Below are 72,089 nucleotides of genomic sequence, written 5' to 3' on the forward strand. Positions count from 1 at the left end.
AATGCACTATGGGTGCCAGTGTTGTACCTCTAGTCATCCACCCCGAATTCTATGACATCTTGTCAAGAAGGACTTTGCACTCGGTGAATGTCTTACACAAAAATGCACCTCCAGTTGAAGCATCCACATTTGCTTTTAGATTGTTAGCTAACCCCATGTAGAACCTCTGGCCGAGCATCTGGTCTGGAATACCATAGTGAGGACACTTCACTAGCATCCCTTTAAATCTTTTCCAAGTTTCCTGCAAGGTCTCAGTCGGCTGTTGCTTGTACTACAATATTTCATCAATCTGTCTTGCAGTCTTGTTGGGCGGGTAGAACTTATTCAGGAACTGCTTGACTAATTCCTCCCAAGTGACAATGGAATTTATAGGGAGCGAATTTAGCCAAGTTTGAGCTTCCCCTTCACAGAGAACGGGAACAGTAACAGTTTGATAGCTTCCGGGGTCACATTCGGCTGCCTTTGGGTCACACAAATCGACAGAAATTTTTTTAAGTATTGCTGAAGGTCTTCAATATGTGCTCCGGAAAACAATCCTTTATTCTGCAGAAGATGTAGCATATTATTGGTTATCTGGAAGGTTTCCGCTTGAATTGCTGGCACAGCTATGGCAGTAGCCAGGTTGTCAGCTGTGGGTTGTGCCCAATCATAAAGTGCAGCTTCTGGCACAAGAGGTGCCACTACTCTGACGTTTGGGATAGCTGGCGGATCCCCGACGTTTCCGTTGATGTTTTCTGCGTCACCCATGTCAAATTCGAACTGGTGTGGTTGTTGTGATTGTTGGATTCTCTTGTTGGCACGGTTCAATGCCCTGAATGTTTTCTCGGAGTCTGAGAGTCCTTCTAGCAATTCTCCAGTCCTCAAAGAATTTCTAGGCATACACCTGAATTCCACAAGAGTTCAAACGTGAGAATTTCAATGAAAAGATTGTTTAACACCTTCGAAAATTGATTTAAACTAATAATTCTAACACTACTTCTAAGTTGTAATAAATAACACTGCTAGTTCCCCTATAACGGCGCCAAAATTTGATCACGTCCAACTATGTCTTCTAAAAGACAAAGTGATCGCTGCAAATATAATTCGATTTTAAGTCCGAAGTCGAATCCTCAGGGAACTAACCTATTTATTATACTCTTCGGCAATGTTATTATCAACTCGAATTATATTAATTACAATATAATTCGATTTTTTGATCAATAAAGATTGGGTTTTTGTTTAACTACTTCAAATACTATTAAAAACAACAATAAGTTAAAGCAAAGATAATTCAATGGTAAAAAGGTCTAGGGCAATGATTTCCCCAATTGCTAGTTTAGGTCTTGACTCTTTCGCTATAATCTCGCCGTAATACTCTATGAGGATTAAGAGTTATGGGTTATTGTAATTATCTCTCGATCAACTACAATAATTTACTAGAGCATTCTCTCGAACTACTCTAGCTGACAATATGTGTGCAACTCTAAATTATCCCACCAAAGTTTTGTTATCTCTAAACCTACTTTTAAGTTCAAGTAATGAATCTCTTTAATTACCCAAAAGTGATGTTGTTCAACAGCTGTCTAACATAATATTCTTTCTCAAGCAATATGAGGTAATTAGACATGATTAATCAAGGGCTCATTCAATTAATCACCATACAAAACGTAGTTGAACAATCATATAATAATTCCGGCTCGATTATAACAAATTGAGTCAAAACTTCAACCAACAATTGGTTCCATCAACCCTAGATAATTGTTTAGCTACTCATAACAAAATAAGAGAAAACTACTAGATTGTTCATAATGTAAAATTACAAGAATTAAAAGGAGAGAGAAAAAAAACTCTAATGTTTGGTTGATCTTCTCACACTTGTTCTTCCTCCAAAAGTAGTCTAAAACAAGCTTAAAAACAATCTTGGGCGAGTTTCTAAAGCTTATATGGGTTTTACAAAAATTTCTTCGAAATTACACTTTGGTCCCCAAACTTCCAGCAGCGTGAACAGTGCACCGCGGTCGCGGCAGACCGTAGTCGACCGCGGTGAGAGCTGACCTTTCTGCCTCACTTTTTTAATCTGTCGCGGTTCCACCGCGGTCACGGTGGACTTCTTGCCCAGGCCATTTTCTACTTCTTCGTGCTCGGGTACTTCTCGAGTGGGCGTTTTCTTCATATTATCGCCTCCAAAACACTCCATGTTACTTCCTCACATAAAATATTCCCTGTGAAATAAAAGAACACTATTTAGAGCATTTTGTTGGCAATTTACCTATGAAACAACAACCAAGCATTGTCATATTAAGGTGTAAATATCAACTATATAGCCTACTATCAGTAAGTCACCTAGTAATTTGCTTTGGTTGGCATGCTATTTGGTGAATTAAGAGGGTGTTTGGCTAAGCTTATAAGCTGGTCAAACTGGCTTATAAGCATTTTTTGGCTTATCTACGCGTTTGGTAAAATTAAAAGTGTTTATAAGTTAAGTGCTTATAAGCCAAAAATAAGCCAAAAGTCATAAGTTGGTCTCCCCCAACTTATCAAATTTCAGCTTATACGCACTTTAGGTTTGACCAAAATATTTACTATTCTATCCCTAAAATACTTCTTTTTAAAACAAAACTCTTCGTACACCCAGTTCTTCAGCTGCTTATTATTAATTTCAGCACTTTTATCCAAACACGTAACTGTTTATTTTTTAAATCAGTTTCAGTACTTAAAAGTGTTTTTCAGCACCTAATGCTTATCAGCTAAGCCAAACGGGCTCTAATTATAAATTTCTTTTTAAACCTAACTGAAAAAATTAAAAAATTAAAAAATATATATGGAGGTCCACAAAGATACCCTTATTACATTATTCCACTAGATAATTAACCAATTTACTTTAGTACGTTATGGTTGTCATCAAATAGATTAGGATAAGATCTTGCTTATATATGTTAATTATGATGACTAACAGCTAATTAACAAGAAGAAAACGAGATTTGATCCTCAAATTAAAGCTAAATCACAAGCAAGATCTCCAAGTAAATGGTATGCATGTGACCATTTTTATTTAACTTTGGAGCCAAATATATTGGAATATTGAAATAAAAGAAATTGAGATATAGCATAGGATAGATTATCTTTATATATACTCAAAATTAAACCGGATTTATGTTTTTATTATCATATCATATCAAAAAGATGTTGTTATTTATTATTGTTGTTACAAAGATGGCCAATCATATAGCGATAGACAGAATAAATTTATAATCTTATTCATAGCATAGGAATTTAGAGATGAACTCTAAGATTGGGGAATATTTCAGGTCAGAGAAGAATAATGACTCATTCTATTACGTTTGACATGCAGAGGTGGACATGTAGAGTGTTGACGACGGGTTCAATTGCACCCATAATTTTCCACGCGGAATAAAAATTTATATGTTAAAATTCGTTTAAATTATAAAATAGTAATTATAAACCCGTAATTTTAAAAATATAATGAGTTCAATGCTAAAATCTTAAAAATTAAACCCATAAAGTATAAATCCTGAATCTCCTATGTTGACACGAGATATTGAAATGCATGCTAATCAAATGCAATGGATTTCTTTTGACTCAAACAAATACAAATCGAGAAGGTGATATCTAGCAAAATGGACAACTCAGAGGACCTTTAAGCAATATTCAATAACTTTCGGAATTCACCTTTAGAATTTAAAAAAAAAGGGTCAAAAGTTAGAGATTAAAAAGTTCATAGATTATAATTAAAATACTTTTATGGCTCGGCAATTTCTTCCTTGAGATTTCATGTCAAGTTATATATGAATGGTGGATATGATTTTGTTTGGAGAGTGACATCATTGACGGCAAGTAGTTTTTTTCTTTTTATTTATTATTTATTTATTTTATTTTTCATTTGCAAAAAGGTGTTGATTTTACAGAAGCTTGAAAGCAATGATTATGTCATTACGGATTTGAATTATGATTATAAAAAGAGATTAAGACTTTGACACACAATTCCACCAAATTAAACTAATTTTCTTTTAGGGAGATTCAATATAATAAGTAATGATGTATTCTATTGGAATTCTTTACCCTAAAGCGTGTTCTACTACAGTAAAGATGGGATTCAATATTTAGTAGTTGTAATATTGAGGAGTGAAGTGATAAAAATTTATCTGAATCGGGTGTTTATACCGTAAAACTAATATATATTCTTACCTCATTAAACTACTTAACCGTTATAAATTAATTTAATTTGGTGTAAATATCAAGTGCAAGTAAATTTTTGCCGAGGTCAAACACCTACAATTGAACATTACTGACTACTTGAAGCCAAAACGGAGTTTTAAGAATTAAAAAAGAAAAATTAGACTATAAAGTTATACTAGCAAGTCATCTTGTAATTTTAGTGGACAAATAGTCTAAATAGTACATATTTTCTATATAAAAGATTCAAAAATACATACTTTAATTAATTAAAGTTTAATTGTACTTAATCATTTGATTTTTATCTTATATATACTGTTAATGATGGTTCAGAGCTCTTAGGAACGAATTCTTGGTATGAAAAAATCCTGATAGAAAGTGCTTCTCTTTTAATGGATCTTACGCAAGAATGTGTATCTGAATTTGTCAGGACCTCAATATAATATGGATTTCAAGGAAAACAAAAGAAAATTCGTAAGATAATGGTCATCGTCTAGTAGAGAAGAAGGAAAACTCTGAGATTATGTATGATTTCAAGGAAAACAACCATCAAAGGATGTGATGAGATGGTTAAAACTTCTGTACTCTTACCCATAAGTTTGAAGTACGACTCATAGAATTCAATTACCCCTTGGTATACAATGTTTTACCCGTCTAAGTAGCCGATATGATGCAAATCCAAATTAATCGAGTCTAACGGATTTTAGATACAAAATACCATGAAAAAAAAGCCATGTTGATCATTGAACTCGTACGGAAAGCAAATGAAAGGACCAAAGGGCATAATAACCCTATTTCTGGTGGTGGTTGCTATGGCTATTTTTGCTGTCTAAATCCACCGAAAGGAAGTTTGAGTTCAGTAATTTTAACTAAAAAAATAAAAAAGAATTGACTTCATCTAGAATCTCTACTCTTTCATCAGTTCAAAATGATTATTAGATAATTTGAAATTTGAGATTTATTGACTCGATTAATTTAAATTTACATCAGGTAGACCACTAAAACGAATCCGCCATTTTGTGTTGTTTTAATCCACAAAAGGATGATTATCAACACATAACTACCCCTTCATCAATCTTTCTCTCTTACCCTCGTGTGATCTATAGGTCACGAATTCGAGCCGTGAAAGCAGTCAATGCTTGTGTTGGAATAGGCTGTCTATCATACCCAGCGGATCCAAGATTTAAACCTTATGGATTCAACTTTAAGGTTTTTAGCATTGAACTCATTATATTTTTAAAGTTATGGGTTCATATCTATTATTTTTGTAATTTTAATACACTTTCACATATAAATTTTTACTCTGCATCGAAAGTTATAGGTTCAATTGAACCCGTTGTTAGAATTCTACGTACGCCCCTGCTTGGGTGCAACTCTTCTCGGATCCTGCGTGAACGGGGCTACCCTTTTAACTATCATATATTGATGGAGTACAATTTTTTTATATTATTAATATATCTTAACTTATTGTAACAGGCAACGTGTTATATTTTTTAGGTTACTGGTCTCAATTTTCATATATGATCATATATAATTATGTTTTAAAACATGTAAAAAATATTCTACTTTGTCTATATATAAGAAGTCAAGATTTATATCTACAAATGGAAATGAAAGGTGTGCCGTGAAAGAATGAACTTTAAGAGTTTGATTTGACCCAAGTATATTTAGGTTATTCCTTTGTTAACTTCTGTCTTTACTTTTTAATATCTTGAAGATCTAAGAAGAAGATCGTGTTTGAAATATCACATAAGGATTGATGTGATGCAATTGAGATTGATTGTTACCCTAAAAATAAGAATAAAAATAAAAATATAATTGGAGGAATAATAAATGGACTAGATTTAAAATAGAAAACCTATTTTATTTGCCGAAGCTTAATTTTTCTTCTCTTTTAATTGTAATTGGGAGAAGAGAGAAACTTGTCCCCGACCTAGTTAACACTTCAAACATTTTAACGAACGTTAAAACTAATTATGTAAAAGGTTTACTCTAAAAATTAAATCTTACTTTTGTTGTCCAATATAAAGTTACTATTAACTTCATATCACTATTCAGAAGTACTTAGACCTTATTGCCAATTCTTCTTTATAGTCAAATAATTTATTAAAATACTATCCAATTTGGTAATAGTGTCTTTAGTAAGTAATTTTTTTTTCAAATATCGAAAAAAAGTTAAAATAACTTATTTTCTGAAAATAGTCTTTGCAAAAATAAGTTAATTTATTCCATTGGTAACTCAAACTTACAACCTTAAAATTAGAGGTGAAGGGTGTTTATCACTTGAACAACCCTAGCATGCCTGAATAATTAATTCAGATTTTACAAATGTTTATATCAAGGTAAGTTGCCTACATCACATGCTCTTGGGGTACGATCCTTTTTCAGATTCTGCATGAACGCGAGATATTTCGTATATTGGGTTACTCTTTTTAAAACCTGTCCAAGTAACAGATTGGGCCTCATTGCAGCAAATGGGCCTTTCTAGTAAATGTGGATTAGGAAGAACAAAAAGACCATTTAGAGGCATGTGAGTAGTGTTGTAATGATGGTTTGAGATAATAAAAGATGTAGCATTAACTTTACTGTGTTGGTAAGTTTGATAAGTTGTTTTCTTTCAGAAAAGCATTCTCAATTTAAATAAACTTCAAATCTTGAATCCATCTCTATCAATTTTAGCATGTCTTTCATGTTCCAAAGAACATTAATTACGTAAAGTAAAACTATGATCTCGTTACAAGATATTTAATTATGCATCAATGGTGTAAAAAAAAATATTTACACAACTGAATTATAATATAATTAGTTATAAATCTCTATTATAAATTATATATTAGTAGCCAACTGGTGAAAAACATGATAAAAAGGGTAGCCTGGTGCATAAAATATATCGCGTTCATGCAAGATTCAGAAAAAGATCGCATAGTATAATTTTTTTCCTTGTTCTAGATGTATATAAGTGACCATAGTCTTGGTATGGTGTTGTTTATATTTTTCAAAAATATTATCGGGTGTGTATTAGATCTCCAAAAATAGTATATATTTGAAGAATCAAACACAAGTGCGGTATTATTTGTTGAGAATCCGAACAACATTGGAAAATATGATGCCTCATAAGACTTTTTGGTTGTTAAGGGACTCTCAAGAAAGGTTTGTTAGATATTCTTCCTACCAACCAAACACATTGGTGCAAAGCCTCTAATTTGACCACCAAAAGGAATCATGGCTCATGCCACAATAGAAATTATGCTGCCTTTGAATCTTATTTTAGTTAGAAATCATTCTCTGATAAGGAGATATCAACAAATCTTATGCAGTTGACTAATAACAAAAACATAGTGATTATATCTCACCCTATGCAGTCAGTATCTACTCACATGAAATGAAACATATCTTGATCTGAAAGGGTAAAAAAAAATTCAACAATTTTCCTAACTAGAAGGGGAGCCTTGGCGTAACTGGTAAAGTTGTTGTCATCTAAATTGCTCCGTCACGGTAGTTTAGGTGCTACACTCGTGTCGATACGACACTAGTATGAGTGTGGGTATGGGATCCGCACCGAATTTGTTCAAACAATTTTGGGTATTTCGACCACGACGGACAAAAAAATTAGAGACGAGATACAATTTGATTCCCGAAATCAGAACCAAAACTAGGGTAAATTTGAAGAAAATAACATACCTTATCTAGGAAATCAATCATTTACTTATCTACAACTTGAGAATAAAAAAGAAATCTACACTTTACAAGCTATATGTAAGTATTCCACAAAATTTCTCATAATTTAGAGATATTTTTATATTTTTATTTTTTAATTATTTTTAGCCGGATCCCTGTACCCGTATCCGAACTAGTATCTGTATCCTCGAATCTTAGAATTTACATCTCCAAGGATCTGACCTCTAGATCCATACCCCTATTGGACACTCGCACCCGTGTACGAGTAACTTAGGTTGTCATGTGACCATGAGGTCACAGGTTCGAGCAGTGGAAACAGTTAATGCTGCGTACAATAAACTCTTGTCGTCCAGCCCTTCCGCTGACCCCGTGCATAGCTAAAGTTTAATGCACCAGGCTACTCTTTTTTCCTTTTTTTTAAAAATTTCCGTGACCAATAAATTGTTGAGTTTTGGTATAGTGTGTAAAATTGAGTGTGACTGTAGTGGCTTGCCAAACCTTCATCTAAGTGACTTAAGAATTAAATTTAATTCAATCTCAAAAGAGTCTTCTTTGTTATCACCTACTTAGAGGTACAGAATCATGCCTTTGTTAATCTATAGTTTAATCTCATAGAATTGTCATGCACAAACATATTACGTACATGTTTTTTTGGGGTGAAATTCAAAAATAACCAGATTTACAATTGGTCGTTCAAAAATAGCCCAGTTTCAAAAGTAATCGAAATTTAGCCACTTTTCATGTAAAGATAAATCTGAGCGAAAACATTGTTCAAAACCTGGAAAATACGTCAGTATATTATACTGGAGTTCCAGCAAGTAAAATTGTCCAGTATAATATACTGGAGTTTGGAGCACCGATGCTCCAGTCTCCAGTATATTATACTGGAGTCAGCAAAGTATACCGGTCCAGCATAATATGCTGGAGTTCATACACAGGTGCACCAAACTCCAGTATATTATGCTGGACCGGTCTCTGTTGCAGCAAAATAGTGGCTATTTTTCATTGACTTCGTAAACGCTGGCTATTTTTGAATGACCAGTCCGAAAACTGACTATACCGTGCTATTTTTACGTTTTTTTGACATTAAATTTAGATAATTACTTAGTGTTTGAACTAAGGATTTAAATAATATACATTGACAGTATAAAAAAAATTATTTAATTTAATTAGTTGTAGCACGTTATTACCCTATTTCCAAATTACCATATCATGCTAACGTGCTTTGAATAGTCACTTGTTATTGTATGTCAAATCAACCTGATGGTGTAAAAACTGTATATATAGACAAAGTCAAAATCTTATTTTTATCGGATAAAAAATCAAAGAGGAATGTTTATATATATATATATTATTTTTTATTTTTTTTATGCTCAACTAATAGTATCTCAAACAACTTCAAGTCCTAAATCTTGCCTTCTGAATATAAAATAAAACTTGACCTTATGATCTTATACATTTCAATATAACCAAAAACCTTTACTATAAATTGGTTCAAAATTCCTCATTGAAAATCACAAAATCTTCCAATTACAACCCAAAACACAAAAGCAAAATTTAAACTTTTTTTTTTTCAAGAATATGGCCCCAAGTTTTGATGATGGGAATTTCTTATTTGATTTTGTGGTCCAAAAGGGTAATGGAGTAAAGGGACTTGTAGACAATGGCATTAAAATTGTACCAGAAAGATACATTCAACCACCAAATGAAAGAATTGATAAGAAAATTATCAATTCAAGAATCCAACAAAAATATCAAGAATTGGTTGCCATTGATTTATCAAAATTAAATGGACCTGAAAATGATCAAGTGGTTAGAGATATCTCAATTGCTGCTGAAACACTTGGTTTTTTTCAAGTGATAAATCATGGTATTAATTTGGAATTATTGGAATTACTTAAAAATGCAGCACATAAGTTTTTTTCTCAACCACCTGAAAAAAAGGCTCTTTATCTTAAAGGAGTTAGTCCAAGTCCTTTAGTAAAATATGGGACTAGTTTTGTACCTGAAATGGAAATGGCTTTGGAATGGAAAGATTATGTTAGTATGATGTATACTAATGATAATGAAGCACTTTCTCAATGGCCAAATGAATGCAAGTAAGAAGCTTCTTCACTTTCTCTTTTATTTATTTGTTTTTCAGTTGGTGTTCGGTATCTGTATTGAGCTAGCTCGACTAAATTTGAATTCATGTCGTAAGTTCGACATAGGGAGGAACACTTCCTCTTTTAGTTTCACTACTTCATGCACATAACTTTTTAGTGTAACGAAGAGAGTCTAACTCTTTTATATTAACAGTGATAAAGAACGTTATAATGTATCAGATCGATCGTGAAAGGAATAATTGTTAGGAATTATTTGTAATAGGTGGAATTAGTTACATAGAAAATAAGGTACGCAATCAACTACAACATATAAATTTCATAGACAATGTAAAAATTCTTTATACTGTCATTGAATATAAAATATTTGAGCGAAAAATTAGATCATGTCGTAAGTTCGACATAGGGAAGATCACTTCCTCTTTTAGTTTCACTACTTCATGCACATAACTTTTTAGTGTAACGAAGAGAGCCTAGCTCTTTTATATTGACAATGAAAAAGAACGTTATAATGTATCAGATCGATCATGAAAGGAATAATTGTTAGGAATTATTTGTAATGGGTAGAATTAGTTACATAGAAAATTAGGTACGCAATCAACTACAACATATAAATTTCATGGACAATGTAAAAATTCTTTATATTGTCATTGAATATAAAATGTTCGAGCGAAAAATTAGATCATGACACGAGGATTGTCCAAAACCATATAAAGAGCCAATAACCTCATACCAAATCTATATGGGAAACCAACAATATACAACCTGCTGCAACCTATAGAGTAAAAAAAAATATTGCCGGTGTATATAAGTTGAAGGAGAGCCTTAAAGCAACAATCAATTTGTTTCTGTGTAACCTATAATTCACGGGTTCGAGCAGTAGAAGCAACCACTAATGCATACATTAGGGTAGGTTGTCTATAGTGGCGGAGCCACATTCAACGAAGGGGTGTGACACCCCTTCGCCGGAAATGACACTGTACTGCGAGATAAATTTTATGTTTTATGTATATTTACTATACGTTGACTCTCTTAAATTTTTTGGTGTATTTTTTTTTATGTTTGACACCCCTTGGTGAAAATACTAGTTCCGCCACTGCTAGCTGTCTACATCACACCTCTTTAGGTGTGATACTTCACGGACCCTGTATAAATATAGGATACCTTGTGCACCGAACAACCTTTTTCTAATGTATATAAGTTAAACCATATCAAATATATGTGTATACATGTTTTTTTTAAATCTTTTTCTCAAAATTACAGGGAAGTGGCTCTTGAATACTTGAAGTCATCAACAAAAATGGTGAGGAAACTATTGGAGATACTATTTGGAAACCTTGGAGCAACATTAGATGACACAAAATTTGAATCATTAACAGGACTTAAAATGGTTAACATGAATTTTTACCCAACTTGTCCTAGTCCAGAGCTAACAGTTGGAGTTGGACGCCATTCAGATATGGGAACTCTAACTGTTTTACTACAAGATGGAATTGGTGGTTTATATGTTAAACTTGAAGAAGCTGTAGAAGAAGGAAAAGATGAGTGGATAGAAATTCCTCCTATTCCTGGTGCTTTGGTTATCAATGTTGGAGATACCATGCAAGTAAGTACTCACCATCTATATATGTTACTCGAACTTTCCGAAAATATTGTCGGGTGTGTGTTGGGTCCTCCCAAAGTAATGTATCTTGGAAGAATCCGACACGAATATGGCAGCATTTTGGAGAATCGGTGCAACATAGCTCACAATCACTAAATATGTTAAATTAACTACGTCCGTCGGTAGTTATTTTTCAAGAAAAAGTCATTTTCTAGTGTACTTTGGTTGCCGCATTTTAATTTCCGTCAAACAATTTGACTTCCCTCGATCACTTATGACTATGAGCGGGAGTTATTTTCTTTACAACTATCTTGACTTTTGAACTTCATATTACTTGCTCTAATGCTTAGATATTATTATAAATCTTTAGTATTCAAATTAAAAGAGTCATCAAAATGCTATATGATCGGCTAATATAATGATTAATCTTTAATATATATTGTTCTGTAAGTTATTTTTTTGCTCACCAACTAACATTGGAAAACATTTCATAAAAAAATGACTTTTGTCATACCTAACACACTCTAAATCATGCTTCGAGAACCAATTATAGAATGTAAATAGTTTCTGGCACGGACTAAAAGTAAAAAAAAATTCATTATATAATGTACACTGGATTTTATGTGATCAAAGCAAATAGACCCTAATACTTTTACATTTTAAAAATTTTCCCTAACTATTTACTTATTTATTTATTTTTGGATTTGGATTTAGATCTTAAGCAATGGTAGATACAAAAGTGCTGAACATAGAGTTCGTACAACAAGTTCAGAATCAAGAGTTTCAGTTCCATTATTTACTACACCAAAGCCAAGTGAAAAGATAGGTCCATTGCCTCAGCTTGTGGAAATTGATGGTGTCGCTCATTACAAAGAAGTCTTGTTTGGTGATTACATGCAAAACTTTTTTGGAAAAGCTCATGAAGGAAAGAAATCTCTTGATTTTGCTAAGAATAATTCTGCTTAACTTGCATGTTTCTTGGGTTCAAAAAACGAAAATAAAAAAAAATAAAAAAGAAAAAAGAAAAATGAATAATTGTTGTTGTACAATAGACCGTTGTAACCCGGCCCTTCTCCCGACCCTGTGCATAGCAGGAGCTTAGTGCACCAGGCTGCCTTTTGTAATTGTAATCTTTTTGAGTTCATCTTGTCAAGTTGACATGTAATAAATTGCTTCTTGTCAAGTTGACATGTAATAAATTGCTATTTTCATTTCTGTTTTTTAGTGTAATGAGCTTTTTGAGCTCTAAAATGCAAATTGCCAATAAGTTGACTATCTTGTTTCTTTTGAATAACAAACAAAAGAAGTCATTATTTGTGTTCCTTTGTCTTTGCAAAAGAAACTTTTTTTCGATATTAAGATCTCCTTTCTTTTTTCTTTTATTTTTATTCAAGTCAAAAGCAAAGAATAACTATATCATAATCTTTTACAGATCCTAAATGCTAGACGATGACACCCTTCAGTAAGAAGTCAAAAAAAAAAAACTTACATGAAATAGACTAATATTGCTCGGGAATATAGTTCGACGATAACCAAGTTAGGTCTGCGGATAGGATGTACTCAAACCTTACCCCTACTCTTGTGAAGGTAGAGAGGTTGTTCCGATAAACCCACATGTCGAAGAAAAATAAAAAGGAGTAGAAACACAATAGTGCATGAATATGCATGCTATAAATACAAAGGAAAGAGTGCCAAGTATAGCATGAAAACTGAGAAGTGGAAAATGTCAAAGGCAATCCAAAATATTAAGTCAGTTAGTATAGATATTCGTAAAATATATTTTGATAAATCTGTTTAACTATATATATAGTTCAATCCTGCACCCACTGCTGACATACTACATTCATCTCTACAGTAATTGGTAAACAAATAAGAATAGGAGTAAACGTGCTAAAATTAACACTGTATCATATGCCCAAAGAATGATTTTTCATTTCAATGCCAGGTATGAAAAGAGTTAGACAAGATTGAACCATTGAAGGAAAGAGGATGGCGTACTTACGCCACCACAAGCATAAACTTGAAGGCTAGATTTCTTTCACCTCCTTCACTTGCTCAAGAATTGCAGAAATCCTTAAACTTCAGCAAATCATTTAGATCGGATAATTGTTCCAATAATAACTCTTCTATGTTGTTGTTCAGTCATAAAGAAACTGGAACAATCTTTGCCTGCCCCTCTAATCACTCCTTCATACACTTCCATAGTAGTCGGAGATCTTGCCTTTTAACACAAACTTCACACATTGTCTAAAGCTGATGCACCGTCAATTTTCCTGCTGCACTTGTTACAATGCACCGCAGAACAACTCTATTTTGGTAGATGTGCGTATGAGCATGAAAGCAAGATTTAGCTGGTGCTTCGGAGATTGCCTTCAAAGCTAGGAGAATCATATGCTCCTTGAAATGACTTGCCTCCTGTTTGTGAAATCACCAAAAGCGACGAATGCTGCATCCATAGGAGGAAATAATGACTTGTTAGAACAGAAAATTAGCATCAAATAGGTATTTATGCTCATATAATTACATTTTTTCCAGAGTGCTGTTTCAAAATATGCAATATCTTAACAGCACTCAAATTATATAGGAAACAAATAAGAGAATGACTATAAGAGTTTTCCAGAGACTACAAGCACTTCAATTCTATTTACTTCTTTTAAATATCAAAATCCCCTCCAAAATGAGTCTCCGAGTAACTTATATTCATGGCAGACAAAGCAGAGTTAAGGGCACGGCTGCCTCCAAAGCAACTACATCTAAAAGAAACCACAGGATGATCCAAAAGAGGTGGTAGGACTAGACTCTACAGCCGACTGCCCCTTACCTGCTGCATTGGGTGGTCAGTTGCACCCTTGTTGTCTTTAATATATTACTGTGACTTGTATATTTCATAAAGCAGTAGAAGAAAATATTAAAATAAAATTGAAGAAAGGTTGCTGATAGAGGAAACATAACATCAACTTTGAAAATGATTAATTATTTGAAGCTCTTGAAACTTGTGAAAGTGGTATATATAAATATAATAAACATTATAAATGGCATGACGTAAAACATTCTGTAACATACCATAGAATTCATGTAATGCAAATTGGGCCAAAAGGAGTACTAAACAAAGACATGAGGTACAAAGGCTCCACACACACACACACACACACACACACACACACACACACACATATATATATATATATATATATATATATATATGTGTGAATTTTGAGCATAACCAGCAAATAAGGTCCATCAAGTAAGGTGAATCCTCAGAATACAGACCTTGGTCCCGACCATAATGGTTCCAGTCAAGGGATGAGCAATACATGCAGTAACACCTTCAGATGTTGGAATGAACTGATTTTGCTTATGCTGGCTCTTTACTCCGTAAATCTCTTGCATCTCCTCACTATAAGAAGAATGTCCATATAAGCTTGTATTCTCAAAACAAAATGAAACACATTGAGTCCCCAAAATTTTGCCAAGTTTGCCAGTTAAGAATCTTAGCCGAAAAGGCAAACATATGTAAAAATCTGCATCAAGTACGTTGAAATTAAAAACATAAATCAAAACAGTCCACTATGGACATCAAAGCAATCATGTGTAAAGGTCTGCATCAAGTACGTTTAGAGTAAAAACAGAAAATCAAAACATTCCACACTATGGCCATCTAATGCAATTATGTCAAAGGAAAGAGATGATCCTGAAAAGAAAACTGAAACTTACTTGAAATCCACATGGCAAGGGGAGCTACGATCTGGATAGAAATCCAACAGATAGAGCCCGTTACTTGATAATGATCCAACCACATAAGTCTGCAGCAAAAGCAACTTCAGTAGAACATAAGAACTCACATTGGAGCAAAACATTATATTTGAAGCAAGCACACATGTAAATCAAACACTAAAGAAGTGAAAGCAGCATATAACAACCAGACCATCAATTTCACTTCAAATAAATTCTAAGAGGTTTACGTTCCATGCAAAAATGAACAGCATGTGACATCTCCAAACAGTCTTCATAAAGCACTCTCCCTTTTCCTCTATCCCCCATAGAGGCCACCCAAAAAGAAGCAAGAATAAAAGAAGTAAAAGGATGATCGACATCATTGTAAAACAGTGTCTGAAACAGGGCTTATAGACACATAGAAACAACTCGTTAAGCTATAAACCTACCCCAAATATCAGTATTTTCCCCCTAGTTTCGTCATGCACAATTCAACTAGCTACCAAGATTACTGGTTTCTAATGGTATCAATGTCGGTTTAATGCAGTCAAGTAAAACAGATCAATTTCTTTCATCTGCATTAGAGAAGCAATCAAGCTAGTTTTATCGTCATTCCGCCATTTCCTATCATGATTTTATCAACCGAGAGGTGATCAAGATATCAGCATGTTCGGGTAATCAAAAGAAAACAATCAGCCATTGAAGTTTTAAAAAACTAAACTGAAAAAGGCAACAAAAAAAAACAACTACTATATAAAAATACCGATGAGTACTCCACTAGAAAATAGAAAGGCCAACCGATTCCACTCATTCACTCAACTTTCAAAAGATAATAAACTAGAGACAGAACCGCTCTCCATACAAATATTTCGCATGGCCAAGTGTTCTATGAGATCAAAACATTGGTATATCATATAAGTTCTTTTCAGGTTGATATATCATATGTGTAGAGATAAAAGAAACCACTACTTTGGATGCATTAGCTTCTTAAAGAACCAGCTCAACAAAATGAATATCCTGTGCACAAATACAACACGAGCGGAACTGAGCATGTGCAGCAGAAGGATTAAGCCTACCGAATATGCTGGTAGCCATGAAGGTTTCCGTAAGCAATGTAAGTTAGTCAAATCATTGAAGTCATCCCTATGCTCAGGAAGAAGACAAGTAAATGTAAGTCAAAGGTTATTAACAAATCTCCAGTTAGAAATAGTGTAAACTAAGGAAGCCCTTGTACTCACAACCAAGGTGGAGGGGGGCAATGAATATGTGTGACTTTCAAACTATGGACATCCAAAACACCTGACCTGTAGAAACCCAAAAACAGTAACACTTATCTAACAAGTATAAGGAGTGATATGTATATTAATAGTAAAACAAGTAAGCGTGAAATTGCTGTAGTATGTTACATTTGGTTATTGATAGTAATAGCTAATAATGAGGACCAAGGAAAAAATGTTGCACCCAAGTATATGTTGAGACAGAAATTTTCATACTTTAGTGTATGGGATATTCATGGCTGCTTGATACGACAAGTACAAGGGTTTGTCCAGCAAAAATGATCTGGTAAAATTAGCAGAAGCATGCAGTATGGCAATCTAATCAGGTACAGGTCCTATGTTGGGTGTTTTATTCTGAGAAAACAGCCATGAGTCCGGCAGAACCTTTCTAGATGAGTTTCATGTGCATAGCAGAGGTGAAAACATAAAATTCGGCAAATGGTAAATGAGCTCAAGGTACATTAAAATTTCCATCAGTCCATTGTGCACCACATTTTTTGCATATAATCAGCTATCAGTTCTCACAGATGAGTTTTAGCATATCATCATTCATCACCAGAAACATACATAAATGAAAGCTGTATATTATCCGAAAATTTGCTAAAATGGCAATACTACAAGTTTATAAAATTCAATAACTAGACCAAGAAAGAAACTACATGTTCCCCCCTAGTAAGGAGTCACTGATTATATATGTCAGGCCTTCTATACAGTGGACGTAGTTTCATATAAATGTTTATCAATACGTTTTAGTTTGCTTCTTTTACAGTATGATTTCTCTTTCCAGCAATTTACTCATCTATTCTGATTATAGATACAGAAGAAAGAAAGAGAGGAGAACCAAGACAAAACTTCTAATCTACAGGGGGTACATCTGTAATAAACAACGTATAATTGAACACACTGGATTGACAAATACATCAAGAATAAACGAATAAAAGGCTATGCATTTTCTCTCCAACTTACCAACCATCGTCAAGATGAAATGCCAGTTGATATTGGCAAGATGGATTTATATCAATGGAGTGTATTTCCTTGGAAACAATATTTGACTGAGCCTGTAAAGTGATGTCGAGAATAAGATAGTAATAAAAAGTGTACGGGAATTATGGGAAAAGCTATAGATAAGAATCTCTGAAAAATAGATAATTAGGACTGTCTGCAACTGATCTATATCTGTGCTTTAGACATGCTACGTACTAGCTCAATGCCCTACTTGGCATGACCAAAAGTATACCAAGAACAAGAAGAATCACGAATTACAATATATTTGTGAAATTGGAGAGAGTAGATAACGCCACTTTAGTTGTGAAAAAAGTCAATGGCTAACATGACTTAAAAGTTAACATACCTTCAACGAAACAATTTTCTCTAGCTCAGATGCTATTTTCACGGCTGTAATAGGAGAATAACTTACCTGGAAAACCAGAAAGCTCTCTATCAGACACTATTAAGAAGTTACCCAAGTCATCGGAAACCCTAGATCATATAAATTCTTGTGTTGTACTATTTGATAGCATAAATATAACTCACATGACCCAGAGGTCCTTTTCTCTTTCGATCAACTAAAGTTAGTAACTACAAAGAGATGAGAACTTACAATGGAAGAAAAAAGGAGCATTGGATATTCTACTAGTCAACTATTTAAATCTACATGGACAAGAAAGCAATAAACTATTTTCCTACATGCTCTACCGTGAGCTAATTGGCAGCCTAGCATTAAGAAATATTTACAGAATACTACTACCACTTTGTTATTTTGGAAAGCTGTAGACGATCTTCCACCACGAATATCCCACATGTAGATGATCCCCTGCTTGCTAGCTCCAAAAATAACCTTTGAGAAGAGAAAACAATGAGATGATACAGTCTTGGGAAGAAGAAAAGAAGAATTACTTTCCCAAGGCTATAAAGTTATTGATGGCAAAAAATAAAATTCAAATTTAAGAGCAACCTGATTGTCAGCATTCAACTTGATACTGTTAAGAGGACTACTGGAATTGGTTGCTAGCTCAAGACATGGAAGATCACTAGCTCTTCTATCCCATATATTTATTACACCAGAAACATCAGAAGCAAGTAACCTGATGAAGCAAACATATTATTATTCAATAGGGCCTAGAAAAAATTCGGAAATTTTTTTGTTAGGAACTACAAACCTAAAAACTCTACTAAATAATTATACTCAAAATGAGAAAAGATAAAACATAAATTACATGTTACAAAAACATAGTTTAAGGTTGTACATCCTCAAAAATTATGTAAAATTAACAGAACATTGACGATTTACCCAACTTAGCCTTACTTTAAAGTAGATTAGAAGGGATAATGCATAAGTACCCCCTCAACTTATGACCGAAGTTCCAACTACACACCTTTTCTTTACGAGAATCCTATTACCCTCCTAAACTATTCTAAAATGGAATAAATATCTTCTTGAAATGTCATAACAAAATGTTTCTTGGGAGGTGAAACACACTCGCCTGCCAATGTATATTTTGTCACTCTTTTATTTTCTCTCTCATTATGTTCCATATTTTGATTTATTATTCTATTCTTTCATGACTAGTAGCTACATGACAACAATGAAATCCAAAATTTTAATTCTCCGATATCGATTCCGGTCAAAAAATAATATTCACGTAATGATAATTTCTTTGGTTGTCGTTGCTGCTGAATTTTTAAGAAAAGAATTGTATATTTTGGAAAAGAAAAGGAAAAAATATTTTTTAAGTTATTGTCATAATTAATTAAGTGTAATATCTAATAAAAAGATGACACGTGTACATATAATCAAATTTAAATTTATTTTCTTGCTAATGCAAAGATAGAATGAACTCATAAAAGTTTAAGGAAAAAATACCAATTTAAAATTAAAAATTAAATATTAAGTGTAATATCTAATAAAAAGATGACACGTGTACATATAATCAAATTTAAATTTATTTTCTTGCTAATGCAAAGATAAGAATGAACTCATAAAAGTTTAAGGAAAAAATACCAATTTAAAATTAAAAAATAAATTTTGGGAAAATGCATAAGTACCCCCAACAAAGGATCTTCGAAAAGGAAAGGTGTGTAGTTGGAACTTCGGTCATAGGTTGAGGGAGTACTTATGCATTTTCCCAACAAAGGTCTACAAGCCTCGATAAAGAAGTTCCATCATTATTTCCTAGCTTTAGTACTGGTTCTCCAAAGTTATGTTCATCTTTAGCATTGTCTCTTAAGTGTTAATTTAGAAACACATCTACTAGAGTGAAATAACTGCTAAAAGAAGGCTATTTAGCTAACCTTGAATCATCATTGGAACAAAATGCTATATCAGAGAAACCTTTATGAACATTATATCCATGAACAGAGATAGTCGGCCTTTTCCTTAACACCTACACAAATTATAACAAAGGCAAAAGAAAAAGAAAATTCTGGATGTTAACAAGGACAACTACTTTTTTTCTTTTTCTAACAAATTTTAGCATGAAAAAAAACTTTGAAGATCAAAAAGTACTATAAGCACAAGAAATAAGCCGGCCGCAACACTTGCTCCTTGGGCTTGCTGAAAAAATTAGGCACATGGAAGATATCTACATAATATGCATCTATAAGAACAGGGAATTCCGTGCAAACTTTTTAATAAAGTTTTCTGCATACTTGACATAGAATCTTCCGTTATTACATATCTGTGTCAGTTTAACCATCATAAACAAATAACTTTTCAGCTTTCACTCATCCTCAGCTTCTTCAGACTGGGCTATACTGAATTTCCTTGCAAACAATGGACCAACTTCAAAGACACACTAGTACTGATACGATATCTAGGTTCTTGAAGATCCTTTATCAACCTTATTTATAGTTGAAGTACTTAGTTGCAAATGACACGGTAAAAGTTTGAAAAGAATTGGTTGATCCAGCTCTAGATGACACAACTGATTATAAATGTCCAGGTTCATGTCCTAAGTAAAAGTTCAGTAACCTACAATTTTATCAGTTCACATCTTGATAGGAGAAAATTAGAAACATACTTCCAATTCTCAAACTACGGTTCTTAAAGTAAATTAATTTCTCCCGACAACGGGGATTCAGAGCCTTCTGAACTGATGAGCTTAGATAACAGAAATGCTCCTTTGTAAATTCAATTTGACTTAAACCTGGAACACAGGAAAAGGGTATCAAACTGAAATCCAGCCACTTCTTCTATTTTTCTCATAGATGTGCCAAGTTACTAAATTGACAGACAAATTCTTTTTTTTTTTTTTTTGAGAAGGTAACATACTGTATATTAATATAAGGACTACACAAAAACTGTGGAGTCACCCATAATTACATAGGAGAGGAAAAGAGACTCCTAATCCTTGGTCTTTTTACAAGGAATCTAAAACATCAAAAATAGACCCATGTTCTTCTAAAAGTTCTCCTTTACACCAAAAGTAGAACAACAGTAGACACGAGTTGTGTTGTCTGCTCGCATTACTACAAGTAACCAAAAAGGGGGGGAAAAGGAGGAAAAAAGGCAGCCACTCTTCACCAAATACAAAACCACAAAGTTATTGCCTTTTCAGTTTCACATTATTTGTGCAGTGAAACCCACTTTATGTTAATAAGCTTCAATGATTATGAGTTAACTACTTCATCAGCACTTTTGGGACCTGTGGCTAATCAAATGTAGATAACTATGAAGGAGGAAGCGACTTCACATTACAAAATGTAATTGTTTGAAACTCAAGTGAAACAGAAGATGGTACTTACTTCAACAGGTTCTGAGGATACATAGCCAATGTCAAATATACATACTTCAGAACTTTTCATAGATGTGCTTGCAACCTGATTATGAAAAAATAAAAAATATTAATTCTAAAGTCCAACTAGAAGTCATACATTCCAGCTAGAACAAGATGTAAAAGCTGATCAATTTGAAGAAAAAGAAAAACAGACCTTAAAGGGAAAGTTCCCTATCAGCTACAGAGAATTTATGTGGTCCAAAGCGGATAAAAAAAGACTCTGTTAAACCCAAATATCAAATGTGTTTTGAAATTTTAGGCGTTCTTTAACGCACTTCTACGCTAGATTTAGGTACATGAACTAGGTCGTAACAATCGCATTGGTGTATGAAACTAACACACGTATCTTTAGTTTTAGCAGGTCTTTGGTGTCATTTAAAGACCCATACGAATTACTAATAGCCACATCATGGCTGTGCAACTTACATCTGAAAAACAAAGAGTTCATGTAACATAGACTTAACTAAAGGGTATCCCTTGAAATTTAGCATTATTTTACTAAGGGCCTAAGGAATTATAATTTGGGGCTTTCTATTCACCTTTTGGGTTATCTTTTTCCTATGTTTTACTGAGACTGCTATTATGTTCTTAGCTTTCCTACCAAGAATCTTGGTAATCCGTCCACCGCTACTGTTCAAATATTAACATCAAATCATGATGTTTAAGCTATCAGAATCTGAAGAACGATTTAACTTTTCCGATGCATAAAATCTTGCAGTGGGAAAGTGCTCAAACCTCATCTTGATTGGAAACATTCCATCGAACAACATCAAGTTGTTGACCAGTAGAAATGTGCAGCAACTGCTTTGTTTCATCCTCTTTTGAACCTATATGAAGTGTTCAAATTCCACAACATTGTGTAAGAAGTAGCTCAACAATAAACTACATCAAAGGCAAAGCACTCAGTGGTTGTCTTGTTTGATCTATCAATATCCATGATCTTATCGTGGAAAGGGAAAGATATTCTCGACATCTGCACTTGTGGCAGATTGTTTAGGGAAAAAATTTATCCTGTTTCATTAGCCAACTCTAGATGTGGAGGCTGAATTAAGTTTCAAAAGATCTCTCATGCTTGGAATTCCAGTATTGAATAAATTTCTTAGGAACACCTACCCCACGGAAATATGCTTATGCATAATAATAAAGGTAAAAAGTTGGTTTTACTCATCAGTAAATGTGAGTATAAAATTATGAATTTGATAGCAAGTGAAAAGTATGATCTTGTGGATAATTGCAAGGGATTGTCTTGCTTCCAATTAACATTAATGTGCTACAAAAATTTTAGCAGGAAATGGGTGTAACTCAAAAGAAGAATATGTCCAAGACTTCAGTGCAGACACAAGTACATAAAAAGTATCTAGTCTTATAATAGCCCGTCCAAAGAAACTCTTTCCTAACTTACTTGTAGGATCCATAAAGATTGATAAAGTGATCTTCTTCTTCCTTCCTTTTTCTTTTACATATTGGAATACTGCAGATGAGTAAACACTAACTTTCCCCTTTCCATCTCTCTTCTTCATATATTTTTTCCTTGAGCCGAGGGTCTTCGGAAAAAACCTCTCTACCTTCACAAGGTAGCGGTAAGGTCTGCGTACACACTACCCTCACAGGCCCCACTTATGGGATTATACTAGGTATGTTGTTGTTGTATTTTTCATATATTCCAGAGTTAAACAACATTTACACATGAAAATGCATGTCTAATATCATAGATTAAAGCTTTTTCAGCTTAACCTATTCTAATCTAGCACTGTTTTTAATATGCATGTTCATACTGTATACCACTAAAACTGGCTAGTAGATAATGCCCAACTTAGTAAAAGACAGACAACTCCTACAGACTTATCAAACTAAAAGAGTCTTGTGTTCACTTAACCCCATTAAATATGATCAGAATGATTATACAATAAATTCTCCAGGGACACATATTTAAGAACAAATAGTCAAATACACATGATGAAGAAACTTGTATCTTACCATCACAATGGAGACTCTCGTAGTCATGCACAGTTAAGCAACCTGATTTAGTCACTGATGCTAGATATACGCCCTGCCAAAAATGAAGATGCAATAAAAAATGAGGAACTGAAGAACAGAAGGGGATACTTAATTTAAGAGAAGAGACTGACAGGCATAGAATAAGGTAATCCTAAACCATGCATAAATTATTAGTTTGTCTACGGTTATGAAAAAGAAACCTCTTCCCTTGATAGTTCCTTAAGAAAACAAGTATGCAACAGTAAAATAATTAAGGAGGTGGAGAAATCCATAAAGAAGTTTATGGTTCTCTAAGTCTCTCCTATTGAAAATACTGTGAACTTAATAACATCTAACAGTTTCTCATCATCTTTCACACACAACCTCCTTTCTTCTTTCTTATTTGGCTGTCCTACTCAGAAGCAGCTAACTGTCATGGTCTTCTCGTTTTCTCTTACCAATTCTGCCCGAGCCACAGCTCCCTATGTTTACTATCTTCCATTTATAAGAAATTCACAAGAACTTAAAACCGCCACCAATCACCATTAAATCCCAGTAATAGGCATCTTCCAGTACAAGAGGCATCTTGAAGGAAGAAAAGGCATGCTGAGTGTTGCTCAAGCAGCAAGGGAATAAAGTACAACAAGAACTCTAACTGTAAGTTTGTTAGGTTCCTGTTGCTTATTATTAGGGGAAGGGAAGACAGGTTAAGTAGAACTGTTTGAAGACAGCGAACAGATTCTATAATTGTAAAACAAAATTGTAATAGACAATGACTAGTCTTCAAGAAGCAAACAGATGATGTGTTGGCTTAGCAGTATGGATAATGGACCTTCAGGGGCACACACCAACACAACTAAGTGGCCGAATTATGTTGAATCCTGATCAGACTCAGCAATCAAGGTTGAGCTTGCCATGTAACTGAGACAGCTAAACAGTTTTATGTATTTCATTCTTATAGAATCAATAATACTGACTGAACTATTTAATAACTAGCATAAAACTATTCAGCTCTCTAACTTGTAGCAGGAATTGACAATTACGTTGATCTAACACCTGATTTGGATTCACAACGTATGATGAAGAACATTCTGAAACCATATCTTACTTCTCTTTAGCCAACACAATGTTCTAACTTTCATGCCTGCCATTTCTGCCTAAATCGGATTGATATGGGAAACACTGATTTACAGACCCAACTGCTTGAGAGGAGGTTATTCTATCTGGCATGATATAGACTAAGAAAAAAAATCTTGTTACTGTTTCAACTTTCAAACTCGTACAGCCTGTAGGAACAAGCTGTGTTCTCTCAGTTTTGTTGAGTATGCATGAGAATACAAGAAGCTTCTCTTTTGCCATTTTTTACAGTTAATCTGAATTCCCAAGTAATTAGATGGAAATGAGACTGAAATTGAAATTCTATGCAAGATAGCAGCATACTTAAAAAGCATCTACTGGAAGAATAAAACAAGGCCATGAGATAAAGCAAAAAATATAGCAGCCAAATAGTTTCAAAACAAGGAAGAACACAACAAACTTGAGGGACTTCAGATCAAGTTCAAGAGAGTAATAATCAAGTAATTACCTTTTTATCAAATTCCAAAGCTGAGATACCCTGTCTGGAAGCAAAGGGAAAATGAAATCAAGAGAAGAGCCATTAACAAGTCAAGACTCGGACACAAGTAATAATTTAATTGCTTCATCAATTAAACAACCAAATAAATGAAAACAAATCAAAAGAAGACAGTACCCGCCTGATGGATTTTGACTATAGTCAGAACCAGCACCACCAAGAAACCAGTTCACCTGGAAGCTCACATAAGAATAAATGACGAAGACCTTATTAGAGATTATTAACATTTAAAAAAAAAAGGCTTCAAAGTCAACACTAATACTCCCTCCGACCCAATTTATGTGGTGCACTTTCATTTAAAAAAGAATGATGCTTTTCTGTATTGAGAAATAATTTAACTTTAATCTTTTAATTTTACCCTCAGTGAGATGATTCATAGCTACAAAATATCTATGACTTGTTTTAGACCACAAGTTTCAAAAATCCTTCTTTTTTTCTTAAACTCCGGGATATAAGGAGTAATTTGTGTAAAGTAGCTAGGTTCCTAATTAAAACTCATGAAATTTAGTTCGAACAAGAAAAATTTTGATCTTATCTTTCTCAAATATTATACATGACGATAAAATTACAACAATTTATCAACAAATTGAACAAGAAAAAAACTAATTAGGAAGGCATAGATTAACAGTACATGTGTTTGACAAGGTGCTCCATTGATGTGATAAGTATGAGGTAATGTCATAACCTTAAAACCAACCAAAAAAATTAACATTAATTGAGAAACTAAAATACAATAATCAAAATTGAAAGAAAAAAACACGCAGGCACACAGACGCATAACTGACCTCTGAATAAGATTGCATAAGTAATCCAGAAACATCATGCTGGTACTTTCGATCAAATTTTCCATTTAATTCTACTAGACTTCTCTTCCATTGTGACCTAAAATTAAGAAAAAGTATGCCTTTTTATTCTATTTTACAAATTTCACCAAATTTAAAATATATAAAAAAAAAGGAGTTACCTTTTACAGGTTTTAGGGTTTATGGAAGAGAGATCTGAAGGAGCCAAGTATTTCTCCATAATCTGTAAAATGAATGTTATTCAGTGGAGAAGAGAAGGGCAAGTGAGAGAGCAAAGTGCAGAGAAAAAATGGTGGATTTTCCCGCCATTTTCAAGGTCATATTATTTTCCCCTCGTGATTTTTACGACGGCTGTGATTGAGCCGTCATATTTATTACTATCATAACACGACTGCGCATTTGTTTTTCTGAGCAAATTACTCCTTATAATATAACTCAACTACAGATATTCTATGTATTTGTAAATCAAACCCTTAAATATCTCATATGATGGATATCTCTTAAAACAAACACTTAATGATCTTTATGTTATAAAATTTAGCATTTAAACCCCGTGAAAATAGCGTGGGATAGCCACTATTTAAGGTGGTATTTATTTTTTATCCAATAATTCTAATATTGAGCAAAAATAACCACTATCTATTAAAATTAATATGAAAATATATTTTTACCCTTTCTTCCGCAAGACAATCACCATTACTGGCGACCACCGGAACAACAACAGCAACAATAACCCTAACCCTAAACAACTCATCGGAATCCTCCTCCTCATCGTCGTCCGAACAGCAGCAGCGACATACAACTGAAACCCTAGCTTTGAAACTGAAACAGAAGAAGAAAAGCATTTCATGGAAGCCAGGTACAGTGGATAACGAGTTCCTCAACAAGAAGAGCTCTAAGATTTGTTGTATATTTCACAAGGAAAAGCCTTTTATGAGGATGACATCGATGATGATGAAATGTGAATCAATCAAATAAGAAGGATCGCCATTGTTGTAAATCGGAGGATCGTGGTGAAGCCAGTACCAGCAACTGTGAAGATAATTGATCGCCATTTTTGACATAGAACTTAGATTAACAAACTCAAAAGTTAAGACACTTGGACTTGAACTTACAGTTACAAGTTCAAAAGTTAAGGACATGTAGTCCTGAAGTTAGACTAACAAGAACAAAAGTTAAGGACAATATGTCCTAAACTTAGGCTAGAAGCCCAAAAGTTAAGGACAATAGGTCTTAAACTTAGATTAACAAGCTCAAAAGTTAAGGACACTTGGTCCTCACTTACAGTTACAAGTTCAAAAGTTAAGGACATGTAGTCATGAAGTCCTGAAGTTAAGTTCAAAAGTTAAGGACACGTAGTCCTCAAGTTAAGTTCAAAAGTTAAGGACATGTAATCCTGAAGTCGTGAACTTAGAGTTCCAAGTTCAAAAGTTAAGGACATGTAGTCCTGAAGTCCTGAACTTAGAGTTACAAGTTCAAAAGTCAAGGACATGAGCAGAAGAGTATTTTCGTCCGGGCAGTTAAAGTTTATTAAAGCAGTGGCTAAAGACTAAAAACATTTTAAATAGTGGCTTAAAAATAAATACGTGTGTTATTAGTGGCTAACCGTGTACTTCCCCCTTAAACCCCTTATATAACGAAAATCATACAAAAAATAATGTTCATGTAAGTAAATTTAAAGGAACGTCCATACAACATGTTATTAGATATTATTATATTTTTCAAATTATTATGTTAATATTGCTATAAAGAGCCACCTATTATTGTAAGTCAACTTAATGTCATTATATATTATCAGTTGCAAATTCCCAAATAAAGCATATTTTTTTTATATTGGAAATACTCAAGATGAGAATTTTGGAATCCCATCTCCCCTTGTATGCTCTAGAAGAGAAGAAATGCAACAACATGAAGGCCACACCAATAATTGGTAGGAAATTGGATGGGCCAAAGGCCCAAAGCTAAAAAAGAAGGGATTTTTACGTAAATATTAATTGTTTACTTTTTATAGTCATATACATAAATTATACATTTAGCATACATAATATCACATTTGTATTACATAAATTATGTATATATTATATATTCATTGATTATTTTTAGTTTAAGTGGTAAGGCGAGGGGCTATTTGGGTTAATTCTTCAAAAAAGAAAGGGGCAAGTGGACAAATAGTCATTCTCATAGATGCTATTTAGAGATTAACCATTACTTATTTTGTCTTGAAATTCTAAACTAAGTTGGCGTTTGGACATAAGAATTATAAAATTCCAAAAAAAGTGAAAAAAAAATTCAAATGAAAATGGCATTTGAAAATTAGAGTTGTGTTTGGACATGAATATAATTTTGGGTTGTTTTTGAAGTTTTGTGAGTGATCTGAGTGAAAATTTTGAAAAATAATTTTTTGGAGTTTTCTAAATTTTCGAAAAATTCCAAAATGCATCTTCAAGTGAAATTTGGAAATTTTATGACCAAATGGTGATTTCAAAAAAATGTGAAAATTTTTTGAAAAAAAAAACGATTTTTTTCTTATGTCCAAACGGGCTCTAAAAATCTTAACTTTACTACAACTCAAAAAAACTGAATTTTAGGACACATATGTAGTGAAGATATATATTAATTAACAATAATTAAGTTATAGAAATGTATATACAAACACGTTAAGCATCTATTCGCTTGATATAAACACCGAATATAAATAATTTCTATACTTCAGAGTGGCTACCCGGTGTCCTACAAAAAAAAATGTAAATATTTATTTGTACGTGGTGTTTATATCAAGCAAATAGATGCATAACACGTGTTTGTCTATGTATTTCTATAACTTAACCATTTGTTAATTAATGTATATCTTCACTACATAAGTCACTTAATCATGATAAGTTAGAGTTTGTTTGATGTAAACGCCCGGGTAAGTATTTACCGGAAGACATTTTCTTGCCGTGAAAAAAGTACTGAAATGAAAGCTTAAGGTGAAAGCACTTTTATTGTTGTCTATATAGGTTTCTAGCACACAAAAATTAGCAGCGTATTTGATACATGAATTGATGTTTGAATGTATCATTAAGTTGAATCGACGTCTTGCTTTACATATTGATTTCACTCTAATATATAAATAGAGAGGGAGGGAAGCTGGAAGTAAATTATGGAAATCTTCTCAAAATATAAAATTTAATCAAGTTATAAGCTATTGGTAAAGTTGAAATCTCAACAATTTTTAATGCAATTTGTGAAGTAAGAGTGTGTGGAAATAATAGTAACGCATTATATGTCAGTTTCATCTTTCTCAAAATGAATTGAACATATACATCGATCCTTATAACATCACAAACCAAATATATATGTCTGAGTTTATAAAAGGAAAACATCCAATTGGAGCCTAAACCTCAACTTAGCATGAGATCCTATGCATACGGGGTCGTTTGGTACGCGGACTAAATTATTCTGTGATTATAATTATAATCCCTAGACTAATTTATCCCACTTGGGAGGTGGGATAAAATAATCCCAAATTTGATGAGATAAGATGGTATATCCTGTATTAAGTATGAGATTAACTTTACACCATGTTTAGTTGATGGTACAAATTAAATTTATCCTGGGATAAATTTGTACCATCAACCAACCATAGTATAAATTTAATCCCTTACCTTATCCCATTTTATCCCGCGTACCAAACGACCACACGGTACTAATAATACTGCATTAGAACTATGGCGGACATTATTTAGTTGGCTGAGTTAGTTGATGCAATAGATCTAGGCTAACAGACGCTAAAAATTGATTTTTCATGATATTACAAAGCTTGGGCTGATCCAAAATATGATTTTTATGGATTTTTATAGCGATATCAAGTTAATATTAAAAAATAATTGATTTTACAGTCAAATATTTATAGATAATTTAGCGAATTTCGTAATACATATACAAGGTCTGAGCAAAAACTACGAAATTCAGATGAAATAATATATGACAAGCTAGATCCTCCACTTTCACAAAAAAATTAATTATCCAAAGACCGTTTCTCTCACAAATATGAAATTAAATAGGTCATGAGTTCAATAGATAGGACAAATGGGAACAAGAGAGCGTCAATGATGTTTTTGCATCTACTACTAGTTCTTTTAACCTAATTCCTACGTCCCAAAAAAGCCATTCAAACACATGCAAACAAGAGGGTGCAACCAATAATAAGAAAAATAAAGCAAAAAATAAACCAGACAAGAAAATTGCTAAAGGATGAGATAAATCTATGGATTTTACAAGATTAAAAAGCCAGTTCGTAATGTTAGCACGAATGATTACAAAATTATTGGAGCATAAGCATAATCACCAAGCCGGTGATCAACTTAATTAATAAAATGGATTAATGGTGACATAAACAAAGTCGTAGGAATCCAGTTTTAATTAAATGGAACAAACAAAACAAGACAAATAGATAGCAAAAGACGAGGAAATCGAGCCAAAAAATGAAACATTACTTTGTTGAAAATGAAAAAGGGAAGAATCAGTGAAGTATATATATTTTTGAAAATTTTCTTCTTTTAATATAATCTTTACCACCAAAAATATTAATCCCTTCAACAGTACTAGAAATCTCGAATTCGAATTAGAATGAAAAGAATACCAATAGGCACATTTTCCTTTTAATGGACTACGAATATGGAATGTATTATTTTTTCTAGATTAACTTTACAGCGAGGAAGCTTGAAATAGTGAAATGCACGTGACTAACGGAAGCATATCACGTGCGCACATATTAAAGAGCCAAAGCTTGGAAGGGGGGCCCATGGAAGGTCGTGTAGACTGTAGAGGTCATATCAAAGCTGATGCAAGAAAGCTACAATAGAGGGAATTCCCCCACTGCCCTATAAAAATGCCGTGATGATTAGTGAAACCTCGTGGTGGGTCCACGTGGCAATTTTGGGGTATACATATATGGGCACTAGGGCGTGTACATCAATCGGGTTAGTTCGAATTTTAAGTTACCAAACAAATAGTATTGAATTTTTAAATCTATAAATCAAATCAAACTAATAAAGTCTAATTTTTCAATCTTGTGTTTATCGGATTTTTCAAATTTTTTCGGTAAATTCTTAATAGCACAATATATGTAATTGTGCTCCAAATATTTATTTTAGTCATAGTAGGATACAACTATATAATGTATTTTCAAGAAAATAACACAATAATATGAGACGAGTCACAATATTGTACTAAATATTCAACAACTAAGTTAATAAAATCGCATAAAAGAAATATTGCTAATTAATAAACAATGGACATAATCTAAAGTGCTATTAATTACATGACTAAGCATTAGAGAAAAAGATAAATTAAGTTATGTATTTTCATTATAGATAAGTGCAAAACTTAAAATAGATACCCAACACAATTATCATTTCTAGTGTTGAATTGAATTTATTTTATTAGCATTAGTATTGATTTGGACTTTATCTGAGTTACTACATTTATGGGCTATAAAACTTATTAGACCATTCAAGAATGTTAAGTCTAAGTTTGAAATAAAACACTAAAAGATAAAGCTATGAAAAAGTTTAAGAAATATTTATAAATTACATTATAACAAATATTTATATGTATAAAACACTTTTAAAATTATATAAATGTATTGTCGTATTGGTTTGATTTCGGTTTGACTATTTTTAGTTAAAACCAAACCATCAATTATGGTCGGGTTTTTTTCCAATACCAAACTATATCAAACAAAACCATATCGATTCTTTTTTTCGGTTTGACTCGGATTATCGGTTTGGTACGGTTTAACGATTTTCTTTGTACATCCCTAATGGACACTTTTTTTTTAAAAAAAAATGGATTTTCCTTCATCCGAAGGGGCCAGAGTTTTGGAGCAATAGCAAAGCTATTTTCGTGTGTGACCTATTATGTGTTCGACTTGTGAAAATAGCCCTTTCCGAACCCTTTGTGAACGCGGAATGCTTTGTACACCGGACTGCCCTTTTTTTCTTTTTTTTTTCTTTTTTTTTTTCTTTTTTGATCTAAATCTTTTACACTGTTAGTGCAGATGAATATGTAACTATAAGTTTGTTTTTTGTTTATTACTCGATATTCGATATTTATTTTGAAATCCGCATAACCTAGATTAGTGCCAAAATTTTCATTTTGAAGTTATATCAAAGCCAATCGATTTTATTCCTAAGACTCGAACTCATTGGATACCTTTTAACATTATCTTTAAACTCTTTTTTATACATAATGAATATATTATAAATCAAATTATTTCTTTAAAGATGTCACGACCCAATTTAGGATCGTGACCGGCTTTTAGGAGCAAGTGCTCCCAAGTAAGTCTCATCGAAAATTTTACAGAAAATCGGACAGAGTTTTTCCTGTTTTGGACCATCCCAATAAATTTTCATGTCTCAAATTCAGCAACCAAACTTTCTAATAGCAATTCAAATGACAATGACTTTATCAATTAACTAGAATAAATATCTACCTTTAATAGTACACCCACTAACAACTAGAAATACTACTTTATCTCCAAATTTGATAAGAATGAGCACTACTCAACAAAAGTCTATACGAGACACTAAAAGGATGACCATGGAGCGACTCTAAGAGTTAAAAAAAAAGACCATAACAATTGATAAATTTTCCGCCCACGCGAACCAGTGCGAGGCTCACCAAGAATTATCAACTTGTGCGCTCTAATTAACGAAATCCTCGCCCGCGTCAACTGCTGTCTCTATAAAAAAAAATTAGCGAAAAATGAGTCGCTAGCTCAGTGAGTAATAACATTTAATCACAATCGTTTTTATTGGGGACAAGCTAGAAAACATGCTAGTATATTAAACAAAAATTATCATAAAAATACCCCTTTCAGAAACAATAAACAATTTTCAGTCTAATCTCTTGAAGTATAATACGATTGACAATTCCGTAATAAGCTCGGTAACCACTATCTAATATCAATATTCATATTTTGGGAGGTTTCAATGAACGGATCATGTAATCGGTATAATTTTGGACTTCTTTGCAAGAAGTCAAATATAACGATAGTCCCTACTCGAGAAAAATCGGTAACAGTATGCTAGTTCTACCTTCCCACTAGCGAGGGCTATAACGATAATCTGTAATTACAAGGTGCACCAGGTCTAACGAACCCGCCGTTAGCTACAGGATCCTTCAATGTCTACTTCCATTTATACTTGTCTCTGTAATCCGTATATACTCGTAAAAAATATTTTAAATCAATATAGGGCATTTCGGTTCTTATCAAATCATATAATTTTATTTCGATAACAGTAAATCAAGTAACGGTAAAACAGATCTAGTGACAACGATAATATTTAAAACAACAGTAATCTTCTCAAATAATTATTTCGGTATCATATAGAGTAAAGACTTGTCCCACATGCAACTCAAATTAATCGGTAACATATTCATATTAAAAATTATATATAAATCATGCAAGTTATGAAAACACAAATTATAGTAAGATTACTACTCACATTACTCGTGCCGAAATACCAAATGCTTCACCTCGAACAATTCGTGCAAATTCCTCCAATCAATCTATAATTACTTAATATTTATCTCATGTTAATTTCCTTATTTAGGCTAATTCATAGTTATTTTAGAAAACCCAGTCATCGGGGTTCATGTTTGAGTCTTAATTTGTGGATTTATATTTACCCATGCTATGAGTAATTTAAATTGGTCCAAAAATCTTGTAAATAAAAAGGTATTTATATTTAATTATAGAACTAGTCCATAATTCTATCAATTTCAAACTATTTAGTATAATTTATTCCTCTAGAAGTAGACCTATCAGTGTTTACACCAAACCCTTATAGACTTGTTATCTCCATAGTAATTATATATTTCTTTTTATATAAAAGAAAGATGATATTGAATTCCTTTGTACCACATGAAATTGCATAAATACAGTGAAATAATTCAACAGATGAGGAGAAGAAGTTAATCTCTTGAGTCGAAAGATTCAATTTCAATCCCTAGTTCTTCTTAAAGTCTTTGTCCAAAGCTTTCTTCCTTCTTCTCTCTTTCTTTCCTTCTCTGTTTTTTTTGTTTCGTTTCTGAAGCTTCTGCTTTGTCCCATTCCCCTAACCCTTTTAAAAGTTGGACAGATGTTGTTTGTTATGAGCTTCGACCCCTTTTGTTTTAAATTCCTTATCCCTTTTTTTGATTTGTTTTATTTTTATTAGTTAGTTTCTTCTTCTTCTTCTTCTTATTCTTCTTCTTCTTCTTCTTATTATTATTATTATTATTATTATTATTATTATTATACTAATGACCAATATACCCTTATTAAAAAATATAGGGTATTACATCCTCCCCACCTTAAGAGATTCGGTCCCCGAATTTAACTCAAGTTCGGACCTGTAGACTGAAACAAATGGGGGTACTTGACTCGCATAGTATCCTCTATTTCCCAAGTAGCCTTTTCAACTATATGATTTCGTCATAATACTTTCACGAACTCAATTTCTTTTGACCGTAGCTTCCTTACTTGCCTATCAACAATAGCCATAGGTTCCTCTTCGTAAGACTACTTCTCATCAAGCAGTATAACAGGTGCTTCAAGCACCTGAGATGAGTCTGTTATATATTTCCTTAGCGTTGAGACATGAAAAAATGGATGAATAAAGGACAACTCAGGAGAAAGTACCAAACATAAGCCACTACTCCCACTCGGTATATTATATCATACGGTCCTATAAACCTGGGGCTCAACTTGCCTCTTTTCTCAAACCGCATCACACCTTTCATATGAGAGACTCGTAGGAGCACTTTGTCCCCAATTGTGAACACTAAATCTCTTCTTCTCTTATCCACATAAGATTTTTGTCTGCTTTGAGATGTAAGAAATCTCTGTCTGATCAACTGGACTTTGTCCATAGCTTCTTATACTAAATTGGGTCCCAATACGTTAGTCTCACCAGCTTCAAACCATCCGATAGGAGAACGACATCTTCTACCATACAATGCTTCGTACAGTGTCATTTGAATACTGGACTGAAAGCTATTGTTATATGCAAATTCAGCTATAGGCAGATAAGTGTCCCAACTACCTCTAAACTCAAGGATGCAAGCTCTCAACATATCCTCTAAGGTCTGTATAGTACGTTTAGACTGCCTGTCTGTCTATGGATGAAATGCAGTACTAAGATCTACGCGTGTACCTAATGCTTCTTGAAAATATTTCCAAAAGCGTGAAGTGAACTGTGATCCTCTATCAGAGATGATGGATACTGGAACTCCGTGAAGTCGGACAATTTCGTTCATAAATATCTGTGCATACCTCACTCCACCATAGGTAGTCTTCACTGGCAAAAAGTGTGCTGATTTCATTAGTCGATCTACAATCACCCATACCGAGTCATAACCTCTAAGGGTTCGTGGTAGCCCGGTGACAAAATCCATAATAATTCTTTCCCATTTCCACTTTGGAATCTCAATTTGTTGTAGTAGTCATGCGGGTCGCTGATGCTCAGCCTTGACCTGCTGACAAGTCAAACAACTAGAAACAAAGTTAGCAATATCTTTCTTCATACCTTCCCACCAATAAAATTGCTTTAGGTCATGGTACATTTTTTGTGGATCCAGGATGTATAGTGTATTCAGCGTTGTGAGCTTATTTAAGAATAGCATGTCTCAACCCATCTATGTTTTCTACACATAGCCTGTCACTCATTCGAAGAACACCATCACTTTCAACAATTATATCCTTGCTTTTACCAGCTAAGGCCACATCTCTGTATTTGCATAACCGTTCATCCTCATATTGGTGGCCTTAATACTCTCAATTAATGAAGACTTAGCATGAGCACAAGTCAACAATGCCTCTAAATTTCCAACACTAAATCTAATACTTGTATCTTCTAGTCTCTGAATATCTTTGGCAAAAAGTCTTTTTGTAGGAGCTATATGTGCCAAACTCCCCATAGATTTTCTACTCAATGCATCAGCCACCACATTGACTTTTCCAGGAAGATACAAAATAGAACAATCATAGTCTTTGAGTAGTTCCATCCAACGATGATGCCGAAGATTTAGATCTCTCTGCTGAAAGATATACTTCAGACTTTTATGGTCAGTATAAATCTAAAAAGTTTCGCCGTATAGATAATGTCTCCAAATTTTTAGAGCAAATACCACTGCAGCCATCTCCAGATCATGTGCAAGATAGTTTTCCTCGTGCTTTTTCAATTGTCTCAAAGCATAAGCAATAACACGATCATTTTGCATGAGAACACATCCTAATCCTAACCTCGAGGCATCACAGAATACTGAAAATCCTCCAGAACCTGATGGTAAGGCTAATATTGGTGCAGTTGTCCAACACGTTTTGAGTTTCGGAAAGCTTTGCTCACATTCCTCCGTCCACTGAAACTTTGCATTTTTCTGTGTTAGCTTGGTCAGTGGCGCTACTATTCTGGAGAAATCTTGCACAAAACGCTTGTAATAGCCTGCTAAGCCTAAAAAACTGCGAATCTCTGTAGGAGGAGTAGGTCTGGGCTATTTCTGCACAACTTCTATCTTCTTAGGATCCACTATAATTCCATATTTGGAAATAACTTGCCCCAGAAATAATACCGAGTCTAGCCAAAATTCACACTTCGAGAACTTAGCATAAAGTCGATATTCTCGCAATGTCTGCAATACAGTCCTGAGATGATCCTTGTATTCTCCTTGTCTACGAGAATATATCAGGATATCATCAATAAATACTATTACAAATCTATCCAGAAACGGCTTGAACACCCTATTCATTAAATCCATGAATGCCGCTGGAGCATTAATCAGTCCGAAAGGTATCACAAGTAAAAGTAAATTATGCATTCCGAGGCTTTAAAACCCTCTTTCTGTCTCACCTCGATTTGCGTGTGCAGTCCGGACGCGTAGCCGGAAAGCCAATATGTGAAAATCTGTGAAAAATGAGGAATTTTGATTTTAAAATGAATTAAGTTAACTTTGGTCAACATTTTGGGTAAACGGACCCGGACCCGTGATTTGACGATCCCGAAGGGTCCGTAGGAAAATATGGGACTTGTGCGTATGCCCGAAATCGAATTCCGAGGTCCCAAGCCCGAGAAATGAGTTTTTTAAGAAAATTATTTTCTGAAATTATTTATGAGGTTTGGAAATGAAATGTGTTCAAAACCTGATGGTATTGGGCTTGTATTTTGTTCTAGCGCCTGGTCCAGATCTTATATGTGATTTAAGATAAGTCTATGAAATTTGGTAAGAAACAGACTTGAAACAACGTAAATCGGATCGTAATTGAGAAAATTGGAGAATTTGAAGCTCTTGAGAAATTTCATGATTTTGATGTTAAATTCATAGTTGTTGATGTTATTTTAGTGATTTGAATGCACGAGCGAGTCTGTATGATGTTTTTAGGTTGGTGTGCATATTTGGTTTGGAGCCCCGAGGGCTCGGGTGAGTTTTGGATAGGCCACAGGGTGGATTTGGGACTTGAAAAATTGCAGACTTCTGCTGTTGCATTGCAGCCTGCAAATGCGAAGGCCTTGTCGCAAATGTGAATAATGGCCCAGGCCAGCTACCTGGCAATTGCGAGGAATCTATCGCAAATGCGATGCTTCCCCCTCTTAGCGAGTCGTCGTAAATGCAACACAGTGTTCGCAATTCCCAACTCGCAAATGCAAGAACTCCTTCGCAAATGCGAACATAATTGCGAACCCTGGTCGCAATTGCGACATCTGCAACCTGCAGTTTTATAACAACCAAAAATCTTTCATTTTCACACTCTTTCAAAACCAAAACACTCTTGGGCGATTTTTCAAAGACAACTCTTCTTTCAAATCGATTGTAAGTCAATTTTAACTCGTTTTCTTCAATCATTAACATCTTTTCACATAATTTCAACTCAAATCAATGATTTTTATGAGGGAAATTGGGTGTTTTGGGTAGAACCTAGGTTTTTCAAAAAATTGGGGATTTGGACCTTGATTTGAGGTCCGATTTCAAAATAAATTATATATTTGGGTTCGTGGAGGAATGGGTAATCGGGTTTTGGTTCGAACCTTGGGTTTTGACCATGTGGCCCCGGGGACAATTTTTGACATTTTGGGTAAAACTTTGGAAAACTCATTTTTATGCATTGAAATTGATTCATTTAGCGTTTATTGATGTAATTAAGTAACTTGTGGCTAGATACGAGCGAATTGGTGGTGGAATCAAGAGGTAAAGTGATAGTAGAGACTTGAATTGTATTCGTGGCATCGAGGTAAGTCTTTGGTCTAACTTTTGCTTGAGGGATTAGGAGTCGAGTCCTATGTGCTATGTGGTAATTGTTGAGTACGACGTATAGGCATGGTGACGAGTATCTATACGTTGGTGTCAAACATGCCCGTGAGTCTTATATTGTGATTATCATGTCTTCGCTGTATTATTCATGCTTTAGTGATGATTTCTATTTGTTGGACAAAGTTTGTGCAAGTAATTGTGACGTTTGAACATTGAGGAGCGTTGGCTCAAGTTGTATAATGAAATGTGAAAGTATAAGTGGTAATTGAACCCTTTAGAGCATTGACTCAAGTTGTAAAGTGAGTTGTGAAGTAAAAGTGAAAAAGAGAAAAGAATCACTATATTGACTCCCTTGTCGGGATATTGTTGTTGTTTTGATGTTGTCCCTTGCCGGGACTTGATTGTCGAACTATTGTTCCCTTGCTGGGATTCTTATTGTAATTTCATTCATTTCCTTGCCCTATTATTTGTGATTGTTGTTTGGGTGAGGAAGAGAGTTAAAGCACAAAGGGTGATGCCATGTTTTGTTTTGGTAAGAGAGTGTTAAAGCACGAAGGGTGATGCCGTGTATGATTTGTGAGGAAAGAGTGTAAAGCACGAAGGGTAATGCCAAGCCGCACGATGTACCATTCCATGCCGATTATATTGATTATATGGTGAGGACGAGAGTAAAAGCACGAAGGGTGATGTCGTGCACATTTTCATTATTAGATTACTTTGGTGAGGTCGAGAGTAAAAGCACGAAGGGTGATGTTGTTCACTTATTGATTTCTGGTTCTTTGTTGATATCTGAGATATGTTGTTTCTTTCAATTACCTGTTGTCTTTCTATTCTAAATTTATAGCTCCCCCCGCAGCATGTTACCCCTCCCATACTTGACTGTATGTTACTGTTCTTCTTTTCCGCTGTATATAGCTGAATTGCATGAGTTTATTTGGTAGTCTAGTCCTAGCCTTGTCACTACTTCGCCGAGGTTAGGCTAGGCATTTACCAGCTGATACTACACTCTGCACTATGTGCAGATCCTGGAGCAGCTGCATTTGGACCGTAGATTGGGTGGCTGCCTTCAGTCCACGCGAAGATCCAAGGTAGACCTACAGACGTCTGCAGGCCCTGGCGTTTCCCTCTATCCCTTTATTCCTGTTTTATTTCCTTAATTTAAAAATAGTGTATTGTTTATTTTCAGACTTGTACGTAGTATTCTTATATCGTCTGTGGTACTGTGACACCAGTTTTGGGTGGTCGAGGTTCAAACAGTTATATTAGATATATATTAAGATAATTTACTGTTTTTCTTCCGCTTATTGTAATTTCCGTTGTCTACACGCTTTGGCTTTATAATTGTTAAATGGTATAAAATGGATAAAGAATTAATTTGTTCAAATAATTGGCTTGCCTAACTCACATTAGTAGGCGTCATCACAACTCCCGAGGGTGGGAAATACGGGTCGTGACAACAAGAAACGCATAGTGTCTGTATCGAGTTCTAAAAGCAGTCTTAGAAATATCTTCATCTTTGATTCTAAGTTGATGATAACCAGAACAGAGGCCAATCTTTGAAAAGTGGGCAGCTCCTTGTAACTGATCAAACATCTCATCTATACGAGGCAAATGATATTTATTGCATATTTTTATCTTGTTCAACTACCGGTAGTCAATGCACATTCTCAGGGATCCGTTTTTCTTCTTTACGAACAGTACTAGTGCACCCCATGGTAATACACTAGGTCTAATAAAACCCTTATCTAAAAAATCCTGTAACTGTTGCTTTAGCTCCCTCAACTTTGCTGGTGCCATTCGATATGGGTTATGTGTCAGGTAGCAAATCAATACCAAAGTCTATTTCTCATACTAGAGGCAATCCTGGTAAATCCTCAGGAAATACATTAGAAAATTCTCTCACTATTGGTACATTTTCTATACTAACCGTTTCCTTTCTTGTATCATGTACAATAGCTAAGAGACCCAAGCAACCCTTATTTAGTTGAGCTTTCATAAAAGATACAATTTTGCAAGTCTCTGGAACCTCACTACCTCTTAGAATAAAACTGGGTTCATTTGGTATCTCAAACTTAACTATCTTTGCATGACAATCGACTATAGTATAGCAAGAAGATAACAAATCCATTCCCATTAGAATGTCAAAGTCAATCATATCAAGTACAATAAGATCAACTAGAGTATCTCTACCCTCAACTCGAATCTGACAAGCACGATACACGTATTCAACTAATAGAGACTCTCCAACAGGAGTAGCAACTAGAAAAGGATCGTTCAATAGCTCAGGTTGTCTACTAAACTTCTGTTGGCCCAAGAACAAGTGAAGTTTTGAAGAATGTCAAAAAGAACTCAGTCATAGACCAGGTCTATCTTGTGAAGCACAGTCATGATCAACATATACATGTGAGATGCACGTGAAGGAGATAAGTCCTACTGATCAAGCAACAATATCTCCTAATCTGATCGAAAAGGTTGCATATTGGATAAGGGGAGAAAGTCTCCTTATACGAAGAGAACACAATCTAGGATGAAGATAGTGATAGAGTTTGAGATCATCATGAACTCTTCTACGATAGGAGAGCAGCAATTGAGTTCCAATCAAACTCTGATTACTAACCTATTAAATGTCAATGTTGTTCTCTTTTACAGGTAATGCACATACGCAGAAGTTAACTAAATTGAGAGCAAAAGAGCAAGGCAATTTTGCAAGCAATTTATGTATGATTTGGGTGTGCACTCCTGAAGCTGCTTGAACGAGACAGAAGAACCAGTTCCATTGTGTCTATCTTTTATTCTAGTTCAATTGTAGTAGGTGGTTTAAAGTTGTACCTTTTAGCTTTCATAGAAACAATTGTATTAGGTACCTAGAGTGTTCAAGTTATAGCTAACTTGAAGTTGTCGCAACAGTTGAGGCTCTGTGCCGCAACGGGATTAGAGTTAATCCTTAGTTTTACAAAGAGTTTTTGTAAATGTTGTTTTGGCTCAGTGATTTTAGTGGAAGTTTGGGAAAATCCTACTAAGCAGTAGGTCGTGGTTTTTTCACCTTTTGAGCCAGGTGTTTTCCACGTAAAAATCTTTGTGTTCTTATTTTCTGTATTTATTATTCCGCAAACAGTAGTAGTTGGAACACCTAGAAGAACCAAGTTCTTTTATAGCTCAATTAAGCGAAAATTGGGTACTACACAAATCACCCCCCCCTCTTGTGTGGTATTGACGCTTAAAACATCAATTGGTATCAGAGCGGGTTATCCTTGAAGAGGCTAACACCTTAGGAAAAGATCAAAATGAGTGCCCCACCTGAGAACTGGGAAGGGCAATCCACTTCTAGGCCTCCACTCTTTAATGGTCAGTACTATTCTTGGTGGAAGAACAGGATGAGAGATCACATCATAGGAGAAGACTATGAACTCTGGGACATAGTCACAGATGGTCCTCTGACAACTACAAAGAAGAATGCTGAAGGAGTGGATGTGCCAAAGACAAGAGCTGACTGCACTGCTAAAGATTTGAAGAAATAAGAGAAGAATGCCAAGGCCAAGAAATGGTTGTGTGTGTGGACTAGGTCCAGACGAGTACAATAGGATTCAAAGTTGTACTACTACAAAGGAAATATGGGACACTTTACAAGCGGCTCATGAAGGAACTCCTCAAGTAAAGAGATCAAGAGGAACACTGCTATATTCTCAATATGAGAATTTCAGTATGAAGGAAGGAGAATCTATCCAGGAGATGTACACAAGGTTCACAACACTAACAAATGAACTTAAATCTCTTGGGAGAATTATCCTTGAAGAATACAAGGTTGAGAAAATCTTGACAAGGGTTTTACTAGTGACTTAGGAAAGCAAAATTACTGTTATTCAGGAATCAAAGAATATTGCTACCCTCAAGCTGGATGAATTGATTGGAAACCTTAGTGCCTATGAACTGAGAAGGAAAACCATGAAAATAGATGCACCCAAGAAGGAAAGAAGTCTGGCTCTCAGAATAGCTGAAGGTTCTGATCTGGAGGATGATGAAATGGCCATGATCACAAGAGATTTCAAAAAGTACCTGATGAGAGGAAAGGGTTCTTCAAGAGGTACAACCTTCAACAAACCAAGGGTTCCTAAGAAATAGACCAACGAGGGTTGTTACAAATGTGGTAAGACTGACCACATGATCAAGAACTGTCCTCAATGGGAAATTGAGTGGAAGAAGGAAAGGGCAGAACGAAGGAATAGGAAGAAGGAACGGGTTCAACCAAAAAGGAATAAAGGATCAACAAAGTCTATGGTTGCTGCTTGGGGAGAAACATCAGATGAGGACTTAGAAGATGAAGCTGGAGACGAACAAACACTTATGGCCATCGGAGAATCAGATGATGAACAAGGGGTAAGTATCCTTCATCTCAAAGATAATATTAAATTCCTCTGTAAAGAAAGGTTGTCCGAGCTATTGCTAGACTTCATTGATGAGTCCAAGATAATTAACAATGAGAAAGAAGATCTGTCTAGGGAATGTGTGATCCTAAAAGCCAAGTGCAAAAATCTAGAGTCTAGGGCTAATGAGAGTGATAGGAAAAATGCTGAGTTGAAGAACGAGGCTCTTAAACTTGACACCAGTGTCCTAGAACTTAGGTTTGAGAACTTAAAACTGAAACTAGGAATAGGTAAGGAGAAAGCTGACCACACACATCTCACCCTAGAAGAAAACTTAGGAAAAATGAAGGATGAGTTGTATAGGAAGGATGAGCAGATAAAAGTCTTAAAAGAAGATCTAGGGAAGGTAAAACATAAAGTAGACAGAACTTGCAAATGGAACAAGGCTTCTAATGCACTTTCCTGGCTACAAGAACATCACGGTAGCAATAAAAGAAGACTTGGCTATGGAACTCAAGCACCTAAGTGGGATCCTAAAAACAAGTACCTCAATCTACCTAAGAACAAAATCTACACACACTGTGGCAAGACTGGCCGTTACAAAAATGAATGTAATGCAAAAGAAAAGGCTAGTCTAAAGAACAAAGTTATTGTACAAGAGAAAAATAGGTTGCCTGGGTGGGCTAAAAGGAATTTGATTTATCCCTTTGCCTATAGAAAGGGACCCAAACTAGTTTGGGTTACTAAGACTAACCATTGATTTCTTTTTGCAGGTCCAAGTGAAGGGAAGTAGCCAAATATGGTACATGGATAGTGGCTGCTCAAAACATATAACTGGAAGTAAGAACCAATTCCTTTCACTTGAGGACTTAAAGGGAGGTAATGTCTCCTTTGGAAATTAGTCTACTAACAAAGGTAATGTCTCCTTTGGAAAAGAACCAGTTCCTCACCTCTACTAAATGCTTTGTGATTAACCTTACCACTAATAAGATTGTTTTGCAGGGAAAAAGAGTTAACAATATTTACATTGTAGATTTGTCTACTCTTTCAGAAAATGAACTCACCTGCCTAAGTATGTTGGATAACGATCCCCTCCTGTGACACAAAAGACTTGATCATGCTAGTCTGAATCAGCTAACAAATTAGTCTCTAAGGACTTGGTGATAGGGTTGCCTAATATCAAGTTCAAGGAAGACAAAGTTTGTGAGGCATGTGCAGGGGGAAGAAGGTAAGATCATTCTTCAAAAGTAAGAAAATGGTAAGCACAACCAAGACGTTGGAACTGGTCCATATGGATCTCTGTGGTCCAATGAGAACCATGAGCAGAGGTGGAAAGAAATATGTAATGGTACTTGTTGGTGATTATTCTAGATTTACATGGGTACTATTTTTAACATCTAAAGATGAAGCATTTGACATGTTTACTGGTTTTGTTAGAAAAACTCAGAAACAACTAGGTAATCAACTTGCATCCATTAGGTATGATCATGGAACTAAATTTGAAAATGCTAAGTTTGATGAATTATGTGATGAGCATGATATAAATCATAACTTCTCTGCCCCCAGGACTCCTCAACAAAATGGAGTAGTTGAAAGAAAGAACAGGACTCTTGAACAGGTGAAGTTTTGAAGAATGACAAAAAGAACTCAGTCATGGACCAGGTCCATCTTGTGAAGCACAGTCATGATCAACATATACATGTGAGATGCACGTGAAGGAGATAAAGTCCTACTGATCAAGCAACAATATCTCCTAATCTGATCGAAAAGGTCGCATATTGGATTAGGGGAGAAAGTCTCCTTATATGAAGAGAACACAATCTAGGATGAAGATAGTGATAGAGTTTGAGATCATCATGAACTCTTCTACGATTGAGTTCCAATCAAACTCTGATTACTAACCTATTAAATGTCAATGTTGTTCTCTTTTACAGGTAATGCACATATGCAGAAGTTAACTAAATTGAGAGCAAAAGAGCAAGGTGATTTTGCAAGCAATTTATGTGTGATTTGGGTGTGCACTCTAAAGCTACTTGAACGAGATAGAAGAACCAGTTCCATTGTGTCTATCTTTTATTCTAGCTCAATTGTAGTAGGTGGTTTAAAGTTGTACCTTTTAGCTTTCATAGAAACAATTGTATTAGGTACCTAGAGTGTTCAAGTTATAGCTAACTTGAAGTTGTCGCAACAGTTGAGGCTGTGTACCACAACGGGATTAAAGTTAATCCTTAGGTTTACAAAGAGTTTTTGTAAATGCTATTTTGGCTCAATGATTTTAGTGGAAGTTTGGGAAAATCCTATTGAGTAGTAGGTCGTGGTTTTTTCACCTTTTGAGCCAGGTGTTTTCCACGTAAAAATCTATGTGTTATTTATTTTCTGTATTTATTATTCCGCAAACAATAGTAGTTGGAACACCTAGAAGAACCAGGTTCTTCTATAGTTCAGTTAAGCCAAAATTGGGTACTACACAAATCACCCCCTATCTTGTTCAGGTTGCTTACTAAACCTCAAAGAAAAGTACGAGGACACATAGGAGTGAGTAGATCTCGGATCAATCAACGCAAGTGCATCAAATGAACAGATAGAAAGAATACCTGTAACCACAACATTCGAGGCATGAGCATCATGTCTAGTAAATGCAAAAACTCTCGCCTGACCTTTACTAGCATTCCCTTGTCCTTGATTCATAGTAGCACGATCTCTAGCACCTCGACCTCTATTTCCTGTACCTGTATCACCTGAAGTATTGCGAGTAGTCTGAGTCGGTGCAACTGACTGAATAGAAGCCTCGTTGAAATTTCTTGGAGGCTAAGAGCAATCCCTCAAGTGATGTCCCAACTGGTCACACCGAAAGCACTCTCCAATTAGAACACGACATTAACCCAACTGTGATATACCACAGGTCTGGCAGATTGGAGTAGTGGTATATATTAATTATGATGTCCACATGCTGACGATGCCCTAGTATCCTGTCTATAATGTGGCCTATATGTGGACTGTGAAGACAAATGTGTCCCTTTCTGAGAACCCTGTTGTTATTATCCCCGATTTCTTGCTCTTCGATTTTCACTAAAACCGCCACTGAAAGACCCTCCTGTCTTGGCCTTCTTACGTAAATCACTAGCTGCCCGCTCATCACGTCCCTTGTTTTCAATCATTTTAGCATGGTCGACTACATCAGAGTAGGATAAAGTCTCCATCTGTGGGGCTACTGCAATGTATAGACAACCAGCCAATCCATTTGCAAACCTCTGAACTCAAGCTTCTTCGGTAGGCACTAAGTAAGGAGCATATATAGCCAGCTTATAAAACTTAGTGTTTCTGAACCATTCTCTCAAAGTCTCTAGTATATTTTTGCATCAGGATGTCTGGAAGAAAATGATTCTTGAACAACTTAGTGAACTCGTCCCATGTCAGTGGTACTACTCCTGCTAGCTTTCCTATCTGTCACGACCCGGATTTCCCACCCTCGAGAGTCGTGATGACGCCTACTAGTGAAAGCTAGGCAAGCCAACCATTTGAACAATTAAATTTTTTTTTCATTTTTAACCCTTTAATAATTATGAACAAACAGTTTATAAACGACAGAATTTAAACAAGCGGAAGAAACAAATAAAACCATTTAAATAATTCCAATATGATTTCTTAAACAAAAACTACCCAGAACTGGTGTCACAACTTCACAGACGGTTTAAGAATACTAAAACAAGGTCCAAAAAATAAATGCGACACTATTTCTGAAATACATAAATGAAACAGGATGAAAGGATAGAGGGAGACGCTAGGGCCTGCGGAAGCCTGCAGGACTACCTTGGATCTCCGAATGGACTGAAGGCAGCCACCCCAAGCTAAGGTCCAAAAGCTGCTACATCGGGATCCGCACACAGTGTAGAGTGTAGTATCAGCACAACCAACCCCATATGCTGGTAAGTGCCCAGCCTAACCTTATCGAAGTAGTGACGAGGCTAGGATCAGACTACCAAATAAACATGTGCAGTTAAATCATATTCAACGAAAAATAAAAGCAGGGATATGCAGTTAAGAATGGGAGGGGGAAACATGATGCGGGAAACATCAAAGGGTAATAAAAGGACATCAGGTAAATACAAGGAACATCATAACTCAATTATCAACAAGAATCAGAAATCAAACAAGTGCACGACATCACCCTTCGTGTTTTTACTCTTGTTCTCGCCATAAGAATCAATATAATCTGCACGACATCACCCTTCATGCTTTTACTCTCGTCCTCACCATAAAATCAATATAATCGGCACGGAATTGTACATCGTGCGACATGGCATCACCCTTCGTGCTTTTACACTCTTCCTCACAAAATCATACACGGCATCACCCTTCGCGCTTTAACACTCTCTCACCAAAACAATGCACGGCATCACCCTTCGTGCTTTAACACTCTTCCTCACCCAAACAACAATCACAAGAAATAAGATCAAGGAAATAAATGAAATCACAATAAAATCCCAACAAGGGAACAATATCAAAAACATCAACATCCCGGCAAGGGAGATAGCATTGAAAGGAACAACATCCCGCCAAGGGAGACAATATAATAATCCTCTTCTCTTTTTCACATTTACTTCACAACTTGAGCCAATGCTCTATAAGGTTCAATTGCCAATTATACTTCTACAATTCATTATATAACTTGAGCGAACGCTCTCCAATACTCAAATACCACTATTAATTCCACAAACTTTGCTCAACAATAGAAATCATCACAAAAGACATGAACAATACAAACAGAGTCACAATAATCATAATATAAGACTCACGGGCATGCTGGAAACCAATGTATAGATACTCGTCACCATGCCTATACGTCGTACTCAACAAATAACACGTAGAAAATAGGACACAACTCCTAATCCCTCAAGCTAAGGTTAGACCAAATACTTACCTCAAACTTCCACGGCCAACTCAAGCCTCAAACACCGCTTTTCCTTTAGAATCTGCCTCCAAATTACTTATATCTAGTCCAAATTGATTTAACAACATCAATAAATGCTAAAGAATTCACACCCAATGCTAAATTATAGGTTTTCTATCATTTTCCCCCAAAAGTCAAAAATCGATCTCGGGCCCGCTTGGTCAAAACATAAGGTTTAGACCAAAACCCGATCACCTATTCACCCACGAGCCCGAATATGTAATTAGTTTTGGAATCCGACCCCAAAACGAGGTTTAAATTCCAATTATTCAAAAAGCCCTAACTCTACCCAGATCCCCAATTTTCTACCCTTAAGAACATGATTTATGGCTAGAAACCTAATGGGTGTTAATCGAAATTGAAGAAAATAAGTCTAAGAATACATACCTAAGGTTTTGTGGTGAAATCTCTCTTAAAAAATTGCCCAAGTTCGAGTTTAAATGAAAAAGTTATGAAGTTTTGAAGAAATCCCGTTTTGCTACTGTTTTAAAATAACTGGACAACGAACCTATGCGTTCGCACACAATTGAATGCATTCACATATTGTAAAGGGGATGTGAATTGCGATCGCGAGGCAGAGAGTGCGATCACATAGAGGAAAATAGGTTTCCCTTCCCCCAGGCCTAGTTAACTTATGGCGATAGTGTGTGAAGCCTTGCATTCGCATAGAACAAATGGTGACCCCAAGAATTAAATCTATACGATCGCGGAAGTTGCTATGCGATCATATAGCACAAAAAAGGGCCCCTTGAGACTACACTATGCGATCGCAAACCTACCTATGCGATCACATAGCACAAAAACCTGGACACAAGCAAAAAAGCAAAAACATCAGATTTTCTAAGTTCGAATCACCCCGACACCTATCCGAAAATCACCCGAGCCCTTGGGGCTCCAAACCAAACATGTACACAACCTCAAAAGCATCCTACGGACTTACTCGTGCGATCAAATCACCAAAATAACATCTTAAACAACGAATTTAGCATAGAAATCTAAGAAAAATCTCAAAACTTTCAAAATATTAAAATTTCACAACTACGGGTCCGAATCACATCAAACGACTTCCGTTTCTTACCAAATTTCAAAGACGCATCTTAAATGTTATCTTGAACCTGTACCGGGTTCCATAACTAAAATACGAGTCTGATACCAAAAATTTCAAATATAATCAAATTTTTAAGCTCTTATATTTTCAGTAAAACAATTTCTTTCAAAAATTTATTTCTCGGGCTTGGGACCTCGGAATTCGATTCCGGGCATACGCCCAAGTCCCATATTTTCCTACGGACCTTCCGGGACCGTCAAATCACAGGTCCGGGTCCGTTTACCCAAAATGTTGACCGAAGTCAACTTAAATTTAATTTTAAAAGCCAAATTAACATTTTCATCACATTTCCACATAAAAGCATTCCGGATATACACTCGGACTATGCACGCAAATCGAGGTGAGGAAAAAGAAGGCTTCAAAGGCCTCAAGATACAGAATTTACTCGTAAATCAAGTGATGACCTTTTGGGTCATCACATCCTTCACCTCTAAAACAACCGTTCGTCTTCGAACGGACATAAGAAGGAAGTACCTGAGTCGGAGAAAAGATGAGGATAATGGCTCCGCATATCGGACTCGGACTCCCTAATCGATGCCTTAACAGGCTGACCTCTCCACTGAACAAGAACAGAAGGGAAACTCTTCAATCTCAACTGACAAACCTGCCGGTCTAGAATAGCTACCAGCTCCTCCTCATATGACAAGTCCTTGTCCAACTGGACAGTGCTGAAGTCTAACACGTGGGATGGATTGTCATGATACTTCCGAAGCATGGACACATGAAATACTAGATGCACGACTGATAAACTCGGTGGCAATGCAAGTCTGTAAGCCACATCTTCCACTCGATCAAGAATCTCAAATGGGCCAATGAACCTAGGGCTAAGCTTGCCCTTTTTTCCAAATCTCATCACGCCCTTCATAGACGACACTCGAAGCAACACCCGCTCGCCAACCATGAATGCTATATCACGAAGCTTACTTTCGGCATAACTCTTTTGCCTGAACTGAGTTGTACGAATCCTATCCTGAATGCTCCTGACCTTGTCCAAGGCATCCTGTACTAGATCTGTACCCAACAACCGAGCCTCTCCCAGCTCAAACCATCTGACCGACACCGTCTACCATATAAAGCCTCATAAGGAGCCATCTGGATACTCGATTGTTGTAGGTAAACTTTGCTAAAGGCAAAAACTGATCCCACGAGCCTCCAAAGTCAATGACACAAGCTCAGAGCATATCCTCCAAAATCTGAATAGTCTGCACGGACTGCCTGTCCGTCTAAGGATGAAATGATGTGCTCAACTTAACCCGTGTGCCCAACTCACGTTGAACTACTCTCTAGAAGTGCGAGGTAAACTATGTACCTCGATCCAAAATGATAGACATGGGCACACCATGAAGACGAACAATCTACCAGATATAGATCTCAACTAACCTCTCAGAAGAATAGAAGACTGCCATATGAATGAAATGTGTTGACTTAGTCAGCCTATCAACACTAACCCATACTGCATCGAACTTCCTCTGTGTCCGTGGGATTCCAACAATAAAGTCCATAGTGATACGCTCCTACTCCCACTCGGGAAGCTCAATCCTCTGAAACAAACCACCATATCTCTGATGCTCGTAATTTACCTCCATACAATTCAAACACCGCACCACATACACAACAATATACTTCTTCATCCTCCTCCACCAATAGTACTGTCGCAAATCCTGATACATCTTAGCGGCGCCCGAATGAATAGAGTACCGAGAACTATGGGCTTCCTCTAAAATCAACTCTCGGAGTCCATCCACATTAGGCATACAGACTCGACCTTAAAGCCTCAAAACTCCATCATCTCCTAATGTAATATGTTTGGCACCTTTGTGCTGCACCTTGTCTCTAAGGACACACAAATGAGGATCATCATACTTCCGATCTCGGATACGCTCCAATAATGAAAAAGGAGCGACTGTACAAGCTAATACACGGCTGGGCTCAGAAACGTCCAACCTCACGAATTGATTGGCCAAAGCCTGAACATCCAAAGCAAGCGGTCTCTTACCGACCGGAATATACGCAAGACTACCCATACTGGCTGACTTCCTACTCAAAGCATCGACCACCACATTGGCCTTTCCCGGATGATATAAGATGGTGATATCATAGTCTTTCAATAGCTCCAACCACCGTCTCTACCTCAAAGTTAGCTCCTTCTGCTTGAATAAGTACCGCAGACTCTTGTGATCCGTGAACACCTCACATGACACGCCATACAGATAATGCCTCCATATCTTCAACGTATGAACAATGCCTACTAACTCCAATTCATGAACTAGATAATTCTTCTCATGAATCTTCAACTGACGCGAAGTATAAGCAATGACCTTGCCATCCTGCATCAACACCGCACCAAGTCTAATATGAGATGCATCACAATTAACTGTATATGGCCATGAACCTTTGGGCAAAACCAACACCGACACTGTAGTCAAATTGTCTTGAGCTTTTGAAAGCTCACCTCACACTCGTCCGACCACCTGAACAGGGCACCCTTCTGGGTCAACCTGGTCATCGGGGCTGCAATAGATGAAAACCCCTCTACAAACCGACGATAATAGCATGCCAATCCTAAGAAACTCCGGATCTCTAAAGCTAATGCTAGTCTAGGCTAGTTTTTGACTGCCTCTATTTTCTTCGGATCTACCTGAATACCCTCTGCCGATACAACATGACCCAAGAATGCAACCAAACCCAACCAGAACTCACACTTCGAAAACTTCACATACAACTAACTATCTCTCAAAGTCTACAGGACCACTCTCAGATGCTGCTCATGCTCCTCCTGGCTGCGGGAATAGATCAAAATATCATCAATGAAGACTATCACGAACGAATCCAATTAAGGCCTGAACACTTGGTTCATCAAATCCATAAAAGTTGTTGGGGCATTTGTCAACCGAATGATATCACCAAGAACTCATAATGCCCGTACCGAGTGCGGAAAGCTGTCTTAGGGACATCAGATGCCCTAATCCTCAACTGATGGTAGCTAGATCTCAAGTCAATCTTCGAAAATACCTTGGCACCCCGAAGTTGATCAAACAAATCATCAATCCTCGGCAATGGATACTTATTCTTGATTGTTACCTTGTTCAACTGCCGGTAATCTATACACATTCTCATCGATCCGTCCTTCTTTTTAACAAACAACACCGGCGCACCCCGTGACGAGACACTAGGTTTGATGAAGCCTTTTTCAAGCAAGTCTTGCAACTGCTCTTTCAACCCAGGCGGGGCTATACGACATGGCGGAATAGAAATTGGTTGAGTGACCGGAGCCAAATCAATGCAGAAGTTAATATCCCTATCGGGTGGCATACCCGGCAGGTCTGAAAGAAATACCTCAGGAAACTCACGAATAACAGACACAAAATCAATAAAAGGAACCTCGGCACTAGAATTACGAACATATGCCAAATAAGCCAAATATCCCTTCTGGACCATACGCTGAGCCTTCATATATGAGATAACACTACGGGTAGAATGACCAGGAGTCCTTCTCCATTCTAAACGAGGCAAACCCAGCATGGCTAAGGTCACAGTCTTGGCATGACAGTCCAAGATAGTGTGGTATGGTGATAACCAGTCCATCCCCAATATGGCATCAAAATCAACCATGTCTAAAAGTAACAAATCTACACGAGTCTCCAGACCCCCAATCACAACTATACATGAACGATGGACACGATCTACCACAATAGAATCGCCCACTGGTGTAGACACATATACATGAGCACTCAAGAAATCACTAGGCATGACCAGAGATGGTGCAAAATAAGATGACACATAGGAGTACGTAGATCCTAGATCAAATAGAACTGAAGCATCTCTACTACAAACCAAAATAGTACCTGTGATAACTGCATCGGAAGCCTCAGCCTCAGGTCTGGCTGGAAGAGCATAACATCAGGGCTGGGCCCCACCACTCTGAACTACATCTCTATGACAACCTACTGCTAGCTGGCCTCCACCTCTAGCATATCACCTCTACCTCCACCTCTAGCTGGATGAGCGTGTTGTGGAACACTCTAAGCCTGAACCATGGCACGGGAACCCTAATGCTGAGAACTGCTCGATGCTCGAGGGCAAAATCTAGCAATGCGAACCGTGTCACCACAAGTATAACAAGCCCTCGGCTGCTGATCTTGACGACCTGAATGACCACCCCAAAAACTCTAGAGCGGCGGTGCACTGATAGGAGCTAGTGGTGCACTGTAGGACTGCTGATCAGGATATTGCATATGAGAACCACGACCACCTGAAGTGCCGTCAAAAACCTGAAGTGCTAACTGAAAAAGGCTAAAAGGATAGCCTCTACCATACGAATTCCTACCTCCAAACGAGGTACCACTGAATTTGCCTGAAAGACGAGGCCTCTTGTCAGACCCTTGATTACCTCCCTACGATAGAACCATCTCAACTCTCCTAGCCACATTGGCTTCCACCTAAAAAGAAATCCCACTCCCCATCTCCTTAGCCATCTGAAGTCGAATATGCTGGATGAGCCCCTCAATGAACCTCCTCCTCCTCTCTCTCTCTCTCTCTCTCTCTCTCTCTCTCTCTCTCTCAGTAGGGAGTATAAGTAGAGCATGACGAGCCAAATCGATAAACCTGGTCTCGTACTGAGTAACAGTCATAAAACCCTGTTGGAGATGCTCAAACTGCTTCTGATAGATCTCTCTGAGTGACAGGAAGAAACTTCTCCAGGAATAGATGAGAAAACTGCTCCCAAGTCAAAGCTGGTGACCCGACTGGTCTAGCCAAACAATAATCCCTCCACCAAGTCTAGGCGGATCCAGATAAGCGAAAAGTAGCAAAGTTGACCCCATTGGTCTCCACTATCCCCATGTTCCTGAGAACCTCATGACAGCTGTCTAAATAATCCTAGGGATCCTCAGAAGATGCACCGCTGAAAGTGGTAGTGAAGAGCTTGGTAAAACCTATCCAACCTCCACAAAGCCTCCAAAAACGTAGTTGATCTATCACCGGTATGTGTTGTTGTTCGACTGAAGAAGCGATACGTAACCTAGCCATTCGTGAAAGGACAAGAGTAGAAGTTTCAATTTAGCATTGAGAGAATAAAATTGCACAACAGGAAAGAATAGATGTGAAGTTTTTCCTAACTTTGTAGCCTCTAGGGATAAATATAGACATCTCCGTACCGATCCCTTAGACTCTACTAAGCTTGTCCATGAATTGTGAGACCTAAGTAACCTATAGCTCTGATACCAACTTTTCACGACCCGAATTTTTCACCCTCGGGAGTCGTGATGGCGCCTACTAGTAAAAGTTTGGCAAGCCAATCGTTTGAACAATTTACTTTACCCCCCCCCCCCCATTTTTAATCCTTTAATAATTATGAACTAACTGTTTATATATAACGGAATTTAAACAAGCGGAAGAAACAAATAAAACCATTTAAATAATTTCAATACAATTTCTTAAACAAAGACTACCCAGAACTAGTGTCAGAACTTAACATACGGTCTAGGAATACTACAAACAAGGTTCGAAAAATAAATGTGACACTATTTCTGAAATACATAAATGAAACAAGATGAAAGGATAGAGGGAGATGTCAGGGCCTGAGGACACCTGTAGGACTACCTTGGATCTCTGAATGGATTGAAGGCAGCCACCCCAAACTAAGGTCCAAAAGCTGCTGTACCCGGGATCTGCACATAGTGCAGAGCGTAGTATCAGCATAACCGACCCCATATGCTGGTAAGTGCCCAGCCTAACCTTGGCGAAGTAGTGACTAAGCTAGGACCAGACTACCAAATAAACCTGTGCAGTTAAATCATATTCAACGGAAAATAAAACCAGGGATATGCAGTTAAGAATGGGAGGGGGAAACATGCTGCTGGAAACATCAAAGGGTAATAAAGGGACAACATGTAAATACAAGGAACACCATAACTCAATTATCGACTAGAATTAGAAATAAAACAAGCGCACGACATCACCCTTCATGCTTTTACTCTCGTCATCGCCATAAGAATCAATATAATCTGCACGGCATCACCCTTCGTGCTTTTACTCTCGTCCTCACCATAAAATCAATATAATCGGCATAGAATTGTACATCGTGCAGCACGACATCACCCTTCGTGCTTTTACTCTAGTTCTCGCCATAAAATCAATATAATCGGCACAGAATTGTACATCGTGCGGCACGACATCACCCTTTGTGCTTTTACACTCTTCCTCATAAAATCATACACGGCATCACCCTTCGTGCTTTAACACTCTTCCTCACCCAAACAATAGTCACAAGAAATAGGGGCAAGGAAATAAATGAAATCACAATAAAATCCCGGGAAGGAAACAATATCAGAAATGTCAACATCCCGACAATGGAGATAGCATTGAAAACAACAACATCCCGGCAAGGGAGACAATGTAATAATCCTCTTCTCTTTCTCACATTTACTTCACAACTCACTACACAACTTGAGCCAATGCTCTATAAGGTTCAATTGTCAATTATACTTCCACAATTCATTATACAACTTGAACCAACGCTCTCCAATACTCAAATACTACTATTAATTCCACAAACTTTGCTCAACAATAGAAATCATCACAAAAGGCATGAACAATACAAACGAAGTCATAATAATCATAATATAAGACTCGCGGGCATGCTTGACACCAACGTATAGATAATCGTCACCATGTATATACGTCGTACTCAACAAATAACATATAGCAAATAGGACACAACTCCTAATTGTGAGCACATGGTTAGACCAAGCACTTACCTCAAACTTCCACAGCCAACTCAAGCCTCAAACATCGCTTTTCTTTTAGAATCCGCCTCCAAATTACTTGTATCTAGTCCAAATTGATTTAACAACATCAATAAATGCTAAAGAATTCATACCCAATGCTAATTTATAGGTTTTCTATCATTTTCCCAAAAAGTCAAAAATGACCCCGGGCCCCCTTGGTCAAAACACAATTTTCGGACCAAAACCCGATCACCCATTCACCCACGAGCCCGAATATGTAATTAGTTTCGGAATCCGACCCCAAAACAAGGTCTAAATTCTACTTATTCAAAAAGCCCTAACTCTACCTAAATCCCCAATTTTCTACCCTTAAGAACATGATTTAGGCCTAGAAATCTAATGGGTGTTAATGGAAATTGAAGAAAACAAGTCTAAGAACACATACCTATGGTTTTGTGGTGAAATCCCTCTTCAAAAATCGCCCAAGTTCGAGTTTAAGTGAAAAAGTTATGAAGTTTTGAAGAAATCCTGTTTTGCTACTGTTTTAAAATAACTGGACAGGGAACCTATCGTTCGCACATAATTGAATGCGCTCGCATAGGGTAAAGGGGGATGGGCATTGCGATCGCGGGGCATGAAGTGCGATCGCATAGAGGAAAATAGGTTTCCCTTCCCCCAGGCCTAGTTAACTCAGTGTGATAACGTGAGAAGCTTTGCGTTCGCATAGAACAAATGGTGACCCCTAGAATAAACTCTATGCGATCGCGGAAGTTTCTATACAATCACATAGCACAAAATAGGTCCCCCTGAGACTACATTATTCGATCGCGAACCTACCTATGCGATCGCATACCACAAAAAACTGGACACCAGCAAACAACAGAAATACCAGATTTTCTAAGTTCGAATCAGTCCGACGCCTATCTGAAACTCACTCGAGCCCCTAGGGCTCCAAGCAAAACATGTACACAACCTCAAAAGCATCCTACGGACTTACTAGTGCGATCAAATCGCCAAACAACGAATTTAGCATAGAAATCTAAGAAAAATCTCAAAACTTTCAAAGTATCAAATTTCACAACTACTTGTCCGAATCACATCGACTTCTGTTTCTTACCAAATTTCACAGACGCATCTTAAATGTCATCTTGAACATGTACCGGGATCCAGAACTAAAATACGGGCCCGATACCATAAATTTCAAATATAATCAAATTTCCAAAAACTCTTATATTTTCAGTAAAATAATTTCTTTCAAAAATTCATTTCTCGGGCTTGGGACCACGGAATTCGATTCCGGGCATACGCCCAAGTCTCATATTTTCCTACGGACCCTCCGGGACTGTCAAATCATAGGTCCGAGTCTGTTTACCCAAAATATTGATCGAAGTCAACTTAAATTCAATTTTAAAGGCCAAATTAACATTTTTATCACATTTCCACATAAAAACGTTCCAGATATACGTCCGGATCGCGCACGCAAATCGAGGTAAGTAAAAAGGAGGCTTCTAAGGCCTCAGGACACAGAATTTACTCGTAAATGGTCATCACACTAGCAATACAGTTTCATATCATATGTTGGCCATATCCTCTAGTTTATATGCTATGAGCTCCACGGCTCTCTCACTAGAACATCCAAGAGCACGTAATGCCTTAAGTGTCCCATCCAAGAAACTTTGAGGATCTGCTGAATTATCGGAACATGTGAATTTTGGTAATTTCAATTTCAGAAATTCTTGTAGATATACTTTCTTATTCCCGAAAGTCTGAGTCTGTGCAGGTGCTTGTGTCTGTAAAGTAGCCTGACGAGCTGAACTTCCATCCTGAGCAGGCACCAATGCCTCTAACACATTCAATAACCTTGCCACTGCGTCTGCAGGTAAGGAAACAGTAGGCACAACAGTTGGCACTAGTGGTGGAGCGTCGTGAACTCCTTACCCTTGCACTTGATTTGGCATAACAGCTTGGGGTTGACCCATGTTCCCAACTTTAGGTTGAGGAGCAGTCTTTCTTCTAGTTTGATGAACCCCAACTTGACCGCCACCCCGGGTAGTACCACGTCCAGCAGATGAGGGTGTGCGTGTCCTGACCATCTGTGAAAGAAATATTCCAAAGTCAATCTCAAGTTATCTCAACGCACGATCAAAGAATGAAAGAAGGGAAAACATTCCTAGATGTTCAGAAGCTTCAAGATCATAAGTAATCGACTAAACATTGCTTCATGGCTCGGGACTTAAAGCCTAATCTCTGATACCAACTTTGTCACGACCCATTTTAGGATCGTGACCGGCACTTAGGAGCAAGTGCTCCCAAGTAAGCCTCATCGGAAATTTTTACAGAAAATCGGACAGAGTTTCCCCTGTTTTGGACCATCCCAAAAAATTTTCCTGTCTCATATTCAGCAACCAAACATTCTAATAGCAATTCAAATGACAATGACTTAATTAATTAACCAAAATAAATATCTACCTTTAACATTCCACCCACTAACAACTAGAAATACTAATTTATCTCCAAATTTGATAAGAATGAGCGTTACTCAACATAAGTCTATTATAACAAAGACTACTCAAGACACTAAAAGGATGACCATGGAGCGACTCTAAGAGTTCAAAGAAAAGACCATAACAATTGATAAAATTTTCGCTCACGCGAACCAGTGCGAAGCTCACCAAGAATTATCAACTTGTGCGCTCTAATTAACGAAATCCTCGCCCGCGTCAACTGCTGTCTCTGTAAAAAAAATTAACAGAGAATGAGTCGCTAGCTCAGTGAGTAATAACACTTAATCATAACCGTTTTTATTGGGGACAAGTCAGAAAACATGCTAGTATATTAAACATAAATTATCATAAAAATGCCCCTTTCAGAAACAATAAATAATTTTCAGTCTCATCATGTTTTCTTGTAGTATAATACGATTGACAATTCTGTAATAAGCTCGGTAACCATTGTATATCAATATTCATATTTTGGGAGGTTTCAATGAGCGGATCATGTAATCGGTATAGCTGTGGACTTCTTCGCAAGAAGTCAAATATAACGGTAGTCCCTACTCAAGGAAAATCGGTAACGGTATGCTAGTTCTACCTTCCCACTAGCGAGGGCTATAACGTTAATCTGTAATTACAAGGTGCACCAGGTTTAACGAACCGTCGTTAGCTACGAGATCCTTCAATGTCTACTCCCATTTATACTTGTCTTTATAATCTGTATATACTCGTAGAAAATATTTTAAATCAATATAGGGTATTTTGGTTCTTATCAAATCATATAATTTCATTTCGGTAACAGTAAATCAAGTAACGGTAAAACAGTTTGACAACGGAAATATTTAAAAACAACGGTAATCTTCTCAAATAACTATTTCGGTATCATATCGAGTAAAAGACTTGTCCCACATGCAACTCAAAATAATCAGTAACATATTCATATTAAAAATCATGTGTAAATCATGCAAATTATGAAAACACAAATTGCAGTAAGATTTCTACTTACAGTACTCGTGCCGAAATACCAAATGCTTCACCTCGAACAATTCGTACAAATTCCTCCAATCAATCTATAATTACATAATATCGATCTCATGTTAATTTTCTTATTTAGGCTAATTCATAGTTATTTTAGAAAACCCAATCATCGGAGTTCATGTTTGAGTCTTAATTTGTGGATTTATATTTATTTATGCTATGAATAATTTAAATTAGTCCAAAAATCTCATAAATAAAAAGGTATTTATATTTAATCATAGAACTAGTCCATAATTCTATCAATTTCAAATTATTTAGTATAATTTATTCCTCTAGAAGTAGACCTATAGGTGCTTAAACCAAACCCTCATAGTCTTGTTATCTCCATAGTAATTGTATATTTCTTTTTATATAAAAGAAAGTTGATATTGAATTCCTTTGTACCACATAAAATTGCATAAATACAGTGAAATAATTCAACAGATGAGGAGAAGAAGTTAACCTCTTGAGTCGAAGGATTCAATTTCAACCCCTAGTTCTTCTTAAAGTCTTTGTCCAAAGCTTTCTTCTTCCTCTCTTTTCTTGTTCTCTCTTTCTTTCCTTCTCTGTGTTTTTTTTGTTTCGTTTCTGAAGCTTCTGCTTCGTACCCTTCCCCAACCCTTTTAAAAGTTGGGCAAATGTTGTTTGTTATGGGCTTCGGCCCCTTTTGTTTTAAATTCCTTATCCCTTTTTTTTGATTTGTTATATTTTTATTAGTTAGTTTTTTCTTCTTCTTCTTATTCTTATTCTTATTATTATTTTGCTAATGACCAATACACCTTTATTAAAAAATACAGGGTATTACAAAAGCAAGGAGAGAAGGAGTAACAAAGGTATAAAAATATTAGGGACCTTCTAATTCAAGATGTTTGAGAAAGTTTTCACCCTCGAAATCATTTTATTCTTTTATAAGAATTGGAAAAACTGGCATTGCATGTTTAGATTTGGTCTAAATTTTATACATGGAATCATATGTCATAATTAATTTTGTGAAAATATTTTAAAATAAAGTAATGTAAACTATGAACTTAAAAGGGGTAAGTAGCTACGTTTGGATTATAGAAAAAAAAAGATTTAAAAAAATATATTTCTGGAATATTTTTTTTATAAAACCTGGTTTTATATAAGTTTAAAAATTGTGAAAATGGTGGTAAGGTATTAGATTTTGTATTAATGTTTCCACATGAAATAAAGTTAGCTTTATCGCCTCCATGATTGAAAAATCATGTAAAAATAAAAAACTTTCATATGCACCCTCTGCAGACCGAATTAATTAGTAGGCAGACAATGATCATTACCTGGATTTTAATAGGTTTTCATTTGGCTTAATATTCTAATGGCTACTAAATAACTACTCTCTATTTAGTGCTTAACTGCTTTTAGGTAGCTAATATAACAACTCCACTTTGTGCCACCAAACCATGGGAAAGGTCCAAATTTACGTCTTTGCTATATGAAATGTGTCAATTTTATCATACATACTTTGGGTCATTCATACATGTGATTCTGATGTTAGTAAATTATCTCGTAGTCCTTATGTTTCAATTCAGATAAGATAATTTGAGTCGCCACGTAGAATAAGAAAGAAAAAAAGACTTTTGAAATTTGTGGTCTGAAAAGCTCAAGAGGTAAAAGCTTTGTGAGATCATGACATTTGTCGGGTTATAAAAGGTTCTCATTAAGGGTAAAAAGGGTAAAATAAAGAATTTAAAATTGAATTATTTCCAATTGAAGAAATGTGTTATTCTTTTTGGAACGGACTAATAAAGAAAATGTGTCATTTAAATTGAAACAGAAGGAATATTTGTTTTTTATGTTTCTGGAGTTTCAACTTGGATCTAGTGAATTCTAAAGGTCAAAATATATATATCGAGATTTTAAATTTACCCATCTAATTTTGTCTATATATGATTTAATTTCCCTCTATTATACTTGGATTTGAACTTCGTGGCGATTAAGGGCAAATATCAAATGATTTAGCACTACAAATGGCCTTAAAATATAACGTAGGATTCTTATAACATCGAATATTTTCCCCTTCTGAAAAGAACTAAGACCGACGACTCAAAAGTTTGCTTTAGGATTTGGATTGACAAGTCCTGTGGGAAAAATCAAGGTAAAAAGTCACTTTATTGTCTCTCTATAAGAAAAAGAGTTTGCTTTATTTTGAATCTAGAAGTAAAAAGGATTTGCTTTATTTGGAATCTCTTGAAGTGAAAAGTGTAATTTCTTTCCATGTAGTAAAGGTGCTTTTGCATAGTGGTTCCCTATTGTGATGTTAATTGAAAAACTGGTTTTACAGACTCCGATTAATCTAAAAATTAGTGGAATTATCAGAGTTCTAATAATCTATATTATTATAAAAGTATGAATACAAAATAGTCTAAAATATTAACTTAATATATAGGTTATTTTGGTAAAAGAAAGCACTTTAAATTGAGTTCTAAATAAATATCGCCTCTGGTTGTACCCTAACAAATATAATCCTCTTGAAATTAGAAAAGCACATCTATTCATAAGAGAATCGATAATACTGATGCATTCACTTGCTCATCAGTTTTGTAACACTAATACGAATTTGCATGGGATTGATCTAATCCCAATCAAGTTCTAACTTTATGTCCTTCGGATTTTGGGTTCAAATCCATACCAATTTCACAAGGATACGAACATATTGAACTATCTCTTATCAATTACCAATACATGAAAGGCTTTGTTGATTATACAACTGAAGCTAGGGACATGGATAAGCTTTATGTGAATATCTGTCGTACAAATTAAAGTTTATCAAAGAATTAATTAAGCTTATAGGTAATACCGAAAGCACGTATAATCAACCTCCGTATTATTATTGTATATTATCATGGATATGGAACTGGTACTGAAAGCACGTGTAATATGTTTCTTCTTATTATTAGTATTAATCCTCTTATTCTGGGAACTGACTTTGTTTCAATTATGCTCATTTTCGAAAATAATTTCTTTGACCAGTTTAATGTTGTCATATTTTTAACTGATATATTGATTTAATATTCTTCTTTATGAGATTACTTTCGTTTCTTTCATCAAGTTTTAATTACGTGTATTCATCTGAAGTGTCATTGCTGCACACACTGAACTTTTTAAAGGTAATTAATTTCCTTAATCACATGAATTCTCTCTCAAAAAATTACTCCACGTGTATATCTCAATGGATAATAAACCACGCTAGCATGTAGTCTTGCTTTAGTTATATATAATTACAAGTAGAATATACTCCCTCCAAATCCAAATCTTTGATTACATTGCTTTCAATTGCATTCTTTAATTATCAGTCATTATATTGCTGCACGCCCAGGATATGAGTCTCTCCGGAGGTAATGTTATTTTCTTCACGTATTTTGATTAGCTAGGTTATTTTAATTCCTTTTGTAAGTTTAAAGGTTGTTTAATTATTTGTAGAACGGTATTTTTATCTTCTTAATTTTAACAAAAGATGGTTTTTAGCAAAACTTATATAATCTACTATATTTTGTGTTTGAACCTTATTGTTTCTCAAAGACATAATTACACATAAGATAATATGATAGTAGTAATTTTAGGACTTTCACTTGATAATTAAAACTTGAAATCACCTGAAGTTTGCCGTTTGCCCATGAAAAATATATATAAAGAAAGATGTTTGAACGGGAAAAAAATAAAACATCGAAAATACATCCCTTTTTGGTTTCTTCTAGCAAGAAATCTTCGTTATTGTTATTGTTGGAGATTTCTTTAAAGATTTCGAACAAGAAAAAGAAAGAGTAAACCAACCATGTCAAAAGAAGATGTCACTCTCCAATTATTGATTTTATCTCCACATATTAATTAAATTTGAATAATTTCAAGAGATATTATTAGGACATGCATAATTTAAGCTAATTAAACGTTGATGGTATATTTTGAATCTAATCTTTGATTTTTAGTTGGTGAAAAGAAAGGACACTGTGGGAAGAAAAAAACTATGTCGAAAACAAACTGTCCTTCAACGACACATCAATCAAGCATACATAGAATTGAAAGATATCTCATCTATCATAATTAAGTTTCGTTTATACGTAGAAATAAAGATCTAGTATTAAAGAACATCTAAGTTTCATTATTATGTTATGAAAATATATTATAAAGTTTGGATGCTTCCAATTCCAATTTTATACGAATAATTTGGGTTTAAAAACTTTCTCTTTTCTAATTCGAAAGTACTATTGTTTGGTTTAGAAGAATTTATTAAATAAAAAGAAAATAAAACTAAACACACATGCATACACGCGTATAATCTCCTATTGTATTCTTCTCCCTGTTTGCTTTAGTTTCTACTTTTGTCAACATCGATTTTTACATAGTTTATTACTGTACCTCCAGTCGAAATTAAGACCATTTGAACAGGTACTTCCAATATTGTTGAGTTTTTAAGGACATCAATTATTGAATGTTCCTCTTGAATCTGTTTATTTATTGTAGTTGTGTGTAATTACACCTAATTTCTATTACGTGAATCATTCGCGGGAAAAAAAGTTAAAAAGCTTTTAAAAAAATTATCCATAGGTGTTGTGATTAAAATAGAATAGTAATATAAGTATAAGAAATAAAAATAAAAGCTATGAATTTAGTACCCCATTAGCATGAGGATGAACGCAATGTGATGATGCCCAGGGTTCATAAAATCTACAATAACATTAATAAAAAAAATATGAAGATATATATATAATAACTTCTTGTAATTCCAAATCATATAACGTGCAACGCACGTTTATAGAGACTATTACTATAAACAACCATATGGAATCGCACGGCTACTCGGGTCTTACCGATGCTCAAAAAGTTAACGAGTTCTCTTTTTATTTTTTTTAAAATTATTTCCCAATTTAGGAGGATCTATAGTGTTTCCACACTTCCTCTCCAGCATGAATCGAACTCAGGACCTAACGGTCATGAGTGGATGTGCTTTACCAACTAAGCAAGTATCACTTGTGTTTAACCAAAAAATGGGATTTCGATCAAAGCTTTTAATTTAGAAGAACTCGGGTTATTGATAATCAAAAGAATATATGAAAGAAAGTAATTTGGCTAGCAATAATATAATCAGAAGGAAAACAAGTAAATCAATATATTCAGATAGTATTTCGTGTCCCTACAATTGATCAATTATCTCACTTTATAACTATTTGGGAGATATGCGTTTTGCCCTTGTCATAATAAGTCTATGATGAGTAATTAAAGACATTGAATGCTACGTTACACAATCATTGTATTTAATACAGATTTTCTAACGTATTCCGTATTTAATGCTCATTAAATACTGTATCTGTACTCTCATATATTGTCAGATTCATTCCCCTTGATTCCTGGACCTAAATGACTTAAATAGGTACGGGCGCCGAGTCCTTTGAATATCTGCCTGTGCCTCTTCCTTTGCCTTTTCTCATATCTGTTGCAACTCATGTCTCTTTGCCAGCTGTAACTCTTTGAATAGTCTACGTGTCTTGACACGTCATCTTTATTCTACTTTAATATGTAAACTCAATTTTTCCCAATACAGATAGTCCCTCCACTTGTCACTTATTCATCAATTGAATATTTGGGAAGTGGATTTCACTAAAACGAAAATTTTTGTCACCATTAATGTTATGACAAAATTGACGCTTCAATTGTCACTTCCATTTAATGCTCTTCACACGTGTCACCTTTTCATTAGTTGTGCAGTTTTGCAGCCCTTTTTAACGCTTTTCACGACACCACTATTCACGAAGCGTCAGTTATCATTATTATGGTACTTCCATCATTACACTTTTTCCTTCGACGGGTTATCAGTATAAATATAATTTCTTTCTTTATCTTTTCCACATAAAGTTTACTGAATATTCAATCTCTCAAATCCTTGTTTGCTTCTTCATCGTGTCATCCTTCTTCATCATGTCTTCTTCAAATTCTAACCCTAGAAGGGTTCCCATAGTTGATAGCTTCCCTAATGCCCCCATTAGAAGCAGAAGGGGAGGTAGGCTTCGCAATTTAGGATCTGTTCGCGGTTCTTCCACTCCTTTACCTAGTTCTGGCCCTTCTTCTAAAACTAGGGGTTTAATTTCACAAAGATCTTCTTCAAGAGATAAAGAACCTTCCGAACCTCTTCGTGAGCCTACAGTAGAGGAGATAGTTTCTACAGAACTATCTTTTTATCATGACAGAGAATCTCTTAGGAACCAAGTCTCTAGTTTAGATCGTGCTGATATTTATCCCACTCAAATTACAGAAGGTTTGATTTCTGTAGTTCGTAGAGACTGTCATTGGAGTAGTGATTTTCCTATTATTATCCCTAATCCAAATCAAAGAATCACCTCTTACATAACCGGATTTTCTTTTGTTTATACATACCCTTTCACCTTAGGGTTTAGACCATCTATTGACCTTGTTATTCTTGAGTTCTATCATTTTTTCGATGTTTGTTTGGGTCAAATTGGCCCAATCATATGGAGGGTTGTTGCCCGTTTAAAGCATTTGACCAACACAGTCGGTGTTCACTTTACTTTCCCTCATTTGATTCACCTTTACTCCCCTAGACTCTTCCGCAATGGTGTTTTCACACTAGTAGCCAGGAGCAAGAGAGTTTTGGTGAGCCCTGAGGATGACAAAGACCATGGCTGGTATGCCAGGTTTGTTGTTGCCCCCACCCACTATTGGTTTAGTGGGTGATGATAATGTTCTCTTCCCTAAGAAGTGGAATTTTGCACGTAAGTCTTTTTAGCTTTCTCGTACCTTTTTCCTTCAAGTTTGTCAACTTTTCTAATTTTGCTCTCTTTTTTTAGCAACCATGGGAGTTGTGGAAGACAGTCCCAATTTTCGTGATTCGGTAGACAAGTTATTGAGGACCACACCAACGGATGGTAGGTCTTGGAAGACGCTTTCTAACCGTTTTGGTTGGAAAGTAAAAACTCATGGTAAGAGCTTTTATTGTATTTCATCTTTTCGTGTATATTTTTTTTATTGCACTAATTTCAATCCATCTTTTTATCAGGATTTGCTATATGGTTCCCGCATCTTTTTGGAAAGGGCTCAAGAAATAATCTTGGGTTCTTCTGCAAAAAGAAAAGTCATTGCCGTTGAGGAACAAGACTATGAAGAGGAGGAAGACAGGGGCTCTCTGGTGACAAGGCCACGAGCTCGAAGACGCATCATTTATGATGATGAAGCAGAGGTATCCCCCTGTCATTCTGTTCCTCTTACCGAGTCTGCTGAGACTTCGGTACTGATTCTTGATGATGACGTTGCTCCCACTGCTGCTCATGACTCTGCTGAGCAGCTTTTTATTAGCGGGTTTGGTAGTGAAGGCTTAGGCCCTGTTTCAGATGAAGTACCCTTGGATTCTTTTTCGACACCTATGTCTGTAACTCATTCTTTGCCAGTCTCGATTGTTTCTGTTCCTCCCCAGACTATTTTTACCACCCCTTCTGTTCTTCCTTCGACAATTCCTCCTCCAAACATTCATCGCATTGAGGTTGGATCCTCAAGTGGGAGTGTTGCTATGAGGCGAGTAGTCATTGAAGTTCCTGCTGAGGGCAGTCTCTTAAGGAAATCAGGTCAAGCGGATGCATGGCTAGAGCCTTTAATTGGCTCAAATGAGAAAGCTAAGCTAGAGAGCCATAGTTCCTTGACCCTGATGAACGATATTGTGTACGCCACTTTGAAGGTATTCCCCTTCTCTTTTTTCTTTGACTTTGTAATTTTTCTATCTTTGAGGATTCTTATTTCCTTTTCCTCTTTTTAGGCCAATCTTATCGGCACAGATATGATGAAAAGAGTTGCTCACTCAGATCAATTAGTACGTGATTCTCAGTTAGAGGCGTGCAATTGGATGAAACAGTTTGAGAGCTTGCAAATTGATGTGGAGTATTTAGAAGAGAGTAAGAGTACCTTGGAGCAACAGGTACAGGCTTTGACTTCGAAGTTGGCGGTTGAAAAGGCTTCCTCAAGTCAAGCAGATAAAGAAAAAACTCGCCTTGAAACTTCATTCTTAGAGCAGCTGTCCAAGGCTAGTGAAGAAATCAGAGAGTTGAAGGCACTTTTGAGTAAAAAAGAAGCTTACGGGGATCTTGTACAAAATTTGACTCAGGCACAAGAAGACCTTCGAGCTTCTTCTGATAAGGTGCGTGCTTTAGAAAGCTCCCATGCGTCTCTCCAAACTTCTTACACATCTTCCTTGCTAAAAATGAGAAGTTAAAGAACGAGATTGCTCACTGGGAAATGGATTATGAGATCCTTGAAGATAAACCTGCTATTGAAGTAAGTTGGGCGTTTTTGAATTCACGCCGTAATACCCTATTTGATGTTGGCCAAGAAAATTTCAACTTGGAATCTGAGTTGGCTAAAATCAATGAAACTATTGAGAAAGCTCAGCAAACTCAAGATTTTCCTTCTCCCGTGGCCGAAGCTTCCGTGAATGTTGAAGTCGATACGGGTATCCCAACTATTTGAAGTCCAGTCGAGCCTGTTACTACAAGTCAAATTGAGCCCGCAACTGTTGATACTCTTGCCCAAGTTGAGCCCGTTGCTGTTGATGCTCCTGCTTCAGTACCTTCAACTTCTCAGTGACCAGCTTTAGTTGTTTGAATATCTTTGTTTTTGTTTTATTTGGAAAATTGTGATCAAACCCTTGGTATCATTTGAGGGTTTATTTTGGAAACGCAAGTCCCCAGACCTTTACATGGGGCAATTTGTATAAACAATTCGTAGCTTTACAACTAAGTACGTACTTAGTCTTAAGTTTATTTTTATAAATATTAAGAAGTTTTCTTGAGAAACTCTAGTATTAAACTCTGGTATTTATAAAGATGTTTATTTTTATAAATATTATGCCCATGGTCATTATGAAACTCGCACCAATGATCAGGGTTGTGCCTGTTTGGATTCAATCTCATCTATTTTGGCCATCGTACCTTATCTCCCATGCTTCTCAAAACAGCTACGAGCTTGGAAGTGCTCACGTTGAAACTATAACCGCCAAATCTCGCCTTCAAATTTCTATCATCATTTTGTGACCATAGGTATTTCGATCGTTTCTAAATCTTGATGAAGAACCTGACTCTCTATTCCTTGATCTGTGATCATACCTTTGATTGTCCTGCTTTGATCGTGAGTCTTTTCCCGCAGGTCCCATGTATAGCTCGTACCTGTTTTTACCGGATCTTTTTTCGGTCTCCGCACGTCTCGAACTTACCTTTTCTTCTTTTTGAAGTCGTGGAACAATATCTTCTTCTATCCTCAGCTTCGTGCTATACCTGTTGAAAACGTCATTCCACGTTGTAGCTGGGAATTCACGAAGGCTTTCTTTGAGTCGCTTTGTAGCTTCTGAGCTTTTTTCATTCAAATTGCTTGTGAAAGCTATAGCTGCCCAATTATCTGGTACACGTGGTAATGTCATTCTTTCACGTTGGAATCTGTCTACGAACTCTCTAAGCAATTCTGAGCCCTTGCTTGATCTTGAAAATATCTTCCATTCTTTTTTCGACTTTTTGAGCTCTCGAATGTGCTTTGATGAAAGAGTCTGCAAGCTCAACAAAAGAATTTATAGAATTTTCGGGTAAAAGAGAATACCATGTTAATGCTCCCTTGGTGAGTGTTTCACTGAATTTTTTGACTAATACTGATTCAATCTCATGCTTAGTCAAATCGTTGCCTTTTACGCCTGTTGTGAATGCAGTCACATGGTCTCGTGGGTCTGTTATTCCATCATATTCTGGAATATCAGGTATTTTGAATTTATTTGAAATTGGGAGGGGAGCAGCACTTGGCTTCCATGGTTGCTATGAATATTTATCCATATCTACCCCTTTGATTATGGGCGACACCCCGAGTATTTGTTCTATCACTTTGCTCCTTGAGCTGTTTCTGCAAGGTTAGTACTAAATTTTCTAAATTAGAATTGACTTAGTTACTTGGTTCTCCCTCCTGTGATTCATTGAGGGTTCCACCACTACCTGAATTAACAAGCCCGAACCGAGGGTTCTCCAAAGTGTTGTTATTTGGAGTGGGTGTGGTTGGTGCAACATGTAACTAGCTAGCAAAAGCCTCAAGAACTTTATTGACCTGAGCAACAATTAGTTTTTGCAAAGCTTCATCGATAGCTTCAACATTTTCAAATTGAGCGTTTCCATTTGTATGAGATCCCTCAGGAGTGCCCTCACGAGACTACCGAGGAGAGCTTCGTGGAGAAGGGACCGGGGTGTGAGTACCTTGTGGATCTCCTGAAGTTGTTGGTTTCCTTGATTTCTTTGGATATTGTCATTATTGTTCAACATGGTTGATGCAACAAGAGAAGTTAAGCTAAAAGAGAATAGATTATCAGATTCCCGGTAACAGAAAAGTTGTTGGTTTCCTTGATTTCTTTGGATATTGTCATTATTGTTCAACATGGTTGATGCAACAAGAGAAGTTAAGCTAAAAGAGAATAGATTATCAGATTCCCGGTAACAGAACCAATTTGTTTAACCAAAAAATGGGATTTCGGTCAAAACTTTTAATTTAGAAGAACTCGGGTTACTGATAATCAAAAGAATATATGAAAGAAAGTAATTTGGCTAGCAATAATATAATCAGAAGGAAAACAGGTAAATCAATATATTCAGATAGTATTTCGTGTCCCTACAATTGATCAGTTATCTCCCTTTTATAGCTAGTTGGGAGATATGCGTTTTGCCTTTGTCATAATAAGGCTATTATGAGTAATTAAAGACATTGAATGTACGTTACACAATCATTGTATTTAATACAGATTCTCTAACGTATTCCGTATTTAATGCTCATTAAATACTATATTTGTACTCTCATATATTGTCCGATTCATTCCCCTTAATTCCTGGACCTAAATGACTTAAATAGGTACGAGTGCCAAGTCCTTTGAATATCTGCCCGTGCCTCTTCCTTTGCCTTTGCTCGTATCTGTTGCAACTCGTGTCTCTTTGTCAACTGTAACTCTTTGACTAGTCTACGTATCTTGACACGTCATCTTTATTCTACTTTAATATGTAACGTCAATTTTTCCCAATACAACTTGTTTATTAGTGAATTTGAAAATAGAATTTGTGTAAGTACGGAGCAGATATAAATTTAGGTATTAAGCCAAAGTTTATACTAAAGTTCATAACATGTCATATCATATAGTAGTGATGCATACAATGATATTGTGAGATCATAAAAGACAGTTCGGTGCACTAAGCTCCCGCTATATATGGAGTACGGAAAGAAGTCGAACCATAAGGATCTATTGCATGGAACTTGCACAATATTTTAAAAAGGCACAAATAATCCCAGTTAACATAGTCAATTTGTAGCAAAAAAGAAGGAGATCAAAACTTTTTAGCATGTGGAGGTTGACAAAATCACAACTTTTTGGGGGCGGAGTGGTTGGTTTAAGAAAGTTAATTTCAATAAAGTATGAATATATATTCTATCCAAAAAAGTATTTATGGGGTACTTAGACTGGTATATAAAATATTCCAAACTCCTACCTGGAATTCCATTTGGTTTATTTGTAATGCATTATTGACCCCATCAATATTAAATATAAATTTATACATTCCATTTGTTAGTATTATTCCATATCTGCTCTTGTCTATGTTATATTTCAAGAACTTCAAGGTATGTATGGTATATATGAATATGAAGAAGGGTTTGTATACCAATAATGTTCTGTCATGAAATGATAAGTATTCTTCAATCCTTAACTCGAAGTTTTAGGTTCGAATTTCGGGTATAATTTCTTTTAAAGAAGCGTTTTATTCTTTAATATGAAATTTTTCGACGAATTTAGTCGGACCTTAATACGGCTTATGAATATCGAATGAGAAATTAGTAAAAAATAAGGTTTGCACAGTACTGTGAAAATCGGATCTGATTAAGTTTTTAACTTTTTAAAAAGGTCCCCGATGATAATTAAAATAAAATTAAGAAACGATTTTGTTGTTTCTTTAAGATTCACTATGGAAAAAGAAGAAGACAAAGGAACTGGGGTTTTCTGTCTCGTGACTCCAACTTAGGAAATATTCTTGGACAAGAGTACAATTTCTAATTGACTTAATTATTTTTTGATTTTATATTTATAAGTTTAGTTTTTCTATAATGTTTCTATGTTAAAAAACTTTCCATCATAGCTTAATGGTCAACTTCAATCATTCTCCACTATTATCATCATTAAAGTTTCATTAGTTTGAGAAAAAAAATATTTCTTTAATTCTTGATTGCTTTTATTTTCTACTAGTTGCTCTCTTTAGTTTCCTTTTCTCATAATCCATAGAATTCGTTTGATGAAACAAAATAATGAAAATATTTTAGAAGGATCTATATCCTAATATGAGAAAATTGAACGAGGTAACATACAATTGTATTTGGTCATAATCTCACTTAATATGATCATGGGATATATGATGTCTGGAACTTAAATTTCTCGATCTAATTAAACGATAGAGAAAAGAGAGAGAGCGTCATGCTAATTTAACATAAAAAATAAAAATAAAATGCATATACATAATGTAACGATATATTCAAAATACATGGTTCGAGTTACAACTACCATTTGAGTAAAAATAATCCTCTAATGGTTCAATTCATCCCATAAAAAGAAAAGTTAGAAATCCTATCCTTTTTGGTATATTCACCTTCTTTCTCACCCATTCCTCAAAGTATTTTCAAATGACCATTTTGCCCCTCATCTTATTTTCTCCCTTTCTTAAGTCACATCCTTCTCCACTCCCTCTTTGCTTCACATGCACTCATATTTTCATTAATACATTTGTGAACCAAGACAAAATTCTCATATTAGATTTTAGGTATCTTCCAATCTCTACCCACCCTCTTATTACCACACCCCATAACCCCCCCCCCCCCCCACACACACAAAACACACACACTTCTCTTCTGTCTCTCTCTTTTCTTGGTCCTTCAATTTTTTTTATTTGGTGTCTGATATCTGTACTGGAGTCCGACTATATCTAAATTCACGATGCTTAAAGCCCCATTCAGGAGAAAACACTTTCTATTAAGGATTTTTTCATATCCAGTATTCGAAATTGAGACCTCTAGTTAAGGTAAAATATAGTCTCGTCCACTGCACCCAGTGGCGAAGCCATATGGTCACAAGGGTGGTCAGTTCGTCGAAAAATTACACTGTATGTATAATTAAAATATTACGTTTTGGAGGTTTATAATACATATTGAACACTCTTTAAAGAATTTTTTTTTTACTTATTTCAAATTTGAATACCCTTGCGAAAATTACTAGCTTCGGCGTAGAGTCCGTGGTTGTCCTCAAAAATTCTTACCACTAGATATTGTACTATATTCTATCCTTTATATACTCAACAAAAAAAGAATCAAGATTTCAATGTAGATAGACATAAACATTAGTGCTCTCTTTACTA

General features: G+C 35.7%; 3 protein-coding genes and 1 long non-coding RNA gene across 5 annotated transcripts in view; 2 read left to right on the top strand and 2 right to left on the bottom strand.

The window, feature by feature from the left end:
* The first annotated feature begins 9,432 nt into the window (after positions 1-9,432).
* On the top strand, positions 9,433-12,688 carry LOC107766774 (scopoletin 8-hydroxylase-like). Its single transcript, XM_016585621.2, has 3 exons — positions 9,433-9,950; positions 11,217-11,559; positions 12,271-12,688. The coding sequence occupies exons 1-3, from the start codon at positions 9,433-9,435 to the stop codon at positions 12,520-12,522; spliced, it is 1,113 nt and encodes a 370-aa protein (XP_016441107.1). The 3' UTR covers positions 12,523-12,688.
* A 595-nt stretch (positions 12,689-13,283) lies between these two features.
* Positions 13,284-26,843, bottom strand: LOC107766772 (uncharacterized). Of its 2 annotated transcripts, XM_016585618.2 has the most exons (19): positions 26,407-26,778; positions 25,897-25,958; positions 25,718-25,814; positions 25,564-25,617; positions 25,050-25,105; positions 24,885-24,918; positions 23,300-23,372; positions 22,058-22,149; positions 21,291-21,365; positions 19,839-19,930; positions 18,502-18,631; positions 18,295-18,384; positions 17,899-17,964; positions 17,514-17,605; positions 16,509-16,574; positions 16,347-16,413; positions 15,271-15,359; positions 14,827-14,953; positions 13,284-14,002 (listed from the first exon to the last, which is right to left on the bottom strand). In XM_016585618.2, exons 1-19 carry the CDS (start codon positions 26,578-26,580, stop codon positions 13,904-13,906), a joined length of 1,635 nt encoding a protein of 544 aa, XP_016441104.1. In that variant the 5' UTR covers positions 26,581-26,778; the 3' UTR covers positions 13,284-13,903. The 2 variants fall into 2 exon arrangements, with proteins under 2 accessions (XP_016441104.1, XP_016441105.1); XM_016585619.2 differs by lacking the exon at positions 25,564-25,617 and having other exon boundaries at positions 26,407-26,843.
* A 29,712-nt stretch (positions 26,844-56,555) lies between these two features.
* LOC142172850 (uncharacterized) lies at positions 56,556-59,306 on the bottom strand. The gene is made up of 4 exons (XR_012701813.1): positions 59,129-59,306; positions 58,655-58,718; positions 57,829-57,889; positions 56,556-57,249 (listed from the first exon to the last, which is right to left on the bottom strand). It is a non-coding gene; the product is annotated as an uncharacterized LOC142172850 (long non-coding RNA).
* A 12,707-nt stretch (positions 59,307-72,013) lies between these two features.
* LOC107809125 (IRK-interacting protein-like) overlaps positions 72,014-72,089 on the top strand; it is a 3,751-nt gene continuing 3,675 nt past the window's right edge. Inside the window, exon 1 of the mRNA XM_016633724.2 lies at positions 72,014-72,089. This exon is cut by the window's right edge and continues 282 nt beyond it. The gene's annotated coding sequence lies outside the window, so the exon portion shown is untranslated.

The sequence above is a fragment of the Nicotiana tabacum genome, chromosome 18 (genome assembly GCF_000715075.1).
Source record: "Nicotiana tabacum cultivar K326 chromosome 18, ASM71507v2, whole genome shotgun sequence".
NCBI lineage: Eukaryota > Viridiplantae > Streptophyta > Magnoliopsida > Solanales > Solanaceae > Nicotiana > Nicotiana tabacum.

Bases quoted from the DNA above. Each gene is read 5' to 3' on its own strand.
- LOC107766772 (XM_016585618.2), bottom strand. From the start codon at position 26,580: ATGCTTTTCTTCTTCTGTTTCAGTTTCAAAGCTAGGGTTTCAGTTGTA. The intron at 25,618-25,717 runs GTCAGTTATGCG...GTTGGTTTTAAG, and splicing joins TTATGCAATCTTATTCAGAG to GTTATGACATTACCTCATAC. The intron at 16,575-17,513 runs GTAAGTTGGAGA...GGGTTTCTACAG, and splicing joins TTTCATCTTGACGATGGTTG to GTCAGGTGTTTTGGATGTCC.
- LOC107766774 (XM_016585621.2), top strand. From the start codon at position 9,433: ATGGCCCCAAGTTTTGATGATGGGAATTTCTTATTTGATTTTGTGGTC. The intron at 9,951-11,216 runs GTAAGAAGCTTC...TCAAAATTACAG, and splicing joins CAATGGCCAAATGAATGCAA to GGAAGTGGCTCTTGAATACT. The intron at 11,560-12,270 runs GTAAGTACTCAC...ATTTGGATTTAG, and splicing joins ATGTTGGAGATACCATGCAA to ATCTTAAGCAATGGTAGATA.